The sequence below is a fragment of the Copadichromis virginalis genome, linkage group LG3 (assembly GCF_057382275.1).
Source record: "Copadichromis virginalis isolate Kocher_CV1m ecotype Utaka linkage group LG3, C_Virginalis_male_GT1.1, whole genome shotgun sequence".
NCBI classification, from domain to species: Eukaryota; Metazoa; Chordata; class Actinopteri; order Cichliformes; family Cichlidae; genus Copadichromis; species Copadichromis virginalis.
In genome coordinates, this window is record NC_140620.1 from 4,349,851 (window position 1) to 4,421,939 (window position 72,089).

Below are 72,089 nucleotides of genomic sequence, written 5' to 3' on the forward strand. Positions count from 1 at the left end.
GCATTGTACTCAATGTCATATTGCACACCATATTCAGTACAGACATTGAGAAGATCCTGTAACCCAGCACTGCTTGGACTAAAAACAACCAGGTCATCTGCATACATGAGATGATTTATCAGTGCTTTACCTAATATACACCCAGTGTTACAGGCTCTCAGCTGTATGGACAGATCATCAACATATAAATTAAATAAAATTGGAGACAAAATCCCACCCTGTCTGACACCATTGCTGACACCAAAGGGGGCAGAAATACTGCTTCCCCATTTAACCTGCATGTTCTGATGAGCGTACCAGTAAGAGAGAATCCTCACCATGTATTGAGGAACTCCCCGTGTCTTCAGTTTATCAAAAAGTTTTCTGTGGTTCACTCGATCAGAAGCCTTAGAGGCATCAATGAAACACATGAGGACAGATGACTTTTTAGCCCTATACAAACTGACTATTTCCTTAAGTGCATATATGCACATGTCAGTGCCGTGCTTTGGTTTGAAGCCAAACTGATTATCCAGAGAAGAGATGAACACACTAACTCTATCAAACAAGATTCTTTCTAACACCTTAGATAAAATACTGGCGAGTGCAATCGGCCTGTAATTATCCAAACAGCTCACTTTTGCAGCTTTGTCTTTCATAACTGGTACCAGTAAAATACACAGCATTGAGTCTGGTAATATGCCATGAATCATAAACCCAGTGAAACAGAGCGCTAGAAGAGGAGCTAGCCTTAAACTAGCATGTTTTAAATGTTCTGCAGTGATGTGATCCAAACCAGAGGATTTATTATCAGACAACCTATGAATGGCTTCATATACTTCACGTGTCCTTACACTTATTGTGTCATTACTCATGTCAAGATTGTCCTCATATGGATCACTTTTTATACAGTTAAACAACGCACTGTAATGCTGTCTCCATGAGGCTGCAATGTTATCTGCCCCAGAAACACCTTCAACAGTTGATGGTAGAGATGGTTTACAGTTATTAAGAGCTTTCACCTCTTTCCAAAAATCTGCCATATTATTTCACAGCATTTACCAAAGAATCTGCTCTCAGCATTTGCTCATTTTTAGTTATAAAGCGAACAGCGTACTTATATCTGGCATTCGCACATTTTTTCTGTTCAAATTCTGGGCCTTGTTTAGGTCTTCCAGCCATGACCCAACATTTATAAGCTATGCGAGCTTCATCATGGTACATGGATACATGTTCTTTCCAGCCAGGTCTGATGTTAGGTTTCTTATGCTTATATTGTTTATCAAGCAGTGTACCACTTTCATGCAGAGCAGTCACTATATCATCATACATGGAGCAGAGTAAATGTTTATGCACAGCATTCTTACAGTTGACATCCTTGCACAAAATAGCTTCTTTGGGCAAAGAAATGTTGTTCAGATGTATATCGGTATTACTATGATAAGCTAAGAAATCATCTTCACTACAAGCTGACCAGTCTAATTTTACACTGCACTGCAAAAAACGATTTTCAAGAAAGTAAAAAAACCCTTCTTTATGGACATTTTTTCTTATTTTTTGTCTAAAAAGAAAATATATTCTTAACAAGCAAGTTTTGCACAAGAAAATAAATCTTATTCTAGGAAAATATGTCTAACTTTTCCTTAAAAGGATATTTCAGCTCATCTTGAGCTTTATTTACCAGTTACAAGGTATGGTTGAAATTCCCTAATAAAAACAAGATTATTTTTCTCATTTCAAGAGTAAGGCCACTTAAACAGCTGCTCAGTTTAAGAAATGTATTTATTGACACTAAAGTGTAATAAAACTGCTGTCAAGTTTGACAAAACATGCACAAAAGCTGGAAAAGCACATGATAAACATGAAATACAGGCCCATTTGAAAAACAGAAACGGCATAACTCATTCACTTTAGGCCAGGTCAAACAGATTAATAGATCAGCATCAGACAAGTATCAGTACACATATCTTCACTGTGGCAATGCTACAATCGCATTCAACTGTCAGATTTGATAGAAAACTCAACAACAAAACTGTCCAAAACAATAACCTGATAATACAGTTCATGCATGTAAAGCAGTGTACCTTTTATAAAACATCTGTTGAACTCATGTGTAGTCCAATTACATCACACAGGTAATATTTCATGACTGCATATGTCATATCTTTGTGTGTGAAACTGTAATATGGAGTGAAATCTATAAGATTATCAGCGGATATCAGCTCCGTTGCTTGTGCCATGTTTGGAATCTCTATCTTATATGACATGTAATCTCTGTCATAACAAATGGTATTGTGCTGCTGGAATTCAAAACAGTACAATGATGAATTGATCACATAGATATTTTTCACAAGCCCAAATATAGGTAAACCACTAGAACCAACAGCACAAACAATTAATGACCTATCCCTTATGTATTTGTTACCATTTAGATTAAGCCATTTAACAGTCACTGCATGGTTTACTTCATCATTTCCAAGGAAGGCCCTCATTTTTTCTTTTAAGTATGACATTATGCTTACTTCTGAGGTTGGTCCTAATGTGCATTCATTGGAAAAAATGGGGTGATCAAAACTATCCACATTCTGACAACATTCATACATTTGATTATGCTTTATTAAACCTGGAGGCGTCTTAAAAATGCATCCACCTTTGTGCTTAACGACAATAAATGTCCATTCCCCAAAAAGTGCTATAAAAACTTTATATATTCATATTTTTTTTCACTTTAAATTGGTCAGTCTTTTAAAACTATTTCTCCCTGAAATATTTATATAAAGTTTTAATTATATTTTCGTTGTTTTAACCCTTTAAATACCAGTTTCATTACATGAGCACCCTGTTTTTTTAGCCCCAAAAAACAAAAAAACTAAATATTTTCAAAAAAAACCATTTGAAGTAATATTTGATTGTTATTATAATTAGGCCTTCAGATGGACAAAAGATTGGCACCAAAATGAATTTTGACCTGCCATTATTTTTTTTGCAGGAGCACATTAAAAAATCCATGAAAAATGCAAATTCCCCAAAAGTGCAATAAAAATATTAAATATTAATTTTTTTTTTCACTTTAAATTGGTCAGTCTTTTAAAACTACTTCTCCCTGAAATATTCATATAAAGTTTTAATTATATTTTCGTTGTTTTAACCCTTTAAATCCCAGTTGTATTACAAAAAAACTAAAAAAAAACCTAAAAAACTAAATATTTTCCAAAAAAACCATTTGAAGTAATATTTGATAGTTAATATAATTAGGCCTTTAGATGGTCCAAAGATCGGCACCAAAATTAATTTCGATCTACTTTAAAAAAAAAATTTCCGGAACCGAAAATAGTCTCCAGGCGGTCAATGCTGGTCCTCTAGGCCGAAATTAGTGCCTCTTCCCGGGGTAAGTTGCGACGAAGAACCGGGGCATGTTGCGTGGGACTCCTTTCTCCAGCAGACACATCCATACCACGTGACAACAAATACGTCATTTCCTGTTGATTGAAAAAAAAAAATCCACCCTCTCACGTCGGTGAGAGGGTGGATTGGTCTCGCCCGATCAGCGGGCATAGCCGGTGATGCAAGCCGGAAATCAGACTTCCTTTCCCGCAGTTCAGTTCTGCAGCCCGCTGTTTTCGAGCAGAGGTCAAATGTGAAGCAAGGGCGCCACTCGGTGGACAAATAAAAAAATTACAACTCTAAGGTCTCTAGTTAAAAACGAAACCTAAGGTGGAAACCTGACGATCCCTTAAACCTTAATTTTTCTGGCGTGAAAAATAGCGTTTATAATGGGTTTCAATGGGACAATTTTTGTCCAAAGGCATAAAGGTGGATGCATCGCTGTAGCTTAGCCATTTTAGGCTAATTTAATGAATTTACACCACAATTAAAAAAAAAAAAGTTAAAAAAAGATTCTTTGACAAATTTGGCTTTAATCCACTCAACACAGTGAAAATGGTTTAAAACTAAAAATTCAAAAGACAATAAATGTCCTTAAGACCCTCCAGGGGTTTTAAAGATTTGCAAACATTTTTAAAATTTATTTTTGACACCCATTGTTTGAAAAAGCAATGTTTCGATTCAAATCTCATGCACATATGACGGACCATTGGTCCCAAACGTTTAATTTGGCTTGGTGTATGAATCAAATAATGTTGTTTTGGTGTGATGTTGTTATCTGGGAAAAGGGCTTTCATGTGCTTCAAGTGCTGTTCAATGAGGATTTTCAACTTGTTAATAGTCTGCAGACTGATGACAGGAGCAAGTAAAATCTGAACTATCTCAATGAGTTCAAGAATGAATGCGTAGTGTTCAGTACCTTTGGCTGATTCAATCAGAAATGGCAAAATTTTCAGAAGAACAATCATTTGCCCCGAGGACTGCTTCAACTTATTGTCACTGGAAGCTAATGTACTGTAGGTAATAACACTTGGTTTATCTCTAATATCAACTGGAGAGTATGGGAAACCAGTCATTGCAGCATTGAAGAGATCTAAGTCTAGCTCTCCCATAAGCATAAGAACTAAGTGTTTCAACACACACTTTATTTCTAATGGAGCAATCCCTTCAAAAATTACATGCATCATGTCTTGGGGTGTTTGTTGGATCAAGTTGAATGCTGGGAAATTAATAAGTTTGCTTCTTCTGTTTATTCCATATGTTGTTTTTAAGCTGCTTCTTAGATACTCTGTGTTGGCCTTCTCAATTTCGCTACATTGCCGGACATGTCATTCAAATGTCCGTTCCTCAAAGTTATCCTCATCAAAATAAATTTGCATGTCCTCAAATGAACATTCACACTGCCTGCATTTACTATGGGCAAACCCAACACCCTCTTTAAACCCGCAAAGCTCATGCTGCGCCAAAGTGTCTCCACATAATGAAACTAATGCTCCAAATATTTCACGTTCACCATTTCCAGTTTGAATTTTAACTCCATTATATAGCTTCACTAAGTCCTCATGCAGCCTTTGCAAGATTCCATCTACACCACATTCAGAAAGCGCACTCTTTTTTTGCAATGGCAAGTAGACGAATGGCAGCTAGTTTTGATCGATATTTAGGATTAATGTTTCCCAAAGTATAATAGAACATTACCAACTTATTTTTGGAGGCATGAGACCCAAGTGGGTTACAAATTTCAATTTCATCTGAGTAAAGGATAATCTGTAAGGCAGAGGGGTGTGCAGAAAATAAACGGTGAGACTTCATGAGTTCTCCATCTATGATATCATATAAATACTCATTTCTGTAATTTTTCTGCTCATCTATCAATGCCAAAACTCTTGGATGGGACAATAACTGCTCCAAACTTCTGACAAGCGGAACATAATGAAAACATTTGGGCACAGTAGTGAGGAATCTTTTTTTCCCTTTTTTTACCATGACAGCAGTATACCCAACACAAACCTCCTCGGACTCCACAAAATTGAAATTTCTCTTTATCACATCATCCTGCCAGTATGTTGTTGAAACAGAGGAAAATGGATCCTCAATCTGGTCAAAGACTGCCAAAACATCTTTTTCAAGTCCACTTCCATGATGCTGCTGGAAAACCTTTTGTACCTGACTTCTCAGATTATTGACCAACGATGCCTGATACTGTTGTAATGCTGCAACGACATCATTCACACCACTCTGTAAAACAGACAAAAAGAACAAACGACATCTTAGTTGTTTGCTATTAAAAGAGATTTATTTTTAGCGAATAGACAACTTATAATGTAAGGACTAATAACGTACGTAGCTCTGCAACCAAAAAACTGCATAGAATTATTTGACTGTTTCTTATAGATTTTTTTCCTCACTGAAACTGAAGGAAAAAAATTTTTTTTAATTCCTTCTCGGATTTCTTGCAAAACTCAAATTTTTAGTTTAATTAAGATTACAATTTTCCTTTTTAAACTGAGACTAAGAGTTAGGTGGCGGAGGAAGGCTTGTGATGGGAGCAACCCTGAAAAGGATAGGCGGAGGTGAATGGATGGATGGCTGGAGACTATGACTGCCTTGGGTAAACTGGAAAGTTGGAGGCACATACAAGTGATGCTCGGTTTTGCATAGTTACTATTAGGATAATCAGAATGAATTAAAGGCAGTTACAGTTTAGGGAAAATTGTTAATAATAAATGATGAAAAAAAAATAGAGCCACATGTTAAAATAATCATTCTAATTTTGTATGAGCACAAACCTGTGAAAGACGATGTTTCTCTCTTGCAGTCAATACAAGAGCTGTTGCTTGTCTGATAAGAACATCGTGGCAGGAGTCATCCTTCAGAAAAGAGAAATAAATATAGGAGTGTAATAAACTGGTAAAATGTTTTATCAAAAGAAGTTGTTATTGTTCAGTAGTGATAGACTCACCATAGATTGGGATGATGCTACTCCATCTGCAAACACGCTTGGACAAGCTGCTGAAATGTTTGGAGTCGAGGTATCATTGTTGGTCTGGGATGGAACAAGGGGCCTTTGCGAGATATGGGCACCATCATCGAAGCCAGAGTACAATGTCTTATTACTGTCAAAAGTACCAAAATGTTCGGGGCACACACTGTCTGGATCATGCTGTATTGTGTTTTGATCAATCACTGCATCTTCTCCTGAGTTCAATCTGGTGTCTACAGCCGCATCCATTGTTGGCTGGCTTGTTGGCTGGTTTTCGACCACTGGATCAGTCCTGTAGGCCCACATGTTACTCAGACTTCTGTTCTCCGCTGATGAGGGTTCCCTCCTAGAACTGCAATTGAGATTAATTGATTAATTGACTAGTTAAAGATATTAATTACAAGCTACACTGATAATTTCTAAATAATTCTATTCGCATTTGATAATTTACTCCAAAATATGTATGTTTTCAGACTGAGTTTAATAAAATTTTACTAATTTATTGCTGATTGATACTTGGCAGCTTAACTGTAGTTTAAAAGCTGTAAGAATCCTCAAAAACCTAAACCTGGAAAGCTAAACTAAAGAACACAGGAAACATTGAAAATGTTGCAAAAACCTTACAACCTGGAGCAAGGATCATGAGACATGAAAACCCGAGGGAGGGAACACAGATGACACAGAGGAGAAAATGCAGACGATCCGACAAAGAACAGAGGGAAGAACACACTAAATATACATACACAAAAGGAAACGAGGAATTGGCAGACAGGTACGAAACACAGCTGACACTAATCAGATGAGAAGAGACCAGGGGGAAGGGCAACAAAATACACTGATGCAGGGCAGGGACTATCAAAGTAAAACAGGAATAAACATGAACATCAAACCAGGGACACTTGACTCAAGACAAGGGAGGCACGGAGAACACCTAAACACTGGAAATAATTAACAAATAACCAGGAAACTAACTGAAACAATGAATATTAATAAACACAAACAACCAAGGAGACTCTGGACCATGCCCATTGGTTTATTTAAAACAAAAGTTTTAAAAAAATGGTGTTTTCTCTATTAGGAGAAATTAAACACTCAGAAAAATTGTTTAGAAATAGCATTGATGTGGATCATAAGGAATTAGCATTAACATATCTACTGTTAAGCTGTAAAAACAAGTAGGAATCTAACATGAATACTTTATATGATTATTTACAAAGATATCAAAGTATATAGTCAGTCTCACCTTACAGATTTTTGTGTCCTAGTCGATCCGCTGCATCGTCCATTGCCAAGGTGGTCGGAGTGTGTTCGACGAATGTGATACCAAAATGAATTGTAAACACGATATTCTTTGACACATCCATCTATGCCACAAACTACACGGAAATCTGGACTATGGCTATGTGCAGAATTAATATGACTCAGTAAGGATTTGAGGGTCAGACCCACAAATACGAAGCAGATAACACAGCGCCAAATCATTTTGTTTCACTGGTCCGTGAACCGTTTTTCCCATAAAGCCAAGATGACCAGGATTATTCCATTAAGGGGTAGGAATGGCTATCCTAATTCGGGGCCTTATAACAGCTGTACTAAGTAATAGTACCGACATGTCAGTATTTACTTAATATAATCTAACTAAATAGTCATATCTTTAAATATATAGAATTTTATAGATATAAAAGAGCGAACTAAACCATTTCTGTACACAACCCCATACTCCTGAGTTGGTACAGTCCAGCTTCGCGCCTCTAGCTTCGCACCTCAAATTTGGATTGCAGGATTAGTAATATTTTTGGGTCTGGGATACAGTGGTACAGTGTGAAGAAATTAAGGCATGCTATGGAGAAACTGGACGAAATAACAATTGCCACCTTGAAAGGTATGTGACTGTTTTGTTTTTTCTATGTTTTGTGTTCTGCTATGTTGCATGTTAAGTCGCTAGCATGGCAGGCTATACCGGTTGTTAGCTTAGCTTGTGCGGTTAGCTTAGTAGCATTAGCATATTTAAATATGCTAGTGCTATTACACTATGTACATGGGTATTTCTGAAAACGGAGATTTTCCGTTTTCATTTTAAAAAATAATCCCGTCCACACGTAAACGCAGAAATTAAGGAAAACGCTGCTAGGAACATGCCAAAGCAACAGGTGGCGATATATTCCTAACCGTGTTCCTAACCTGAATGTTGGCCAATCAGAAGTCTAGAAGCCTCGGTGGGAAATAGTAAAGAAAGATAGGGCATAAAAGCAGAACCCAGTCCTATGTGTGGAGGGACAGTAACTGTGTGTGTATATGTAAGCATTTAAACACTGCAGAGAGTACAATTAACAGTATTGTAGAAATTCATTTCACCGAAACAATAACGCGGCGCACAGTGTGTCGTCAAAAAAGGCCCACACCTTTGACGCTGCGTTTTCTCCGTTTTTCTCGTCCACACCTAAATGCAAAAAAGGAGTTTTCAAAAATATCCACCCTGGCAAGCGTTTTTAGAAATCTCCTTTTTCAGTGACCGAAAACGCCATTTACGTGTGGACGAAAGGTGCAAGCGAATCACAACTATAATGCTTTTTCCAGTCAATAGGAGGAAGGTAATTTAGAACCTGTGGAGCAGTCAGGAGGGAATATAATGGAATAGAGAATTGTTTTTAAATGGTAAATATTAAATTACCGGTATGTTTCTTGTGTATCCTGTTTGTTACCCAAGCAAAGCTGTCAGCTGGCTTGCACATGAGGATAGTGCAATGTAGTGATAATTGGAAACTCCTATTGCAGAAGCAAAAGTTGGAGAAGACCTGCTCTCATCACTTTCACGAGATGACATCAAAGATCTGTTTCCTGGTCCTGAACATTTCCTCAGGCGTCGGGCTCTATGGCTTGCAGTGCACAAATGTGAAGAAGTAAGTTCTGTCCTATCGCTGTGTGACAAAACTGAGAACACACCAGCTTGTTTTATGCAGTTTCAAGTAATTCCACCAATACTCGCTTAACAGATAGACAGTAGAATCTTCTTTAGTTTTGATTTAAATCAAGTGGCCTACACATTTATTAAATATACATATTTTTTATTGTTTGACACTTTACTGATATTTTGTTGTACTTTCTTTCATGTGTAGAGACCTAAAGTTCTTATGCAATTTTATGTGAAATTAGCCCCATGTACACTGTATTTTAGAACAAGACTGCTGCTGAAAAAACGCTAACAACTACTGGAGATGGTGACTTCTCCAGAGAGGAACCCAGCACTTCTAAGTTTGTGACTATGTCCAACCCAGAGTACATAGTCTTCACAGACAGTGAACTTGAGCAAGCTCGACATTCCTACTTTGAAAAGAAGCGGCTGGGGACAGAGTGTGCTGAACCTTTGTCAAAGGAACTCTTTTGTCGACTCGTAAGAAACACCATGACAAACATGATTTCAATAGCAAGAGCAGCTGAGGACTCCAGATACCCCAGCAAACATGAGGTTGATGCCATGGCAAAGCGATTAATGGAGTACTACCCAATGCTTAAAGAAACGTGTGGTGAGTGGGTAAGTAGCATTTGCTCAATACCACTCTGTGTTAATCATGAGTGATGTATCTTATCATCTTTTAATTTTTATCGTTTGTACCTATTAGGAGCATGTTGCTAAAAAGCTAATGAAGAGACTCTCCAATGTCAAAAGTCCAAGAAAGGGCAAAAAACCTCCTGTGAAGAAGCCAAGAAAGGATGGGAATGAAAGCGTTGCAAAAAATGACAGCAGTGGGGAGTCCAGTGCATCAACTATTATTCTAGATAAATCACCAGTTAGATCGATGGGCACCCCAGTGCACCACCAGGATGGCAGTGATGAAGAATGTAAGTATAATATAATGCACCCTCTTATTACACCCTGAGTGTAAATGTGGTTTGGACGAAACTTTTTGTTTTTTTGTTAAAAATTCTGCTAACAATGGAACACAACTACTTCACTGTTTATCTTGGAATCTTTGTGTTCCATTTAATAGTGACAACTTGACAGGATGAATGAACAATTTTAAGTTAGGTGTTTAGTTAATTTGTTGATCTAATTTACAGATATATTTTGGTATTTTTGTTTTATTGTTTTGCACCAATAACAGATATATAAAGCCTTACTGTGGCAATAAATGATTTACACACCTCTGCTCTGTGTATTTAGCTGGTTCAGCTGACTTCTTTGACAGCCAAAAAACCCAGGCAAAACACTACAAGACACTTCAAGAAATATACAAGACCAAAAAACAGAACAAAGCTGCTGTTACCCAACTGCTGAACCTGGAGTTTGAGTCTAGAAGACAATTCATTAACTCTGATGCTATAAAGGAGCAGGACAGAGCAGTGAAGATACTAGAGGCATATCCTTGTTTCAGAGAACTGGATCATGTAAGCAGTACTTATTTCTTTTAGCCATCCTGTTATTCCTTTGGGGACATTTTGATATGATTTTCAAATTTCTTAAATACTGGCCCTCATGTTTAAATTGTTATCACTTATTGTCAAGACCAGATACAGAGCTAGACAGATCTATCTCAGTTGGGTTTCTGTCTGTATTTTTCAGGTCCTTGATGAGCTGCGGAGAATTATTCAACCATCCAACTTGAAATACATTTCTGAGATGAAGGATAGATGGGAAATCTTCTACTCGAAGGTGCAGTTTTATGGTGTCATGAAGAAAGTTATGAAGCCGCCAAAAACTTTGGATGGAGGTAATGCTACAGTATCTTGATTTGTCTACATTTATGCTTTGCAGATTAAATTATTTTCAATGCTTAATGGTGTTGCCCTGTCTTATTTTTCTTTTTTCAAACCAGTGGAACATGCAGCAACTGTGTTCAGAGCCCTTCCCATGCTTTTCCCTTCCAGCACAGTACCACCTAAGAAGCTGGGCATCTGTAGTGAGGCTTTTTTCCATGTCCTAAAGGTAAGGCTGCAATATTCTATGTGTATATATTGTTGAATTTTGCAGTTACTCATGTTTTCATTTTATATATTTTACTGTGGAGTCAGTCAAATATTCTTAAAGTTCAGATCCCCATAACATGTTGATGTTAATAAAAACTACAAAAAAAGTTGATCTATTTTAAACTGTAATGCAACTCAAAAATTGTCTTTCTCACGGTCTTGTTCTAATCCTCTTTTTTTCTGTCATGTAGACTTCAGAAGACCCTGAAGGCTACCTGCGTCAGCGACCCCTGGCTTGCCCAGTTCTGCTTGTCTCTGAAGGCAACTGCATGATAGCTGTTGGAACCACACCGGTGAGCACTTTTGACCGGAAGGATCTTAATGAGGGACTGCTCTATCTGATGGCATATTACTATGCCCTCCACCTCACATATCCAAAGTGCATTTCCACACTGCTGTCTGTCTTGCAAACTGAAATACTCAAAGACTCCATCCATGACCGAGATTCAACCCCCTCTTACAAGAAGGCGCTTGGTGAGTGGAAGTCATTCATTGAGTGAGTCTCTCAGATGACAGACTCCATCTGCCTTGTTTATCAGACTCAGTGTTGGTCAGTGAGGTTGGTTTTTTTTTTCTCTAGAAAAGTTGTTCAAATGTAAAACACATGTTTGTTTGTGTGGTCGTTAAACTTGTTCTTCTAAAATGTTATGTAATATAGGATTTGAAATAGTGATTGTTTTAAGCTTCAGCAAAATGTATTTTTGATACCAGCCTTGAGTGTGTTATACTGTTATTATTCATGTTAAGAGTATCTGGAATATGCACTTCTTATATTGGCCATGTTACACAGTACCCTGCTGAAATGTATAATTTTAGACATGATTCTCCTGGAACAGACCTCAGTGAGTACTGACCCATTGCTGTGTCAATAAAAGCGCAAAAACTAAGAGTGCTTTTGCTGTCTTAATTTAAGATGAATTCCCTTATTTTTAGTAGCTTTTGAAGAGATGGTGTCTTATTCTCAGGAATTTTTGCTGATTATTGTTCTCAGACTCGAAACATAATTCTTATAGTTAGCTCAATCAAGAAAGAAACAATTCAGTTTTAAGAAAATTTGTCCTATAGTAAGGTGTTTTTTTTAATGTGAAAAATCTAAATTAAGGAATCTTAAGAATCTTAAAGTAAGCAAATAATTCTTGAAAACAGCTTGTTCAAGAAAGCATAATGCTCATTTTAGGTACAGATTTTCTAAATATCAAAGTGTCTTTTACTTATAATAAGTCACATTTTCTTCAAATAAGCATACATTTTAGACAATTTTGTCTAGTTAAAAGGCATATGGCAGTTAGATTAATTTGCTAGTTTTAAGAATTCTAGTCAAGCAACTTTTGCTTACCCCATTGGCAGATTTTTTGCTCAAAACAAGAAAATTTTGTCAGATTTAAGAATATTTGGCTTGTTTCAAGTATAGCTGTTTTTGCAGTGTGGTAGCAATATTGTTTCCAGTTGATGCTGGCATTTGTTCCTCATTCACAGTAAAACCAAAAGGTATATGATCTGACACAGTTACCGCATACCTGATAGTCATGTTTGCTAAAGCTGCATGTCCATCAGCTGTACAGATACAGTGGTCCAGCCATGATGTACTATGCCAGGCTTCACTTATGTATGTATAGCTGTCTGCAGGCAGCAACACTTTGGTAGACAAGATAAGATTATTAACTTGACAGAAGTGAGTTAAGTGGTCAGCAAACTGAGAACTGCTGTCTGTGAGATCAGCGTTAAAATCACCCAAAACATATATGCTGTAAGTATCGTTGTCTTGAATAAATGCATTAATAAAAGCCAGCCTACTGAGGTATTCTTGCTCATTTTGACAAGATTCATAGGGAGTATAAATATTAAGAATGATAAAACTACTATTGTTCTGTGTATATTGTATACCAATACACCAGTCTACATCCAGTCTAATGGGCTTTATCACAGGGTCTATTTTTTTGTCCCAAAGCACAGCAACCCCTCCAGGTATTCTGCCTCTGACTATAGCTGTGCTGAGATCAGTTGTTGATTCCCCCACTCCCAAAAAACTTGCATTTAGACAGTTAAGTTTTCCCAGGTCCTGTTTGGACAACCATGTCTCCTGCAAGCATAAAATGTCACATTCTGCAAGCAGACTGTCCACAACAATCCGTCGAGCTTTGTCCCCTGCACTCTGTCCCAAACGTAGACCATGACAGTTGTAAGATAATATCCTAATAGACATCTTCATGTTGATACGTTGGTACCAGAAGGCGCAGTTATCTCCCCTGCTGGATCCACTGAGCTTGGCACCACCGTACCGAGCTTACGAGGTTCATAAAAACGCCGGACCAGAGCCCCTTCAGGCCAGAGTTCAGGATTGTACATTTCACCCACATCATTACATTCAGCAGTAACCTTGAAAGAGCTGAACCTGCTACGTTTACTAGCAATTTTTTGACAGGTCACATCTCTTCTAAGATTCTCTCTCAAATACAGAGCAAGAGTTTCTGCATCTACATCCAGGGCAAATATAGTGGCAAACACGCTCACCAATTTAGACCCTGTGGTATTTAGGCAGCAGAACAACTAAGAATAACAACTACAAATAATGTTTTTAGGTTTCTGTTGTACTGCAAGGTTCTGTACAGGAGAACCAAACCAAGAGCAAATATTACGTCTCATTTACACCTGAGCACGAAGAGCCATCAACATTTAGCAAATTGAATCATCTTTGTTTAGATGCAAGAAGAATCATATAGAAATGAAAAAGTAGAAATAGAAATCCAGAGCAAAGATATCCTCTAATTCAGCGTAGCACATGTGCAGCTGCTGCGATTCACATAAGCATTCGGCTCGTCGCTGTTGCAGATTTTTCTCTCGCTGTTCTGGCTCACAGCGCTGCAAACACAAAAATAAATATCCCCAAAGGTGTGAAAGGCAGCTAATTAGTAAGAGTATTGTTACTCTCCGCAGGAGTAGTCCAGCAGTAGAAATCAGTCCAATAACAAGGTGTGTAACATCTAGGAGGGTGACAGAAAAACCCAGGGTAACTTCTAAGGACCTCAACGTCTCTCTCACATTGTGTTTTTTAAACATGCTTCCATTTGTCACTTCAGTCTTTACTCTGAAATACAGGAAGAGAAATCATGGCTGAAACAATTTCTCATGAAACCAGGGGTGTGGTCCAACAGTCAGTTTGGTGAGGAAGGTTCCTAACTGAGAGAAGTGACCCAGAAGTATCTGTGTAGCAGCCACAATGAATCCAGATCATGAGCTTTATTAACTGATCAAAGTCTCTTCTTTCATCTTCTGTATCATTCAGTTTGCATTGGTAATGCCCATTATTGTAATGCTTTTTTAAGACGAGCAAAACTTTATTTCACTTTGGGTTAGCTGGGATAAGTGATGGATGGAGGGAATTTTATTTCAGCCACAGAAATCCTAAACAGGAAGGAGGAGCAGAGTTACAGTGGATCACTATCCAGCAGGGAAACAAGGTTTATTTCAATTTCTTGGCCATGAGTGAGATTTACTGAGTGGGCAAATTAGGGAGACGACACCATCAGATTCCGAGCCCTCCATGTGTTAATCAAGAGACGGCTGCTGTGCTACATCCATATATAATGAATAAATTAGGAGCTAAAGCTGAAAGGACAGTTTATTTGTACCATCTTCACGTGAACACATTCAAGAACATCACAGATGAAGAAACATTAAAAACTTCCACACTACATAAAGCAAGAAAAATAGTTTTTCTTTCAGGTGGTTTCAGAAAAACAGAAACATCAAACATCTCCAAGACTCTCTTTGAAAGAACTAAAAACCTTTGTTCTCATGGTCCAATCATGAGTGAACTCCCCGATGAAGCCTTGTGTGCTAAAACATGTCAGAGTTTTAAAGGTTAAACATGAGTTTCCAAAACGTTTTGCTGGAGAACAATGAACTATTTGACTGAGTTTCAATCATTTACAGACGAGCAAAACCAGGACAGAGAAAAAAGGACAAAACTGACTCAGTAAAACAACAGAAAAGAAGATCCCATGTAGATCTGTATTATGTAGAAGTTCAGCCCAGCAACCAGTTCAGTTCAACACAAGTTTAAATGATTCTATCTGAACTCTGTGGAGCCTGATCTCAAGCTTTTTGAGTCTGACCAGAGGAAACCAGAGGATCTTTCTGTGTCTTCAGATTCACTGTGATCCAGTGATGGGAGTGATTTCAGCCCTGAGTGATCGCGCTGATGTTTGCACAGAGCAGACAATGAGGTGAATGTTTGGGCACATTGGTAACAGTGAAACAGTTTATTAGTAACGTGGGATCGTTTGTGTGCAGAGTATGAACTGAGATTCCTGAAGCTCTTGTCACACTGGTCACAGCTGTAGTTTCCTTCCATGTGTGCACGTTCATGCCTGTTACGACTATGTGAATGTGAGAAGCTTCTCTCACAGTGTCTGCACTTGTGTGGTTTCTCTCCTGTGTGGACTCCTTTGTGTGATTTAAGCTGACCTTCAGTGGTGAAGGATGACCCACACTGATCACAGAGGTGCTTTTTAACCCCACTGTGAATCAGTTCATGTTGTTTTAACTCACTTGTTGTGGTGAAGCTTCTCCCACATTCTTTGCAGTATTTCAGTTTGTCTCCAGTGTGTCTACGTTGATGTACTTTTAGGGTCTTTTGCCAACTGAAAGTTTTTCCACAGAGGTCACAATGAAAGTCTTTCCCACCACCACAGTGATGACAGGGTTGAGAACTGGATCCATCTGTGTCGCTCTGCTTCTAAACAAAGACACAAAGACAGTGTAAGTCAGTCCTTCAACATTTGTATCCTGAACGTCGCCTGAAATAAAGAGCATCTCTGCAGACGCCCAACTACATTTGACTGTTTCAGTTAACACACTCAGTTTACTGGGCTGCAATAACTACAATACTACCACCATAATACTACAGTAATACTAAAATCATAACTGAAAGGAAAATCTGAATAATCACTCAGAGCTGCTTTTCCATGCAGTAGAATTGCTAACATGCTAACACAGTTTAATGAGCAGAGTTGTTCCAAACAGTCAGGCTAAAATGACAAGATAACAATATAAATACATACCTCACAGTAGCTGCACTTGTAGAGTCTCTTTCTGGTGTGGATCTGTTGGTGTTGTCTCAGGTGACGTGGAGATTTAAAAGTCTTCTCACACAGGTCACATTGATAAGGTCTCTCCTCAGTGTGGGTAAACATGTGTCGTTGTAACTGTGCGTCTGTTGTAAAGTATTTGCCACACTGTTCACAGCAGTACACATCATGTCTGGTGTGAATGCGTAGGTGTGTATTTCGGCTCCCTCTCCAGCTGAAAGTTTTCCCACAGATGTCACAGCTGTATGCCTTAATTCCAGAGTGGGTAACTAGATGCTTCTGTAAGTGGCTACTGTGAGTAAAAGCTCTGCCACACTGATCACATCTGTACGCTTTAACTCCACTGTGGATGAGTTGGTGTTTTTTTAGGGAACCCTTCCTGGAAAAAGAATTTCCACACAAGTCACAGCTGAACGGTCTCTCTCCAGTGTGGATGACCTGATGCTGTTTTAGTTTAGCCCTCACAGTAAAACCCTTCCCACACTCGTCACAGCTGTATGCCTTAATTCCAGAGTGGGTAACTAGATGCCTCTGTAAGTGGCTACTTTGAGTAAAAGCTCTGCCACACTGATCACAGCTGTATGCTTTAACTCCACTGTGGATGAGTTGGTGTTGTTTTAGGGAACGCTTGAAGGAAAAAGACTTTCCACACAAGTCACAGCTGAACGGTCTCTCTCCAGTGTGGATGACCTGATGCTGTTTTAGTTTAGCCCTCACAGTAAAACCCTTCCCACACTCGTCACAGGTGTGTTTTTTCTCTCCCTTTCTTCTGTGAGGTTTGTCGGCCTCCTGAGAGCGCTGACTTCTGGCTCCATGTTGGTCCTGCAGTGACAGAGATACAAACAGAGGCAGTGAGTGAAATGCAGTCGTGGAACAAACTCAACCTTCAACCTCCATTAACACTAGTTTTAAACCTGAAGGTGGAGCGTGGCACCAAACACCTTAAAGGTCTCTTATCCCCACCTGCTGGTAGTTCTAACACATTACATCCAACCTGCTGTTGAAGATAATTCATGACTGTTCAAACACTAAAATCATGCCCATCCCTCCTGATTGCACACACACACACACACACACACACACACACACACTTTTATAATTTAGATTATTTTATTGGTTCCTATTACATATTTCTATAATTTGTATAGATTTATACAGAATTATTCAGTGATAATAAATCATATGTTTGTTTATTCTAAAGGGACCCCGTTAGCTTCCACAACAGATGTTGCTCGTCTTCCGTCAAATACTCACATAAAATATTACACAATAAAGTGGATTCAAGATATCCACATAATTTCACTCTTACATCCACAGTGAGGTTTCACAATTGTTCAAATATAAGCAATCAATAATAATAATAATAATATCAATAACATTGAGGCACATTACACAAATTTCAAAAACAAATCATGTCTTACAATATTTACAACAACTAAAAGCTCTGTAAATCGGCTTTTAAGTGTTCATTGAAGTTTTGAATAATTCTCTAATTTTTTAAGGCAACTTATTCCACTTAAAAGTTGCTCTAAATGTAACAGTTTTACAAAACGTTACTTTTAACTCGAGCATTTACTAAATTGCAGCTTGTTGAAAACTGTGTAATATGATGATGTATTTCATCTGGATACTGCAGCTGAGCAGAATAAATGTGGTGTGTTTAACAGAATTGCTTTATTTAGAACTACAAGTAAGCCATAGAATATTTTAGCCTGTACAGGAAGCCAAGAAAGGTTATTATGCATTTTATCAATATTAGTATAGTATGAACATCTTCACACTAATCTGGACGCCTTATTCTGGACTAACTGAAGTCTGTTAAGATCTGTCTTATTAGCTGCTGACCAAATGATTGAACAATACTCAAGATGAGACATTACTAGTGCATTAATGACATCTTTCATAATGAAGAAGTGATACACAAAGAGCATTTCATAGCCATAGCTATGCCTTGTCGGCAGAGTTATGTGACATTAGTGATGTTTGTACTTTCAGCGTTAACTTGGTTTTAAAGCCTTTAAAATATACGCCGTTCAATAGTCGACCTTCATCTGACAGAGAATGTGATGATTTTGTGGATAATTAAAGTCAGTCATATATCCACAAACACAAGCTGAAAGTCAGTGATGCTGCTCGGTTTGTAGTCCTGAACATCACGGCACAAGCAGGATTCACTGCACTGTTAATGTTAGCTGTGTTATATTGCTGCCTCTGTTCGGTGGTGTCGAGCCAAACGCACTTTAATGTGTGTTTGAACGAGCTGACGGTTCACTCGTTAAGCTGAAAGAAAGATGCTTTAATCACAGCAGTAACACATGTGTCCACTGCACCATCTGGGAACTCTTCTTGTTTACACTCGTAATAACACAAACACTAAATCCTGCTTCTCTGGTGCTGTTGTGTAGCAGTGTGTACACCTGAGACTGTCACCTGTCTGTCTGTCCTGCACTCTCTCTCTGTTTCTTTCTCTCTGATTGTGGAATAAAAGTATGAACATGTGTTTATAAGTTACACTTGTGTTTGAATCCTGCAGCTTATCACGCATTTGATTTCCATGTGTGACGACTGCAAGTGTCCAGAGTGAGGACAGACTGAGGGAGCCACTGCTGCACATCATCTGTGAGGCTTTGCAGCCCTGATGATCCACCAGAACAAATTCAGCAGTGTGTGAGGAAGTGGAGGAGGAAGAGCCAGCAGCACAGAAATGAAGCCCAACAATCATGTTTCACAGTCCTGTGGTCTCAGCCTCAGATACTCATCAAATCACACAGAGCTCATGTAGAAACAAATGAACTAAATATGTTCTCCTTCATTTCTGTCAAACAAAGCTGTATGAAACGTTTCCAGCTGTTAGTATCATGGTTGCTAGGCAACCTGGGCAGCGCGACGGAGGCTAGACGTCCCATTTCACGAGCCTACGAGCCTTGCACTTCGGCCTTAGCGGTCTTTGAGTACGCGGCCCTTGAGGACTTTAAAGCTGCAGAACCTGAATCGGGATACAGCCATGATGATCTCCAGCCTCGTGCTCGCCAACATTCTCACCTGAGTTAAGAAGACTGTTAGGTATTTTAGTACCATGGGAGCATTTACTGGATATTGTTTTATAGTGACATTATGCAGGAAAACTCTGTCATTCAATAAGGCCCCTTTTGTTTTAGTTATTTTTCTCTTTGACCCAAGAATTGATGTGTGAGAATCACAGGCTGGTACAAGGTTGAAATACCACAGAGATCACTCCCTCAGCTACATTAGTTTCTTAATCTTTTAGACGCCTGTTGAAGGCCAAATGGTTTGTTTCAGATTTCACTAATGTAAGAACTCTTCGTTTTGTGCCTTGAAAATATGTCGCTGAGATAATCACAATTGTAGCTGAACTAATAAACTACACAAAGGATGCTTCTTCACCCAAGGGCAGGAAGACGCTCCCTTATCTTGGTCTGTACTGGTTTAAACTGATAATCTGCTGTCTCATGAATTTTACCCTCTATATAAACTGTTGTACTTGTGAATAAAGTTGAGTCACTTTGGGAAGACAATCTAAAGCAGTCTCTGTTTTCTTGTTCTCCCAAGCTGCTCCCGAGCTGCTCGTACTAACACGCTGAATGGCATGCTTGAATATTACTTGAGAATATATTTGACTGTGTTACAGACTAAGGGACATTCTCTGCTGATAGGTGAAGGTACATTCTCTGCTGATAGACGTCCACGCCTCGGAGGAAGCCGATCCACGGAGTAGGCCCTGGAAACAGTTTCCTTCAAAGACGATCACTGAAATGGTCTCAGCAGGTCCTTTGATGACAGCAATGAAATGCAGTGGTAAGGCTTTTTGGGGATTAAGTTCATTTTCATGGCAAAGAAGGACGATGCAGTTCATCTGATCACTCCTCATAACATTCTGGAGTGCAGGCAAAATGCTATTATAAAAACTTAAGCAGCAACTTCTCCAGGTTCCAATATTTATGCAATTCTCAAAGCTTTTGGCCACGACTGTATAACCTCTTCTGAAGTTTAGTGGATATTATACATGGTTATGCTCAGGATGTGTCGGCCAGTTTCCACTGGAAACGCCTTTTGGTTAAACTGTCAGCGAGCAATTTGCATTTGCACTGTTACATTTTTATATAACTTTAATGCACATAAACAACAGCTGCTTGTTTCAGTGAAAATACATTGATGGCTTTTTAATAAAGTTGTGCAGCTGTAAAGTATTTTGTCTGGTGTCAATTCTATCGTCAGCTACATCATTATGGCAAATGTTCAAATGTATATGGTGATAAATATCTTTGGTCATATGGTCCTGCTCTGTCTGTCACCTTCTGTGTTGAGCTCATTGTTTCCTCTGTAGTGGCTGAGCTGAGTCCAAGTAGCTGAAAATGTTCCTCTGCTGCTCCGTCAGACTCTCCTCCTCCTGCTGATCAGCTGGGACACAAAACAGATCTTTGTTAGGCTCCACACTGCACTGAAGAGTCAAAGTGTCTCATATGTTCATCTGACAAGTAAAAGAACACCTTTTTGTTTCCCGAGGTGGGCAACTTGTTGGAAACAAACACAAAAGCTTTGAGCACTGATACCTGCCATTGCTGCCATTGAAAGATGCAACGCCAGCAATGTGGATTGTCAAGACTCAAACCAATCATCAAGCAAAGACAACAGGGATCATTTGTTTCTGTTTATTTAGCATTCACAGCATTTGTAGTTGCCTTCTGTGCAGGGGAAGTCCACGCACACTGTGTGGTACCGCCATCCGCAGAAGGTGCATTCAACCTCTGTAAGAGAAACGAGATTGTCTGAGACTGAAATGATATTCACTAAAGAAGTGGTGATTTGTAAAACTTCACATTTTGACTCGGGACGTACTCTGCATGAAAACAAGCGCCCACTCTTCCTGCTCAACAAATGCCAAGGGCGGAGCCTTATACCACGTGATACAGAAGCTGTGCCGTGTGATGCTAAAATTAGCAGGGAAAAAACAACGGAGAGCACGTCAGGGATGACGAGAAAGTGACAGGAGAAAATCCGTCCCGGTCAACCACCCAAACATTAATAACGGGAACCTTATACAGCGCTTCCCTATACACGTCGAACTCCCGCAGGCACAAAGACATTACGGAGGCTATCACTTATCACCTGACCAAAGATATGGCTCCATCAACACTGTGCAAAACGAGGGATTTAGGAAAACGATCAACACCCTAGACAAACGCTACACAGTGCCGTCCCGCAACTATTTTTCTATTGTTGCACTACCTGCTCTGTACACGCAGCGTCGAGCAACGGTGGAGACGGAATTTCAAGCAGGACAACATTTTGCTGCAACAACAAAACGTGAGACATTTGTTGTTTTATGTTTATTTATTGTTATGAGAGAATCATGATCTCAATTCTAAGCCAAAAAATCGTGATTCTCATTTTATACAAAATCGTGCAGCCCTAACATTAACACAAAACTATTGTTTCACCAGAGAAACACACATGAAGAGAGAGAGAGAGACAATAACAGCTACCAAATGCACCAATTTATCTATTCTGCAAACATAGATCCCTTGGTGGACTTACACTACCTAACTTTATGTACTACTACTGGGCATCAAATTTAAGAATAATTTCCCTTCTATTGGATGACACAGCAATACTCCCTAACGGCTTACAGATGGAGCGGGAGGATTGCCTTCCTTACTGTGTTGGTGGAATACTACTCTCTCCTATTCTTTTGACAAACTCATATTACAATTCGAATCCAGTGATTTATAATACCGTACAAATTTGGAGACAAATAATTAAGCACTTCAAATTGAAAAAACTATCAATGTGTACATCCATTACAGCTAACCCCTCTTTCCTTCCATCATGTGTAGACGGAGCTTTCAATATATGGCAGGAATTGGGAATTTGTAAATTAAAAGATTTATACCTAAATGATACTTTTATGTCATTCCAACATTTAAAAGATAGATTTGGATTGCCTCACAGTCATTTTTTTAGATATCTTCAACTAAGAGACTATATCCGTACATACCTGCCACAATTTGAAAACATATCGTCCGATCCTTTGGACAGATGTCTTAGTGATGGAAGGGGGTTTGAACAGAGAATTTCATTATTTTATAATTCAATACAGGAGATGAGTATACCTTCAACTACTTCAATCAAAGAGGAGTGGGAAAAAGATTTTGGGACTCTCCTATCAGAAGATTTCTGGCAGGAGGCCTTACACAACATAAATACGCCTTTTATTAATTCCTGTCACTGTTTAATTCAGTACAAAATTATACACAGACTACACTATTCAAGGGAAAAACTTCACAAAATGTATCCAGAGTGTTCCCCCCTCTGTGAAAAATGCAAGATACACTATGGAAATCTGTTACATTGTTTTGCACTATGTCCAAGGCTTCAGGGTTTTTGGTATGATATTTTTACTTATATGTCTAATATTTTTAAAAGTAAGATTGAACCAAATCCGACAGTAATCATCTTTGGGATTTCCAACGAAACACAAAATTTACAACACTCTCAAAAAAGGTTTATGGCATATGCTTTGATTATTGCAAAGAAATTGATCCTGCAGCTTTGGAAAGGCAATGAGACTCCTGTATTAAAAATGTGGCTTACTGAACTTATAAACACTCTTCACCTTGAAAAAATAAGATATAGTATGAATGACAATGTAAAAGATTTTGAATTAATCTGGCACCCTTTACTTATATACCTTGGGAAAATATAAAACTTTGTTTACTTGTTTCTCTTCCCTTTTGCCGACAGCCGGGGTATTGGGACCCCTTATGGGTGACTGCGGGTTTTTTTTTTTTTTTTTTTTTTTTTTTTTGTTGGTGTTGTTTAATTATTTGCCTTGTTAGTTTAGAGAAAAAAAGGAGCATAAGCTATGTTATGTCAATTTGTAAAAACTACAATCAGAATACTTGCTCTCAATAAAAATATTTGAAACAGAACATCAACAGTGGACAGGAGTCCAAGAGACAATACCAGAGTTCTGAGCAGAGAGGTCCAGCAGCACTGTGGGCAAACGGCATCAGAAAAAGAAGAACCACCATCTAGATTGGATGGATGGAGATGCGTTTCCAGCCAGCTGGAACCTCATTGTGTGTGAAGGACTTTTGAGAAGACTGTCTGAGTTTGACATTTGCCATGTTTGGAGTGAGATGGCAATAAAAGAGACAGTGGGACAAAGAGAGAGACACGGGACAAAGCTGAAAAAGCTGACTGCCATTGGACTGAAAAGTGGGAGAGAAGGAAAGGAGCAGAGGAGGACTGAGGCTGCTGTTTTAGTGTGGGCAATCAAATTAGGTTAAGGAATTCGGGGAGACAAGCGACTGCCTGGAAGTGGAGGATTGATACAGTGTCCAGACCACCACAAAAGGGGGAGGAAGACAAGCACTGAGGTATGCAAGTGTACTGTTAGAAAAAAATGGAAAGTGACACGACACATACAGATAATATGCACCAGAGATAAAAAAAAAAAAAAAATCATACACAAAGTGTTACACATTAAGAGAGGGCATTTGTAGAAGGGGTTAACAACACACAGTGTGGTTGCCGATGGTAACCTGCAAGCATTTGGGGTTTAGCTGTGCCTGAATATGACAGAGTTTTTCATTTAGATGTTTCTGAAACAAAATTTGGAGTGAACAGAGTTTTGTTTCAGAAAAAAGGGGGGAAGGTACATGAAAGGATACATAAAAACAGAACATGCATTAACCCTACTAATACAAACACAAAATAACTCATGAAGATTAGACAACATTTTAAGTGTGCGAGTGAATGAGATGTGTTGGAGTTTGTTGTGTGCTGAGTGGAGACTCTAAAACACTGAGTTTCCTGTTTTGATGTGCGAGTGAATCCTGTATTTAGATACACAACTCTGAATACGTCAGAACAAACTTCTTTTATGAAGTGCATGACAAAGGATGTACCTTTTGTGCTTTCATGTTATATGACCCTTTGATCAACACACACACACACACACACACACACACACACACACACACACACACACACACACACGCACGCTCAATGGAGTATAAATAAAGACCGGGGCAGTTCTCTCACTGGAGTCTCTTAGAGTAGAGGCTGCCCTTGCTAGCAAGAAGTTCTGTGTGTTTCTCTTCTCTGAGTCTTTACTGAAGAAGTGTTTTAGAACATTTTTCCTAACAGCAGTAAAGTTAGACTGAGCGTCTGACCTGGGGTGCGTCTTAACTCTCACAAGGTCACCAACACGAAACGTGGCATGTCGATGTCTCAAGTCATAGTAATGTTTTTGTCTGTCATGGCTATAGTCCAAAGCTGCTTTGGCGTGGTCGTGAGCTTCCTGCAGGGAGGCTCTCAGAGTCTCAGGGTAAGGCACACCCGGTTCATCAACACCTGCTGTAGAAGGCTGAGTGATAAGGTCAAGCGGGGTGTCTAACTCACGACCATAAAGCATCATGGCAGGAGTCATACCTGTACTGTCATGGGAGGCGGTGCGCAGAGCAAAGCAAATCTGAGGGAGAAACTTGTCCCATGATGTGTGCTTATCACCTACATAAGCGCGGATTGCAGTTTTCAGAGTCCGGTTGACGCGTTCAGTAGCATTTGTCTGAGGGTGATATGCCGTAGTGAGTCTGTGCACCGAGCCTAAGGCAGAAACAACATGTTCAAAAAGCTCACTCACAAAAGGAGACCCTCTGTCAGAAATGAGGTAAGTGGGTGTACCATGCCTAGCAAAAATGTCAGTGCCGAATTTACCAGCTGCTACCTGAGATGTAGCTTCTTTGACAGCACTGGCTTCAACCCATTTAGTCAAATAGTCAACAAACACGATCAAATAAGCATTACCAGTGGGGGTGCGGGGAAGTGGCCCAACAAAATCCACACCCACATACTCCCAGGGTTTCTGGGGGACAATGGGAACCATAAGACCGGCTGCTTTTTTCTGACTTGGCTTGGTGAGTTGGCACACTGAGCATGAAATCACATAGCGTTTCACATCAGCTGCCATTTTGGGCCAGAAAAACCTAAAACGCAGTCTAGCCAATGTCTTAGAAACACCCAAGTGACCTGCTGTGGGGTGGTCATGGTAATAGTCCAGCAAGGTGCCTCTCATGGAAGTAGGGGCAAACAGTTTCAGCTCTTTCAAAGGGTGCAAAGCACATGTGGACTTGGGTTCTCTGTGATACAAAAGAGAGTCATACACAACATACTGTAACAAGGTGGCATTGTCCGAGCTGTTCAGAGAGTCTGCTTCAATGTCTCTGAGGAGTGGACCTGTAACATGATCGTCTAACTGCAGCTGTCTGAATTGTGAACGGTCAGCCAGAATGTCGGGGGGCAGAGTACGAATGTTCAGGCTGCCCATAACAGCATGATCTGGTAAAAGATCAGTCGGCCTGTCACAGGTCAGAGGCAAAGGGTGCGTCGGGAACTTTGTTCTGTGCACCAGGTTTGTGCACTATTGTGAAATCAAAGTCCTGCAAACGAAGTGACCAGCGGGCGAGTCGGCCCGTTGGGTTTTGACGAGACATGAGCCACCTGAGACTGTTGTGGTCAGTGAAGATAGTAACATGAACACCTTCAACATATGGGCGGAAGTGTTCCAGAGCCCATATCACAGCGAGGCACTCCTTCTCTGAAGTGCAGTAGGGGAGTTCAGCTTTGTGAAGGGAGCGACTAGCAAAAGCCACAACGTACTCACGACCCATGTCATCCTTTTGCATCAACACTGCCCCAAGACCAATGTCACATGCATCGGCGTGAATGGAAAAGGGACGGTTGAAGTCTGGAAATGACAGGATCGGGGCTGATGTGACATGATCCTTCAAAGTGTCCATGGCCCTTCGACAGCTGTCGTCCCAGTGGAAAGCATTGTCCTTTCTGGTGATGGCGTGAAGAGGTTCGGCATGGCGGGCATAATTCTGAATGAAGCGTCGATAATAGCCAGTCAAGCCAAGGAACTGACGGACGTGTTTCACTGAGGTTGGGGTATCAAACTCCTTAACCGCCTTTACTTTGTCCGGATCGGGCTTAACACCTGATGATGTGATGCGGTACCCGAGAAAGGTGAATTCATCGAGGCAGAATTGGCACTTTTTGAGCTTCAATGACAAGCCAGCAGCCTGGAGTCTGCCCAGCACCTCCTCAAGATCCACTAAGTGCTGTTCAAAGGTAGGTGAGGCGATAAAAATGTCATCCAGGTAGACTGCGCACATTTTGTAAATGAGGCCAGCAAGCACAGAGTTCATGAGTCTCTGAAAAGTTGCAGGTGCGTTGCAGAGCCCAAAGGGCAGCACCCGAAACTGGAAGAGACCGCAGTGAGAGATGAAGGCAGTTTTAGGCTTCGAGTCCTCTGCTACAGCAACCTGCCAATAGCCTCGCGCTAAGTCCAATGTTGAGACAAACTTTCCTCTTGCCAGAAAGTCCAAAGACTCATCTACACGAGGCAGGGGATAAGAGTCTTTTCGGGTAACTTGGTTGAGCCCTCGAAAGTCCACACAAAACCTTGGTTCCGTGGCCGCTCTATTTACAATGACTACAGGAGCTGCCCAAGGGCTTGTGGAAGGTTCAATGATGTTGTCCTTCAACATTTGTTGCACTTGTTCTTCAATCACACGTTTCTTAGCAGGTGACGTGCGATAGGGTGGGAGTTTGACAGGTGTTGCATTGCCAGTCTCTATGGCGTGCTCAGTGAGAGCCGTTCGACCAAGTTGACCATCAAACAAGGAGCTAAACTTGCTGAGCAGATTTAGTAAAGCATCCTTGTTGTTCTCTGAGAGACTTGCTTCAGACAGTTTGGCTGTTAAGTCTGAGCGAACCAAGTCCAAAGACATCAGTGTTCCAGGTGAATGTGAGTAATCATTTTGAAGGTCCTCTTCATTGTCTGCGAGTGGGCAGGGGATGTCCTCAATGTAGACTGTTCTAGTAGGAATGTGAATAGAAACAGAAGCTCTTGCCATAAAACCCATTCCCAGAATAAAAGGAGAGGACAAATCTGGTATTATGGCAAAACGCTGGTAAAAGTTCTTGTTCATGAATCCAATATTGAGCCAAATAACACCAACAGGGATACAGGGAGCATTATTGGCGAGGTTAACTGCAGGACCATTCCACTCACTTGGGTTTCTAGGGTAAGAGTCATTTACTTGAATGAGATCTGTTCGTACAGCCGAGAGGGAAGCACCCGTGTCGAGGGTAGCATCCACAGATGAAGCATTGAAGTTCACTTTCGTTCTTAGTGGGGTATTCCAGTGGACTTGTGAAAAATTGTCTTCCAAGTGTCCAAGACTGTGTCCACCCTGTAGTGAATCGGGCGTGTGAGGCTCCGTTAGTAACTGGGGGAAGGTTGGCCTCTGTGAAATGTCCTCCTCCCCCCCCTGTAGTTTCCCGACTGCCTGTATTGTGGCTGGGATGTGGTGCTGCTTAATTCCACCTTTTCATGGCCAGGGTCAGAGGGGCCAGGTACTGGCAATGGCTGGACTGGGCCATGCCTAGCGGTGTTCGAGGCTCGTTGTGGCAAATGAGGTTGGGTGTTACAGTTTGGGCAGGTGCGTGTAGTGAACCCTGGCTGAGAGCATTTGAAGCAGTAAGGTTCAGGCTTATAGTTGTCTTTGCTACATAAAGCAGGCTGTGGTCTTTGTGGTCCAAGCACTGAGTGAAGCTCATGAGCACGTAGCAGCAGGTCCATTACAGAAGTGACATTAGCGCCATACAGGGCAACTCTGTATTTTTCGAGAGCATGTTTACTAATTAGGTCAATTCTGTCTTTTTCAGGTGGGGGGCTCTTCAGTTTGTCAAACTCACTCAACATGTGGGCGACAAAGGTTGGGAGCGGCTCGTCCTGAGCCTGAACACGATCCAAAATTCCTCTCAGGATGCGTTCTTGGTTGTCGGAGGGCAGAAAAACTGTCTTAAACAGTTGACAGAATTGAGCCCATGATGTGATGTGGGAGCTCAGTGCCTTGAACCATTTCCCGGGCTCTTTTGCAAGAAAGTGTGGCAGTTCGTTTGGCAATTGCCCATCAGTTAGGTTCAATGAGGCTTTGTATGTGCCAACTGCATTTAACCAGTCCTCAGGTTGCACTTTTCCGTCCCCAGCATACACAGGAGGCTCCAGCTTTGCGTGATGTAAAGCTGCCGCAATCACTCTGGAAGTGCTGCTGAGTTCAAGTGAGTGAGATGGGAGGAAAGGATTTGTAGGTTGAAATGGGTTGCTGGGCAGGAACGGATTGGTACTGTTGGTGGGTTCAGTTTTGTCCATCACATGAACATGAGGTGTCGATGTGGCCATTGGGAAAACAGGAGACTGTGGGACTGCAGGAGGGGGAGAGTTCCCCGTTGTGAGTTGGTCCCACTGCCTTAGTAAACTCTGCTGTATGTTCAGTGAGTCACTTAAACAATCACTAAGCTTATTCACCTCAGTTCTTAACTCCACCACTTGTTGGCTAAGGCTAGGAGTCACATTTTCAACTATCTGGCACATAGGTAACGAGGTAAGTTCCATGTCTGAGTCAGAGTCGTCTGGGCAGTGTGCCATTGCGATTTCAAAAAAATTAAGCCGCTCCAGGGCACAGCGCAGTTATTGATATAGCAGTAAAAGAGTCAGTTAGGTCAGACTAGAAAGACAAAACTGCAAAAATGCGTTCAAGATTAAATTTAGAAAAACCACATAAAATTTCGCCCAACAACTTAAATTAGACTGGAGTGATCAGAACCATGTTATTACAATAGCATGTCTGCAACACTAGAGCTCAATGCAAGATTAGTTTTAAGTCGTTTTGTTATACTGAGCCGAAGACCAGCACCAACGGTTGTAGTCGGCCAAGCTATCACTTACATGTGCTACAGTCAGTCTCAGCAGAGGGAAAGGGGAATGAAAAGCCAGCAGAAATGTTCATGTCCAGGCTCTCCACAGAAGAATTAATCCTTAGAAGACGAAACCAACAACAAATAACAAATCCACGGAGTCCATTCGCGTCGCGGAGTCAGCTTCTCTCTTTTTCTTTCTCCCAAGCGGAGCAGCGGCACACCACGGTATCCAGAAATTATTCGGGTCCCACCTGAGCTGAGGCTGCAGCCATGGCTGGAGAAAACGTCCGAGCGTCCGCAAAACTGGGGGGGATTTCCGAGACAGTTCAAGTGCTAGAAGAGAAGAATCCTCGGCGGGATGCAAAAATCGTCTGAAGTCCAAGGGGAAAAAGTTCGGGCGCCAGTTGTAACGTGCAGTGGAGATGAAGCCAGCCGCGGAGGTGTGCAGGTGGATAGCAAATGAGCAACAGCTTCTGACTTTCCAAAAAGTACTCATTTATTTACAATATCAAAAATAAAAATGCTACCTCTACCACACATTACTAAAGAGCACACTAGTCCACGTACACACGGGAGCATACATTACAGGAGGAGTGCGAAGAAGAACAAAAAGGGGGTGACAACATGTCGTGAGACAGGAGGCGCCGCCATGTGGTGATACACTGCATTACAATAGCAACTGTTACAATATAAATATTGTTCTGAGAGGCTTTTTGTTGGTTGAGTCTGAAATTGATTGTATGTACAATTCATATCCTTATAAAACGGCAGAAATATGGTGTTTTATTAATAAACTTACATTTATGGATATAAAATAGCTAAAAGTATTAACATGCCTCAGAGAAATCACTAATAACACTAAGGGCTGGACGGATTTGATTTGCATTCTTCAAGAAGAGTGTGGTGTCATCTGCTAGCTGGCTGATGATGAGCTCCTTATCAGCTGTGCTGATTCCTTGTATAACAGGTCAAATCTCGGGGTGGAGTCTTAATCATTTTAATTGAGCTATTGCCATTCGTGTACAAGGTTTTGATAGCTTTACAGAAAAATGCCAAATTTTTCCAAAGAGTGGAAAATAAATTGATGTTCAATTGTATCAAAAGCCTTTTAAAAATCCAGGAAGAGAATGAAGCTATAGTCAGATACCAAATCAGAGTAATCAAGTAGATCTAAAACCAGTCTCATGTTCTTAGAAATGTGTCTGTTTCTCATAAAGCCTGATTGTGTCTCATCGATAATTGTGTCCAAGAACTCTTTCATTCTGTTAGCAAGTACTAAAGCCATAATCTCATAGTCATCATTGAGCAGACAGATGGGTCTCCAATTATCAATAAGAAGTAAGTCTTTGTTTGGCTTTGGAATAAGTGTTATGAGACCCTGAGTAAGAGTAGGAGGGAGGATGTTATTCTCTACACTTCCTATGAAAAGCTGCAGTAAGAACGGAGCCAGGAGATTAGAAAATGATTCATAAAACTCTGCAGTTAAACCATCTGTGCCGGGAGATTTGTTGGCCTTAAGTGCAGAAATAGGATTACAAACGTCCTCCACAGTCAGAGGGCTGTCACAGTGACTTCTATCTTCCACAACAATAGTTTTTAGGTTTTTAATATTATTGAGAAACAGCGTTGAGACACATATATATATATATATATATATATATATATATATATATATTCTACTTTTCTAAATGATTGACTATTTCAATGGAGAACCTAAATGACACGGACCCGTGTTTGTTATTACATATCTCTATTTTGAATGTGACAAGTCTATCATTCCCTGTTATTCATAGGTATTAACAGAGTTTTTGGCCTTTTTTTCCTCTATAACAGTTAATTGACTCTTTACAGTGGCCTGCTGTGGTTAATAATAACATGTTCAGTCATGAGTGAAATCAAAGCTTTTCTTCACTTTAGCATTTAACATTCCCAACAATATAATGTGATACCTTAATTAAAACACAGTTAATAAAACACAATTTTCTTAATGCAAACATCAGTGACTCAACATTAGCAACCAAAGGGTTCAGTCTGCAGCTCACACTCATGTGAAGCTACAGCCTCCCCCTTTAGTCTCTGTCATCCTTCTGCTCCTGCAAAAACAAAGCAAGACAAAACCTCCACCCTTCTTCTACAGGCTGGGTGAATTGTTGTGGACATTCACTAATCCTAAAGTCGGCACCGTTTTTGTCTCAGTATCAAGTCAGTTAAACTTTTAGTCGTCAGTCCGTCACAGTCCAGTCACATGCTTACATCCACACACATTCATACCAGATATTGCTGATAATGGAGTCTCACGCGCAGCCTATTCGAGCCTCCATCACCAGCAAGATGACGTCATCATTTTAAAGGAAAACAGCTCCTTGTTTTTGGACTGGATTGACTCGCTGCAATCCTTTTAGGCTCAGGACTTCTCATGTGATCAATGTCACATATAAGTGAATTTCTCCCAAGCCCATTATAATCATTTGAGATACTCGGATGTTAGATCTTCAACTAACATCCGAGTATCTCAACCCCCCGGAGATCGTTAAGCAACCCCCGGGGCTACCCGCAACAGCAAGCCGCAGGAGGAGACGTTGCGAGCGGAGGCAGAAGAGAGGCAGGCGGGGAGGCCTGTGGGCACGGCTAAAGACTAGTCCGTTTAAACCACCACTCCCGACCATATTCCTCTCCAATGCCCGTTCAATCCGTTACAAACTGGATGAAATACGACTGCAGATCGCCACTTGACGGACTTTTAATAACTGTTCGTGCATGATTTTCACTGAAACCTGGCTGGACAGCGCCATTCCCGATGCGGCTATTGATCTAGCAGGCCGCACCGCCTATCGAGCCGACAGGTCTGCGGACTCGGGTAAGAAGACTGGCGGGGGGCTGTGCATCTATATTAACAACTTTTGGTGCACGAACGTCACGGTAACGGAAAGACTGTGCAGTACAGAGGTAGAACTGTTGGTGTTAAAGTGCCGTCCATTCTATCTCCCTCGGGAATTTTCTGCCGTTTACATCTGCGCTGTTTACATTCCACCAGATGCTAATGCTAAGCTAGCGTTAGCACAATTGAGCAGCAGCATCAATAACAGCCTGGCAGCACACCCGGACAGTGTCTTTATTGCGGCTGGGGATTTTAACCACGCGGACCTGAAATCTGTACTTCACAATTTCCACCGTAATGTGAAGTGTGCTACCAGAGGAGATAGAACGTTGGACCAGGTGTACACTAACATGGCGAATGCATACAGAGCCCAGGCTTATCCCCACCTGGGTCTGTCAGACCATCTCTCCCTTCTGCTACACCCAATATACACACAAAAGATCAAGAGCACTGGGATTACAACCAAAACCGTGAGAACATGGCCGCAGGATGCTATTCCGATGCTTCAGGACTGTTTCCACTGCACAGACTGGGATGTATTCAAGGTGCAGGACACTGACAATCGTGTCGCATTGGACAGTTACACCTCCACTGTCTTGGACTACATCTGTTTCTGTGTGGACAATGTAACAACTTGGAAACGATTCCGTGTGTTCCCTAATAATCCACCCTGGATGACACACGGAGTTCAACAACTTATTCGAACGAGGAACAACGCTTTCAAATCCGGGGACCAGGAGGCATACAGTGCTGCCAGGGCCAACCTGAGAAGAGGCATCAAGACTGCCAAGCAGCAGCACAGGAGGCGTATCGAGGCCAGGTTTGAGAACAACACAAACCCAAGGCAGGTCTGGGAGGGCATCAGGGCTATCACGGACTACAAAAGGAGAACACCATCACCCTCAGCCGACAGTTCTACTCTGGCTGAGGATCTAAATCTCTTTTATGCCCGTTTTGATAGGGAGAACACCGACCCTGTCCTGTCCCCTCTCCCCTCAACCGATCCTGCTCCAGTCCTGAGCACTCATGAGCTGAGGCGTGTGTTCCGGAGCATTAACACCAGGAAGGCGGCCGGGCCAGATGGAGTGCTGGGCCGGGTGCTAAAAGACTGTGCTGCGGACCTGGCGGACGTCTTCACCTATATATATAACACCTCGTTGTCCTGTTCACTGGTACCATCCTGTTTCAAAGCAGCAACCATCGTTCCCATCCCAAAACAGTCAAATGTCACATGTCTGAACGATTTCAGACCTGTGGCACTCACCCCCATTCCCGCCAAATGCCTGGAGAGACTGGTCATTAAACACATCAGAGCTGCTTTTCCACCATCCCTGGACTCGCACCAGTTTGCATACAGGGAGAACCGGTCAACCGAGGATGCGATCGCCACAGTGCTGCACACATTACTGAAGCACTTGGAACACAGGAACACCTATGCAGGGCTCCTCTTTGTAGACTACAGCTCGGCTTTTAATACCATCCGGCCATACAAACTCCGTCCCAAACTCCACCAACTGGGACTTAACTCCTCTCTGTGCAACTGGATTGTGGACTTCCTCACTAACCGTAGACAGAGTGTCAGAGTGGGTAAGAACACCTCTTCCACCCTTGTGGTCAACACCGGTGCCCCTCAGGGGTGTGTTCTGAGCCCTCTGCTATACACTCTCTTCACCCATGACTGTATTTCCTCCTGCGCGTCCAATCTCATTGTTAAGTTTGCCGATGACACTACAGTGCTCGGACTTATATCCAACAACGATGAGACAAACTATAGGACAGAGGTGCAACAACTAGAGTCATGGTGCCACGACAATAACTTGGTCGTAAACACCAAAAAGACCAAGGAGATCATTGTAGATTTCCGGAAGAAGGGTCATAACAACCATCTGCCTCTCTTCATTGGCAGTGAGGCGGTGGAGAGGGTGAGCAGTTTTAAATTCTTGGGGGTAACTGTGACCGAGGACCTGTCCTGGGGCAACCATATCACCTCAGTTGCACAGAAGGCCCAACAGCGCCTCTACTACCTGAGGAGACTGCGGAGCGCACACATTCCCAGATCTCTGATGTTGAACTTCTACAACTGTGCCACCAGCAGCGTTCTGATGTATGGATTTCTAGTGTGGTTCCCCAGCTGCACCAAGGCCGATCAGCAAGCACTCCAGCGGGTGGTGAAAGAAGCTGGCAGAATTATTGGAACAAGTCTGCCAGAGATCAGTAATATCTTCCCCACTCGCTGTCTGAGGAGGGTGCACAGTATCCTGCGGGACCAACATCACCCTGCGCGCCACCTTTTCCATCTGCTGCCCTCAGGGAGAAGGTACAGGTCTATACAGGCCAGAACATCCAGACTGGCCAACAGCCTGTATCCACAGGCTGTGAGGCTCCTGAACTCTCTGCCCCCCTCTCACGGACAATAACCATATCCAACTTCTTAATAGCAATGAACTGGTCTGCATTGGTGCATCATATCTTTATTCTCTCCCCCCCTCCTGCCCCCCCTCTTTCTTAAATAGATAACTATCATATCTGATATCATATCTCACAGTACAATAATATTGAATAGGTTGCATTGTTGTACTTTGTCATGTTTCTCAGGTCTTTGTCTGAATTCCTACGAACATTACTTGTCATGTTCTCATGTTGTTGCTAAGGATTGTCTTATTGCATTGGAGTCACACTGGGTTAAATATTTACACTTGGGTTTTAAGGGGTATTTATTATTTTCTTCATTATTTTATTTACGGGTTGTATGGAAGCCCCAAACGCAATTTCATTGTTCTCTGACAATGACAATAAATACTTAAATACAAATAAATACAAAATACAAATACATGGAGAAAAACACTTTGCCACTGTTTCCAGTAAGAATATTTTATAGCGCTTTAAAGTTCAACCTCTCAGGTCTGGATTAAAGAGCTGATTTGTTAAATCGGGAACTCACAAAATACCAAAATATCACCACCGGTGGATCACACCTCTCAGATGTTCTTATCTCAGTGCACTGTAACAAAAGCACAAACAAACGCAACCAATAGAATTCTAATAAAGTAACAAATACTGGGGCCCATTGCAAACATGTCCAAGCATAAAACCATCTTTCTCTCTCTTAGAGAAAGAAAACAATCCAAACCTCACTGATAAATTCAACCTAGTGTCAAGCAAAACCCAAAAATCAACCAAAACTTCACCAGAAAGGTTTTCTCCCTCCCGGGACAATATTGTGCAGGAATACAGGCACCGTAACTCCTTCTTGCACTGACAAAAACATGTTGGATTTACTTGATTCAATAGTGGACACTGGTTGCACACAAAGGTTTTGCTTTGGCAGAAACTTAAACACCTGAGTTAAATCAACACAACCTTTTCATATTCAGTAAAGCTGCATGTTGTGTTCATAAAACACGATTGAAACATGTTCAGATGGAGTAAGTTGAGCTCCTGGAACATTTTAATCCTTCAATTGAAATTGAATGGGTCTACAACAACTACCATCCTCCTATCTCTATCCTGGTTGCAGCAGGGCTGGGAAATAACCCTGAAGTGATAGGTTACCAGGCAGGGTACACCCTGGACAGCTCACCAGTCTATCAGATAGAAACACACAGCCGTTTACATTCATGGATAATTTAGCCCAGGACCTTCTTACTGTGGAGCAACAGCACTAACCAGCATGCCAACAATGGAGGAAATACAGGAAAGCTATGATTTCCTGTATTTGAGGCAGAATTATTTTGTTCTTGCCCTTGACAGGTTAATCCACAATAAATAGCAACAGCATGCATGTGGTGTGTGTGTCGTTGTCTGCCTCTTATAACTCCAGTGATTTTCCTGTAGTTTGAAATCTTATGCGGTGTTGACACAATAATTTGTTGTAAACCAGGAAATTCCCAACTGTGGTAGAAAGCACAGCTTAGCCTTAGCAAATGTTCAAAGAAAAGTCGTCACTTCCTGATTTCTGCTTCACTGATAAATATTGTCACACTGGGGTTTTTGCAAATGATATCAGTGAGCACTGTGTGGCAGCTGGAGTCAGACAACTGAAGCTCCCACAATCAAGACCACAAACAGCTTTCAAAGGAGATTTGAAGCTTTTCTGGCAGCAAGCTTCATGATTTATGGGACTGGAACTGGAACAGAAACTACCTGATCACCAATGGTGAGCTGGCATGGAATTATTTTTATGACATTTTATCAAAGTTATAAATAAGCATGCCCATTAACACATAGTGAGTGAGCATGTTGTCTTCCCACGCAGTGAACAGCGGATGCTAATGTTTCTGTCACTTTTTACAGAGTCAAACTCAAAGTAAGGTCAGTGCTTCCACGCTTTAAACGCTGCACGCTCACACTCTCTCCACACTCGATAGATTATCCATTGTTCATCTGCACACAGCTGCGGTTTTAGTAACGCAGTAACGCAGCGTGCTTACGGGAAAGTAACAGTAATCTAATTACCTTTTTTGCAATAGTAATCCCTCACTTTACTCGTTTCTTGAAAAAAGTAATCGGATTACTGCCCATCTCTGGTTGGAGCTGTGCACTTGTGGGTTCCACCTTGTGTACACGTTTATCTTTGCTGTGTGTACTTGTACCTCTGAGTGGAAGCTGAACTCTTGAGTTCGAGTATCGAAGCATCAGCTGTGACGTTAAAGTCCAAACAGCTCGTTCATTTGACGTGCAAATGAACGAAGGTAACGCCGTTTTCATGTGGATGTGTCACTGAGACACTTTCCACATCCACAGCTCACAAAATGGGAAAACTATAGAAGTATAACAATGAAGAAGTTACTATGTTACGGGTCCCAAGGATGAAGACCTCGATGACAAATATGTTACCTGTAAAAGCAGGTGAAGAGCAGAGTAAGGAAGACACGATGCGTCTCTGCTTTCCTCCAGAACGTGTCTGAGTCTGATTTATTTCACACAAATAAATGCTATAAAACACTAAACATGAGCTTTCAATATACTGTTCAGCTGGTTCCTCATTCACATCAATTACATTTACTTATTTCACAACATCAGTGAAATATACTCTTTTTAACTGGTTCAGTTTCTCAAGTTCACACTTCTTTCCATAACAGCTACATCCTTTTATCATATCAATAAACACATCACATTGTCTTCTGCAGTGTCTTACTGGCTAAACAGTTCTATTCAATAACAGCATTGGTAAATACATTACATTTGTTCCCTCCAGTAATTTACTGGCAAAATCACTATTTAGTGCATCATGAAACACAGCTTGTTTAATCAACCCATGAATGCCTCTGTTAGCTACACAGAGTTGCTCAGAGTGCTTGTGTTACACTAGCTAATCTACTCAGTCACTTTAACAGAACTATTAACATTCACATCTCACAGAACTGATTTGATTGGAGCATTACAACACGTTTGCACAGAGCATAGGAGCGCACTGACTCTGCTTCACGAGCGCTCCACCTAACGAGCGGGCTCGCGGTGCGGTCGCGCGGGACACTCCTCTGGTTTTCTCCCGTGTTTACATATAAATAACTTTGGCGGACCGCCTTAACTCTCCCATTCACATTAACGTGGGTAACCATGGTGACAATAAACAACATTTTCGGTGCGAGCACCGTGTACCGACCTGTAAAAGCAGGTGAAGAGCAGAGTAAGGAAGACACGATGCGTCTCTGCTTTCCTCCAGAACGTGTCTGAGGAAGCAGCGGAAGGTGGGCTCCACTTACTGCTCCCCGAAACCCCGGAGCAAGCACCAAAGTTCCGCCCTCACTGCTTTCTAACATAAAATGAATCCCTGTTACATGGATTTTCTATCCTCTTAAAGAAACTGAAAATAAATACATATAGCAATGAAAAATGTCCCGTTACATGAGTGTTTTACACAAAATAATATTAATGTGGTCATTCCCTCACAGGGGTGCCACAACTACACTGCTGTTTTGACAGAGACACAGTGTGTTTATCTAACTTGGCTGAAGCCAAAGTTCTCCAGACAAATTCAGTCTGTTTCTGCCAAGTGTGAACTCACTGGATGAGCGCCAGATACACAGAATCAAAAAGGGATAAATTACTTTTCTTATGTCATGTTCCCGTCACAAACTGGCTCAAGGAGAGGGGAAGCAGGAGTCCACAGATGAAATGTTCCTATAAATAAAGTGGAATTTATTCAAACTTTACCAAAACTTCAACACATCAAATACAAGCAGCTCAGCAGGGAGTGGATGTGTGTTGCATGTGCCAGGTGGATGCAGAGAGAGGCCAGGGCCACGTTCAAACCTGAACACGCTGCACAGTGTTTTCTTCCATTTGTTAGGGATGAATGAAATGCTTCCTTGAAAGGATGTGTGCAGTCACCAGTGGGCGTGGAAGCATGTGCGCCCTCATTTGGTGGGTGTGCAAGAAAAGTCATCCTGTCACACAGCAATGCCTACATAAATCACACCACTCTGCTTAAAATAATAATGTTTAGTGAAGCAGGTGAAGCAAAGGGCTGCTTTTAATAGGCTGGGAGACCCAGGTGTGCTGCTTTAGCTGCTGAGCCTCTTATGACAGAACAGCGGAGAGTGGTAAGAAGGGAGGAGGGGGTCTGGCTGTGTTTGTGAACGATAGATGGTGTAACTCTGGGCATTTCTCTATCAAAGAGACGCTATGCTGTAAGGACATTGAGCTGCTAGCGGTTAGCATGAGACCGTACTATCTACCACGAGAGTTTACACACGTGATCATGATAGCTGTGTATGTCCCGCCCTCTGCTAACGCTGCAGCAGCCTGTGAGGTCCTGCACACTGTAACCAGCAGACTCCAAACACAGCACCCTCAGGCCCTTTTCCTGATCTCTGGGGACTTTAAAGATGATGTAACCATTTAATTATGGTTACATAATTAATTATGTAATTAATTATGCAAAATGCAAAACGCTCAGCTGTGTCTCCAATCAAAGCTCTGTAACTTCAGAGGTGATGTTCATATGTTGACTAATGGTTTTCTTTCATTTTTGATGTACTGCAGAATATTTGTATAAAATCCAGGCCAGGAAAATCTCCTTCATGTGTTTCTGTGTTTTGTCTTCAGCTACGTTGACACAAAGGCCTCTGCTGTGACGCTCACACCTTTGATAAAGTCTGGAGAGTGTCAGCTTCCTTTTTATAGATACAAAAATATGTAATGTTGTGAACTCTGGCCGCAGCGGCGCAAGAAAAAGGAGAATTACGGGAAGCACTCACAACAGGTAAAATCAAAATAACAAAGTAAAGTACGATAAAATAAAAAACAACAAAAGAACAACACAATATACTTCCCCGTACTGTTACTGCTAACCTCTGTTAACCTAGTAACTCTTACCTTCTAACTGACAGCTGGTCAATAAACGAGCTCCATAAACGCTCCATATTCACCTTTACATGGAATATAAAGGGAAAAGAAGAAACACAGTGCTGTGTCAGCGTTAGACATATAGATATATCCTTGCTTTTAATACATTTGAAGGTGGGTGGGAGAGGTGCTTCTCCGCGTAGTTTACGGTCTCTTTGGGATCGGTAAAGCTTTTCCTCACATCACCATGGCTCACTAACAGCTTTGCAGGGTATAGCAGTCTGTACCTGACGCCGGTCATCCCACGTAGTCTTCCTCTCATATTTGCAAATGCGGCTCTGCGTTTCCAACAGAGGGAGGGAAATCTGGGAGGATGTTTATTTTAAAAACCCTTATACATCAGGTTCTTGTTCTCTGCAGCTTTCAGCAGAATTTCCTCACCAATGTGGTAGTAGTGCAATCTCAAGATGATGGGCCGAGGAAGATGACTTTGTTTGGGACGCTGGCGATTCACTCGATGTGCTCGATCGATGAGTGGCTTCTCCTCGAGAGATAGCGCCTCCGCCAACAGGTGTGAACCAACTCAGTCATCTTGGGTCCCTCTGTGCCTTCTGGTATTCCTGCAGTTCTTAAATGATTCCTCCTGGAGTGCCTCAAGAGCTCCACATCTCTCATCTAACTTCTTTACCTCCGCAGACAAACGCTCCACAGTGGCCTGGAGAGTGGCGATGGTGTCAGAGTGGTTCGAGGCACAGTCCTGCAGTTCAGTCAAAGTGTTATCATGCCTGGCCACGTCGCTTTTTATGTCCGAAATTGAGGGCTGGATGCTCTGGTTCAAGGATGATATCTCGCCTCCTATGGTGGTAGAAATCTCTAATATGCAAGTGTCCAGTGCTAGTTAGTTAGTTCTAGTTCTAGTGGTTAGTGGGGCTTTATTTGATGATTCTAGTGTGTGTTACATTGTTGTCATATTGTTGAGTCACAGAGCTGTACAGTGTTACAGTTTCTGTAGAGTCTGGTATAAGGAACTCAGATCCCTCTGTGAATAATGTTCACTGAAACTGATCTGTAGTTAATGAACTAGTCAGGATTTACAGTAGAGAATGTTTCTGCCATTACATGGCCTGTATTTGTAGAGCGCTTTACTCATCCCTAAGGACCCCAAAGTGCTTTTTTGCCCAAGGACACAACGACCGAGACTGTCCAAGCCGGGGCTCGAACCGGCAACCTTCTGATTACAAGACGAGCTGCCAACTCTTGAGCCACGATCGCCCCACATATTGTCGTCTTTTGTTGCAGACACCAAGTGTTGAGATCCTGTCTCAACCTCCTACATTCTTCCAGCAGGTTACACATTATTTTTTGTATTTGGAATCAAATATATGTGTCAGTTGGGCCTAGTGCAGGGGTCAGCAACCTTTAACACCCAAAGAGCCTTTTGGACCCGGTTTCCATGCAAAGGGTCAGGGTTCGGGAAAACACTGGGAGCTGCAAATACTTTGTGACATCTAAAATGAAGATAACACTGTGTATATTGTTTTTACCTTTATGCTTTGTGTGAACAACTACAGTGTGTTGCTTATGAAATCCATGAAGTGCTACAGAGAAAATTACATTTGATTTATGTAATGAACACATTTTGAGCTCTTAAAGAAATATAACAAAGGAAAGCTGAACTCCAATGATCCATGTAGCAAACACAAACTGTTATATCGCCTTTGGGCTTTTGGAGCCTTGACCTGACTTTTAAAAAATAATTGGAAAAAAGCTCTATGCTGCTACAAAATGAAAAATAGATATTTGCAAAATTCTGCCTAAGTATGTATTTTACCTGGTTACTGCGTGTGGCGGGCGTGGTCTGGAGCGCCGCTGCAGGGGAGGCGGACGCACCTGAGCGGCACCCGCAATCACGCCTTAACGTCTGTGCTCTCTCTGCTGTTGTTGGTGTGTGTCGGGCTGTGAGCTGCAAAGCTACAGCCGGCTGTGTGCGCACAGCAACCGTGTGTGTAAAGTGGTCAATAAAGAGATGCTGAAAAGCGCGTTCATGCAAACATCGTCGGGTCTGCCGTGATATGTTTACAACGGGACTTCTGCTCCTGAACCTCTGCGCACAGCGTCTGCAGGTCGGGGCTGTACGAAGTCACTTTATCTCTTCAGACTGTAAGCTGTCGTCTGTGAGGCGTGAGCGTGTTTGTTTGAACACAGTTCACGGTGGAGAACAGCTGCTGACATAATGTAGATCCGAAGATCCATAACTGGCCTACCTGGGGCTGAAAGTCTCCATAAATGCTGGCGTTTCGGCGGCTACACCGGCTTCCACGAGTGTGACGCTTATTTTGAGAAAATAATAGAATATAAATTTATTTTTATATTTCAATATCACAATAATCTTCCAATGTAGAACTACAAGTTAAAAAAGAAGTAACATAAATCAAATCCACTTCAGCTAAATACTTCTCATTTATTTCCATCTTACATGCTGTGACTGCAGCCATTCCCACATCTCTGTGAATGGGACTCATGGACATGGATCAGTGGTTGTTGATCAATGGTCCTGAGAATCTGCATAATTAAGATGAAGGAACGGAGCTCCCAGCCCATCGTTCCTGCAGCTGCTTTCAGTCTTTATGCAAATGTCCTGTTTGTAAGACTGAAACCTGCAGCTGAGACTGAAGACGTCACCTGATGATGACGACACGTTTCTCCCACAAAACGCTGCGTCCAGATGAACAGAACCAACAGACTCACTTTCCTGGATGATTGAGATGCATCAAGACTTCATTGTGTGTTACATCTCATTCAGCACAGACACATTATTCCTGTTAGGTCATGTCAGCTGTCACTCAGTACAAGCACAACTGTGAACAACACAAACTTCTCTTCAATGTGTCACAGAAACACTAAGTGTGAGAGCCTGTATGACACACAGGACAGACTGTAAGCTCTGCTGGCTGCACAGCACTTTGTAGCAGTTTTCCAACATGTCCTCCACCCGTGATGTCAGTGGTGGGACCCCAGTCACAGCACTCAGCACCACCTCCTTTAAATGGATTTTATAGCAGTTACTCCCGTTACTCGGTGCAACGCTTCTTAAATGTGTTTTTGCAGGATAAAACACAGCAGGTGGTGTAGAGAGGACGTCAGCTGACGGAGCAGAGGGAGGCAGACTGTGGATAAATGACAGAGTGAGAGGAGAGCAACCATGACAGAAGCACAGGTGTGGCAGATAGAAGTGGCTTTATAGACACTTATTGTCAGTCCTCGTGCATGCTGTGGAAATAAGTGTCTGTGTCATGAGGTGACATGTGAGCTTATCTTTGGTCAATAAAGCTGAACGACCAGTTTTCACTTTGCTTGTTACGCTTGTTTAGTGACGTCTGGGTTTCTGTGGAGCCCGAATTTTGATGAGTTCTGGTGAAATCATCTGAGATCATCTGAGCATCGGTGAAGAGTCAGCAGAGAAAGTGTGGGACAGAAGTTTGCTTTGGACACATGGACTGAAATCAAAAAGTAACAAACAGGATTTCCAATGGACAGTATGGAGAAGTGAAAGTACACAAAGGCTGTGCTGGAACACGTGTGTTACACTTTTTGACAGCTGAGAACAAAACACAATATTTTGCATCATCTCTGCAGTGTCTCTTCTTTCCTCTGCTGTTGTGCTTTTAGCTCCAAACTGTTTCAAATGGTTTGTCAGCAAGCTGACCTCTGACCTCTGCAGTACTAACTCCTGACCCGTACAAAGAGCGGGCGTTTCTGACCTTTGACCTGCAGCTGTATGTCTCTCAGTCTCAGTTCTTCTCTCCGTCACTGATGGAGCAGGTGTAGTTGCTGCTGACAGTCAGTCGTTTGTTTTCTCAGAGTGAGGCTGAAGTCTGAACTGTTCAGAGCATCAGGTCTCATCAACGTGCGCTGCTGTAACGCCGCTTTGTCCTCTGAGATCACCAGGTATGAAACCTGAGTGCTGACAGAGCAGCATGTTCCCCCTCATTCACCTCCACCACCACAGCCAAGGCATGCTGGGAAACTGAGGACACACAGACGGAGAACTGAAGTGTCTGCTGTGTGTTCATCTCAGAGTCCTCACAGGTGACACATTAGCTCCAGAACACCAAGCCAGGTGTTTGAAGCCTGACAGGGATTCTTCCCATCCAGAGGGAGGATTTAGCTGCACAACAATGAACATTAGTGTGTAGTTTAGAAACACAGACTGTGCCTGCACTGCATCTAGTGAAGAAAAGTGTTACTGCGAGAGAACGAGGCTCCTTTAAAGCAGCTGATATTAAGGTTGAAAAATCAACAATAAGCTGATGTAATCAACGTTTCACAAAATGGTCAGCAGCTAAAATCTGGAGCCGTTCTTTGGTGGTAATTAACAGTTTGTTCTTGTTAGCTAATTATGTCATTAAAGGTAGCAGCAGAAGCCTTGTGTTGAAAGCCCATTCCCTCACACATTCACACAGTATGTGTGTGTCTGTGTTACACTGTGGACATCCCTTCTGTTGGAGCGCCATCTTGTGGCAGGTTTAAGAAATGTTCTTCTTGTAAATCCAAACTGATGCACCTCCATAGCAGACTGTGGAGGCTTTCAGTGACATGAAGACTTGATTTATACTGTCATATTCTCCTGTTACACAAAGCACAGCACGCTGAACATGGATGAACTGAAACTCCCAGCATCTGACTGAGGAAAAGCACAAATCATTCTCACACTGACTCCTGCTTGATTTTAGATTTGCTTTCAAATCCTCACACTTTCATATGAAGCACTAAATGGGCTCCAGACTGTTTATCTCAGCTTCCTGTCAAACACACTGCTGCTCACACCGAGGCTCAGTTTACTCCTCCAGCCTGGCTTAACCTGCTGTCTGTTAAAAACAGTCCCACACTCCTCTGTTTAATCCTTCTGATCAGACTCTTTGATTTTGTATTGTTTTTACCTGAAGTTGTGTTTTTGACATGGTTCTGTCTGTGAAATAAAGCTCACACACACACTGCTACAGTCCTTCATACACTTAGAAACGAAGCTGCTCCTTTCCTCAGTGCTGACACATAAAGAAGAGTTGGTTTTATATCCAACACGTCTCTGTTCCAGAAAACAGCTTCAGCAGCCTCTGAGTCTGAACTTGGAGTTGGTTATAAGCCACAGGCCTGTGTGCACAGCAATGAGGAAATATAATGCAGTAAGTGAAACATGGATGTGTGGAACAGATTATCCCAAAGGTTGATTCTGTTCATCTGGACGTTCTCAGTGAAACATTTCGTCTCTCGGTCAGGTGACTCCTTTAGTCTCAGCTGACTGCAGCTTTCCAAACCTTTGTCACTGGATCACTCACTTCATCTCCAACGTGTCCCTGACACAGACAGCTGGAGCCGTTACAGCAAAATCATTGATCATCGTTTTTAGAACATTAGCTGGTGTTGGTGGGCAGGCTAGCAGTGCTAATTGTTAGCACTAGTTCTGCTGCTCTCCCTTTGTCTCTGTTATTGTTGGTCTTTAGTGAACAATAGAAAGTGTCTTCATGAGACTGTTGCCTAATGTTCAAATGTAGATAACACCACCTGCACCAACCTGTTACACAGCACAACCCTCTGGTGTAGCTTTGGCTGGAGCACATATTGGCAGCTCCAGTGACATCACCACTCCATGGTGACATCATCTCTACAGACTGTGGCTGTTACATATCCTCACCTGGTAATAATAAGACTGTCCTCAGCTGCACACAGCTCCAAGATGAACAAACTGAAGTAAATACAAATTAGAGTTACGATAGATTGAAATCTTGTAATCAGAGCTAATTCTTAGTGAAACTCTCACAACATCATATCATGATCCTGGGTTAGTGTCTCGGTCTCAGATCACAACATCAGCACAGGCTTGGCTTGGGTGAGGTATTGAGTGGTTCTTGTCCATGACAGCTGCAGGTACAGTGCCATCAGCCATGCTGCACCACATGTCTGCCCAGGAACATTAGTGTGGCTGAGTCTTATGTAAACATTGTGCTAAAGTGGTGGGAAAGTGGCTGCAAGCTGGCTGCACTGTGTCCAATACTCTCAGTACGATATCCACAAACCTCTGAGTGTCACAGAGTGGGCCTGTGCTCAGCTCACTGTGCCCCATTCAATTCTACTTGCATAGTTTTACAAGTAAAATTAAAAGTTGCTCAATGATAAGTTATTGTAGTAACAACTAAGTCCATGGTCATTATTTGTTAATAGTAGCTTAAAGCTTCTGCACCAATCATGGAGCAGCAGGTTTAGAGCATGTGGATCTACAAAAGTAAGTCCCAGTAAGATGGGCTGAGCCTTACATACTAGAAGAAACATGTCATTCCCAGCAGATGAAGCGCCCTTTAAAGCAGGATCTCACTTTAAACCTAAAGAACTTGCTATGAGCATGCAGTGCATTCATGGTTATTATTCATACGATTGTGGGGAGCTAATAAAGTGCAACTATCACATTACATTTTATTATTAAATTGTTGTTAACAATCCCTTCACTTCTGCTTATCTAATTCATGGTTGCAGGATGGCTGACAGCTTCCATTAGGCAGGAGGTAATGTCCATTCTGGCCACAGTGCAACCCACAATGTGTAACTGACACTATTATATTGCATTATGTCACATTGTTACATCTTTTTAATAAATGATGACAGTCAGCTGAATTTGCTGCCCCCTTGGTGGAGGACATCAGGATCAGCAGCTGCTGCTCCATCACAAACACCACAGAAGAAGAACAACACTGGATCAGATTATCTGGACGTGTTTGACAGGGACAGTGTTCATGTTCATGGACATCAGGACAAAAACAGACGATGGAAACCTGCCAGATTTGAGCTAAACTGCTCGTTTCCATGTGTAGTCCCTGGGAGGTCACATGACCAACAAAGACACACAAGCTGTGTCCCAAAACGTCGGCTGCATCCTCCGGAGGCCGCATTTGAAGGCCGATGACGTCACAGCCAGGCGACGAAGGCTGTCCCGATTCCTCGACTCCTTCAAATGCGTCCTTCATTCCCCCGAGTTTGAAGGATGGGTCGGGTGTGTCCTTCGTGGCCCACCATATCCCAGAATTCATAGCGCGGCCCAGCCAAATTTCAGCTGCCAACAATGGCGGCCGCTACTAAGTTTTAAAATTTAACGAGGGAGTACTACTTACTTACAATGAATTCCTTACACTATATAATTTTCCCGTCAGTGTTGGGGAATTCTCAATGGTGCTTGGTGCCATACCCTCAGGGACTTTAATGTTATATAAAAACACTGACAGCTCAATATCTGCCTCAGTCACTCTCCCTGATCCAGCTGAGTCAGCAGTGGGAAAAATCTGCTTTTCACAGGAACTTGGTAACAGCAATAAGAGAATACGTAGTTTATTCCAAGAAGATATCATGTCTCTCCCATATATAGAATATCTTACTGGAACCGACATGTTCCAGATATCACCTGGAAGACAGTCTGGATGATCCCATAAATATCTAATTGTGAACAAGGTGAAGGAAATCTCATATAAAATTCTTCATAAATGTTACCCAGCCAGTCACTATATGGTGACATTTAAAAGAGACATAAATACTAATTGAACTTTCTGTGGGGATCATCCAGAAACTGTGGCACATCTCTTTTGGTTCCTCTACACAGAGATTCTGGAAGAATTTAGCAGTTTTGTTATTGTCCATATTTTAAGGGAGTTTTCTTTACGATGGAAAATGTTTTATTCTGTTTCTTTAAGTTCCCCAGGAAGAATGATAAATGTTTTTTTATAAAATATTTGTTAATACTTTTAGCTATTTTATATCCATAAATGTAAGTTTATTAATAAAACACCATATTTCTGCCTTTTTATAAGGATATGAATTGTACATACAATCAATTTCAGACTCAACCAACAAAAAGCCTCTCAGAACAATATTTATATGTAGATTTTTTTCGCCTACTCATATCATAATTTTTTTACTCCTGGTTCTGTATGTTCATGTTCTGTTCTTTTGTAAACTTCATCTGTTTGTATGTTGTATACTCATTGTGTTTCAATAAAGTTCGATTTAAAAAAAGGTACGTTCTAAACGAAGCTTCAGACGTCACTGATCACGTGACTCTGGCCAAACGAATCAAGCCTCGACACGGTGCTTCTGAAGCAGCGCGTTGATCTTTCTGACACACGCACCGGAGCGTCAGCTTCAAGCGGACCACCGCTACGTCTCACATCTAAAGGTGTCAAGGTAACTTTGAACTGAGTTCAGTCAATCTGGAGTTTTTCCAAGTTTTCTGTTGCTCTCTGTGAGAGAAGAGCGTTAAAGGCGGGGCTCTCCAGAGTCCAGCAAAACAGGAAACCACAGCTGGGTGTGTGTAAGTGTGCAAACCAATAGAATGCATCGTGGTGGGGGGGGGCATCACGGGCATTGGCAAGAAAAAAATAAAAGAATCGGTCGTACCCATGCTTCCCCGACGTCATGCCAGCGCATATTGGGAAATTCGTAGGCACCGATCGGTTTTCTATCAGCCATTTGCTGGGAGTAAGGGCGCCCTCCGTTTGCGAGGTGCGCCTGCTGCTGGCGGCACAGGGAGGAGAGGGCGGGGCGGCGGGGAGTCTCTGGCTGGCTGGAGCGGCATCTAATAACCAACTCGCAAAACAAAATAAAAACAACAAACAGATATTATGATACAGACTTATAATCTGCACCCATGTTTTTTCTAAATTCTATAAAGTGAGCGCGAGAGCCCTCGGTGCGCCTGCGCGCTGCTGAAGTCAAAGTAAACTTTATTGTCATCTCCGCTACAGACAGTCCAGCATATAGAGAGACGAGACGACGAGGCTGCAGTTACAGCGGTGCAAGTAAACAAACAATAAATATAAGAAGAGTAAGAAAATAAATCTACACTTTAGGACTCGGGGTAAAGGATCAATAACAATTTAAATTTATAATTTACAGTTTGATGATTTAAAGTCTCACACAACCCGTCAAAAGGGGCGGGGCCGGCTGCTTCCAAGTAGAGCACATTTCATTTATAATGATGTAAATCCAAGCCCATCATGGATTCACGATCTGAATCCTGGGTTGTGTGAAATCCCAGAAATCAACCTTAGACAAAGTGAATCTGTGAACTAAGGTGTAGGTCTGTTAGGCAGGGCCGTGCAGAGAGGTTTAAAGGGGCGGGTGCTCAAAGTTAAAAAGGGGCACATTGAACCAGGCTGAATAACAACAACACACTTTCATCAAGAATCTAATATGGGCAACAAGGCAAAGCAAACGTAGCCGATGCTTTACCTGATGGGTACAATGTTGCTGTTGAGGGGTTGCTGTGGATAGTGCTGGAGGGCAGGCAGGGCTGGACTGGGACAAAAAATCGGCCCGGGCATTTTGACTGGAGACCGGCCCACCAAAAATGTGACGTCATTCATGGATAAAACCGCAAAGGATTCTGGGAACTTTTGTCAAGCGGTACTAGCGCATGCAGGCTTTCAATTGAACTCAGTTACACAGCGATAAAAAGAAACACAAAAAATGGCAAGAAGCTGCTGTATTATTAACTGCAATAGCCGGTGTTGTGCCAAAAAGTGATTGTCTGCCAAAAACTGATTTCCGGTATTTGCAAAGAAACTGATTGCTCGTATTTAAATTGCTATAAGTAACTTGTTGGGCTATAATATGTGAAACATATGTCAAATGCATCCCTCATGGATGACATAAAGTCATACTGAGCTACAAAGAACATTAGTGTAACAAGGTAGAAGCCGCAATCAGTCTTTGGCAGTGACTTTTCTATAACCTTTATTTACGCCGTAAAAAAAAATCTAATTAACATTAAAAATGTATTTTGTAAGAAGTAGTTGGACAGCAGAAATGGCTCAAATATTACAATTATTTTTCCACTACTAATTAATTACCGTTGAGCTCAAAGGTTATATTAATACACGGTTAACGAATGTGTATTTATGACGACGATTTGTGAGACGAACAAAGGTAAACTTACCTTTGTTCGTACGATGGTCTTTCGGTGCATTTCAAGGTCCTGTACCCATCCGTCAGTAAACTGTACCTGGGCTTGTTGCAGTGACCTGAAGTTACTAAACTTCATGAGTGTATGGACTCACTCCAAGAACCGTATAATTATAAATCTGAGCGTGGTGAAAGTTGGGCAGCACGCTAACATCTTTTGTCCCTCTGTGTGCTCGTAAGGGTCTGACCCTTTCACTCCTTTGATTTTTCCTCGTATCTTTTCTTTGTCTTTTCGTCGAGTCTGTCTTTGTACGGACCGGCATTGTTCTCCGTCGTTTTGTACATACCTTTTTTGTGCGGCACAGAAAAAACAAGAAGGTATTGGAACCGGAGAATGAACGTTTTGCGGTGCTGCAATTGCAAATGCTTGTATTTGATGCGGTACTTGGATTGTTTTGCCACGAGTTCCCGGCATGCAATGCGCAAAGTCACGTGGTCTGTCAATCGCTATAGGAAAAACCATAAAGCCTTTGCATGAAAACAACTGCTTTTATGTACACTGCCTTGTTGGTATATATGTATCAATCTAATAAAGTTAAACCTACACCATTCTCCCTATTCGGGATTTTAAACAGTACATAGCGGAAACAAAAAGACTGCTTGGTAAAGTTAACCTCCTGAACTATCTACAACACATGGTAGAAACCTTAAATTAAGACCAAGAACACTAGAGGTGAGACATGATCATTAATTAATATTAAAATTAATAAATGACAGATTTAGGGATATTTTCATAAAGTATTTATTTACCAAAACAATAGAAAACAGCATGGTAGCACAATATATTTTGTTAACACAGCAACCTTTAAATATGAAAGGAGACAGAGAAAGAAAGGTGAGAAAGAAGAATAAGAATAACACTTAATTGAGTTTTTGATGGCATTTTACACACAGTACTAATACAGTATCTAGAAAATATGGGAAAATACTGGCATCATATACAGTACTTACTTCTGAAGAAATTATATGGGACCCTGAAAAACAGGACACAAGTGAAAGGACAAAGAACTGTGAATGGCAATTGATGGACTTGCTCAGATGATCACAGTACTGGCATCTTTATTCCAGAAAGGAATTAGAGAAATCATATACACTAGTACTTACGTTGATGAACTTAAAAAGTTGAATGGTCTCGAACCTCTTAAACAATGTATGATCAGACCCTGACAAACAGGACAGAAAGGAATAAAGATTAGATGAATATTAAAATCTATAAAGGACAGATTATGATTGAATTGTATCACCAAAGACTATTCACTCATCAATAAAAGGTCACCTACAACACTTCCACAGCAGCAACACTGAACATATCTTAAGACATGGAAACCTTTATGAAGTGAAAGGACAGACAGTGAAGGTTGAGAAAGAATTGTACTTAATAGATTTTTTCAGACGATGACAGTACTGGTATGCTTACTCTAGAAAAATGGTTGAATCATATTCCATATAGTACTTACTTAAAATGAACACACTTCAGTCCTCCTAAAATGACTGACAGCATCTGAAATGAAACAATGACAGATTAAGACTGTAAGAATATATGTTTATAAATGCCTAATACTCCAATCTCATATTTATTCTATCTATTAAGATGGACAAATTCTAAGCATTTACCAATCACTTGACTTGTTTGAAGTGAAGGTAGATACTAAACGTATTCATTTAGGCAATAACAATAAAGCTGAATTTAATATTAACAATAGATAATTAGGAATGTTTTGCTCATTTTTATTTCACCTCACCAGGTTACAAAAGGAGCTTTCTCAGCAGGTCACTCTTCTCAGCTACCCTGTCAATGACCATGTCAGAGTCCAATGACATGAGAATGTCCTTTTCAGTGGCCATCAGCATAAACATCTCCAGCTTGTTTGCAGACAGGCTGCTTCGGAGTCTGCTTTTAATGAACTTGAGTGTAGAGAATGTTCTTTCACAGGCAATCTGAGTGAGGGAGAGGGTCAGCAGGTACTTGTATGCCAGCCCAAGGAGACGATAGGCATCAGACAGCATGTTGAACCGCCTGAGTATTTGATAGCAGCACAGTGGGCAATTTTTGCAAGAACCACAGCTTTCGGTCACAATTTCACTTTCTTCGTCCCATTCTTCAGATCTGTCCTTTGCTGTTCTGGTCGTGTACTCATCTACATGTGATGTCTTAAGCCTTTCCCACTGTTCAGCAAAACGTTTCAGTTCTGACTGAAGGTTATTAACTGTAGCCCTGCTGTCAAATTTAAGTAGACAGGCGCTGAGGTTCTGAAATGCATTACTTGGAAGAGAAACTGTTCTGACCTGGCTAAACTTCCTGGGGTCCAACCATGCCAAATCGGTAAGAAGAGGGCCATGTATGACAAATCGTCTGTGGATTGCTTCAATAACTGTGTCCAGGATGATGTTGTGCACTTTCACCTCATATGATTTCTCAGCATTGATTTGCAACTCATCTTCAGGCATCTCTCCGGCCATGCCTTTTCTCCTTTTGGCTCTCTTTTTAGGTAGTTCAGCCTCCACTTCCATGTCTGTGTTGTTCTCCCTCTCCTCTAGTTTTTGATTTGTCTGTTTCACAAATGTGTCTGCAGCTGTCTTCACAGTTGGAAAGTCCCTGGCAATACTTTTGAGGCCATCTTGTGTGGCAGTCACCATATGATGGGCAGAGAGAATGTCCATCCCCTTTGACTGGAGGTACTTTGACAGAGGAGTTGTTTGCTCAAACACTCTAAGAAATATCTGTGCTGTTAACACAGTTTCATGCTTCAAGAGACACTCTTTAAAGCCTCGTGCTTTGGCACAAACAGCTGGCTTTTCTTTTTCCCTCTTTTCAATGGCTTCCATCGTCAGCACTACATCAACGAAGAGGCCATCATCTGGTTTTCCAAAATGTCCAAAGATTTTCTGGAGGGCATCATGCTTGGCCCACCACCGTGTCTCACCTATTGGACTGAGGCGTCTGTGTCTTGTGTTTTCGGTTTGTTTCTCCCACAGATTAACCCTGTGATAGGACTCCTTGATGAACACAGCTATGTCATTAAGTAAATTAAAGAGTGATCCACTTTCAATGACACTTTGTGTTATGTCAGCAATCACAAGATTAAGTATGTGTGCATAGCACCACACATGCACATGAGTTGGAGACTGGGCAGTCATAAGTGCTGAAAGATTCAGATGCTCTAAAACTCCGGAAAGCAAGTTTACAAAGTACTGCCCCGTGGATGCTTCGCACCTCACTATGGAGACAAGCCTCTCCTGCACAGACTCAGTAACATACCTGATGATTAATGAACACTGATCATAACCTGTGATGTCTTGGGTTGTGTCTAGCTGAACAGAAAACATCCCAGCTTTCTGGACATCACTGGCGATGCTCTCTTGAAGGAGATGGCCAAGTGGATCAATCACTGAGTTGACAGTTGTTTTGGAGAGTAGGGTGATGAGAGATCCTCTACCTCTTGATCCACTAATGCAACTTCTTGCTTTTTTCAATGCAGTCATTCAAATATTCTCCAAGGCACATATCATACTTGCCTAATAACACAATCAGTTCCAGAAAGTTACCATGATCGATGGTGTTATCACCTAAAGTGTATGCAGCCTCATTCTCCACATGCCTATAGCTGAGTCCCCTCTTCCCAAGTACTTTGATCACATCCACTATACGCTCTAAAACTTGCCGTCTCTTTTTCACTTGTGCTCTGTGAGCTGACAACTGACTGCCAGCAAACAAGCTCCTGATGTTGCCTTTTGAGCACCTTAAGAAAAAAGCTTCAGCACAGGTCTGGTGTGTATTGCTCTTTTCATGCTCCTCTGTGCGCAGGTGTATATGTCGCCAGTCACTCATGCCTGTTATAAATGTGCTGGTGTCAGTCAGCCTTGCAAATGCCAGACACACAAAGCAGAACAATAAATGGCGTTCTTTGCAATAAGTAAGCCACTTCCTGTTGGTGCCATCTTTACAGCTGAACACCCTCATCACAACTGCACTGCTACTGTTCTGCTGTGGGTGGTAATCTAAGAAGGCCTGTAATATGGCAGGTTCAGGGCGAGCAAAGTAATCGATGCCCTGGCTCTCTCTCTCTTGCTCTTCCATCTCTCTCTCTCTTGCTCCATCTCTCTCTCTTGCTCTTCCATCTCTCTCTCTTGCTCTTCCATCTCTCTCTCTTGCTCCATCTCTCTCTCTTGCTCCATCTCTCTCTTGCTCCATCTCTCTCTTGCTCTTCCATCTCTCTCTCCTGCTCTTCCATCTCTCTCTCCTGCTCTTCCATCTCTCTCTCCTGCTCTTCCATCTCTCTCTCTTGCTCCATCTCTCTCTCTCTTGCTCTTCTATCTCTCTCTCTTGCTCTTCCATCTCTCTCTTGCTCTTCCATCTCTCTCTTGCTCTTCCATCTCTCTCTCTCGCTCTTCCATCTCTCTCTCTTGCTCTTCCATCTCTCTCTCTCGCTCTTCCATCTCTCTCTCTCGCTCTTCCATCTCTCTCTCTTGCTCTTCCATCTCTCTCTCTTGCTCTTCCACCTCTCTCTCTTGCTCTTCCATCTCTCTCTCCTGCTCTTCCATCTCTCTCTCTTGCTCTTCCATCTCTCTCTCTTGCTCTTCCATCTCTCTCTCTTGCTCTTCTGTCTCCTCTGTCACAGACTTCTCCACCTTTGATGATAAATCAGCTGGTGCAACATGTAAGGATTGGCACAATTTGTTAAGATTTTGAGAAGTTTGAGAAACTAACCTTAAGCATAAAATAAAATTTACTATCAGTAACTTCATAGCACCCGCCCAGCAGTATATAAACTCCGTCATGCTAGTTACGCTGTACGAGTTATTCTAAGCGACTGTATAAAGTCACCACAACGAAAACAAGCTACAACTAAAATTAGTTTATATCTGACACAGATAGACAGCAGGTCATAACTTCTTACCTGAAGTTCAGTTCCTCTGCCACTATGACCAGCGGCCGCCTCGGGTCTCTCCTCCTCTTGCCTCCCCTTTCCTTCATCCACCTGCTGGCCTCCACCACTTGCTGATCTTGCTAAATCTATGGAAGCTGTGCCATAGCTACCACCAAACAATTCAGTAATTTTCACACATTTGGCAGCGTCTGCCTGAAGGGCTTGTTTCTTTTTGGCTGTGATGGCCAAACCCGTGGCCACACTCTAAAGTCGGTAACTTTTGTATTTTCATTCTTCATTTGAACATAGTAATACATTTTAGTAGTGATGGCCCGCTTGAAGCTGAAGCTCCGGTGCGTGTGTCAAAAAAATCAACACACTTCTTCAGAAGCACTGTATCGAAGCTTGATTCGTTTGGCCAGAGTCACGTGATCAGTGACGTCCGAAGCTTCATTTAGAACCTAACTGCTTCGGTATCTGATTCAATGGTTTATAAGGAAGCGAATCATTCACGGCATTTGTGGAGTGTTTTGATGGTGACAGATAGCAAACCACTGATCATTCCACTGAGAGATTTGGAGCCAGCGAGGAATAGAGGAGGTTCTGTTGCGTGGGAGAATTTTGAGTTGATTTTTGTCAATCGGGTGGGTTTTCCAGCTTTGTGTTCTGGCCGTTTGCTTTTGTTTTGTGCGTGTTTATTATATCTGAAAACGGGAAAAAGGTAAAATGTCAAAAATCTGCTTCCATAATATAAATATCATTAAATAACTTTAGAAAAACTTCCACTTGACTCTTTACATGTAATGTTGTAAAAATATATATTTTATTGTTTAATTAATCTAAAAATGTTAGTCTGCCAAATGTGCAGCAATTGAATTTATTTATTCTCTTTAGCTGACAGTTGGTGGGGCCCAGGTAGACTGTAAAACTGCATCTCTACCAGTTTCTCTGCACTCCAGCCTCCTCTGTGCCATGTGAAGGGATTTTCCTTAACACTTAGGATAAATGATAGGATAAATGATCTCCACGAAAAGGAACAGGTTCGGCCATCGCACATTAGAACAAATTCTCTTTTTAAATAAAAATGAAAAAGGGTTACCGTCAATGCATCATGTTTTTAATTTGCAATTTCATAAGCATTTTTCCTTTCCATTTCACAATCAATTCTACCCCCAGGTCAAAAATATGTCTGGGAAAATTTCCCTAATATAATATTATTTATAAATACACCTGTCTAGCGATTAATTGCATAAGTGCATGGAGGCAGGACCTCAGAGCAGAAGCATACTCCATAATGTGTTGTACATTATTATATGTATATATTATATGTAACGTGGTATTTTTCAATTATTGTATTTACTAACATCAAGAAGTCACAAGCAAAGGAAGACCACACCATGGTGCATGTTTAAACAAGGAGAGTTTACTGGTCAAAACTATTTATTAAACAAATAAAACACTTTTTTTTTAACCACCAAAAAAATACACGTTCAAAGCAACACAACGGAGGCCCAATATCAGACAAAACTCCACTGTGTAGAGTAGGCAATCGTAATGAAGCAGTTGGTTTTATTTTGTGGATTCAAGCTGCTCTTTGTATTTTTGGCCACCAGATGTCACCAGAGAGGACTGTGTTGAAAAGCTTCGAGTAATGAACCATTTTTCAATACAAGCTTCAGTGCTTCAGAAAGCTTCATTTGGCCATCACTACATTTTAGTTTCCAATAACTTTATTGATTGGTTTGGATACATTTGTTCTATTTGTAAGCGCGCACATTTAGTTTACTTATGTATTCATACTACTTCATTTCTTTGCTTTCTGACTAACCTTTGTCTTTTTATTTCTTACCTGCTATCATCCCTGGGAGTTGCTGGACAAAAGATGGTAGCCAGGGTTTGAAACCATTAAATACAAAGGAAGATAATTGGACCACACCACCACTTCCTGCTGAAGGGGGGGGAATGTGTGTTTTCTTTACTTTAAAAACAAAGTATTTGTATTTAATTAAATATTTGAGTTTAGGGTTTAATGGGGTTTTTGATTTTCTTCTTTAGTGTTTAGTTTATTAACAAACTAGATTGTACTGCATTTTTTGTGATTTATGATTGTGTTTTGTTTGTTACCCCTCATGTGTCACAATGGTCTGATCAGCCATTATATATACCCTTGTATGTCATTTCATGTTTAGGTCAATTATGTATGTTTGAGCAGTTATTTGGTTTGTTAAGTTTGCAGTCTTTGCCTGGGTTCAGTTTTGTTTCTTTGACCTCTTTTATGAGCTCAACATTTATTAGTCTTGTAAATATAATTTTTGGGGGTTAAATAAATGGAAACTATATTTTTCTAATAATTCCTGGGCTCCTCCTGTTCTTCAACTCGGTCCATCACATGTGGTGTCAGAAGTGGGATCCTTCAGTTGAGGAGACAGGATTTTTTTTTTTTTTGCATTTTTCTGCCCCTTTTTCTCCCCTGACAAACTTTTTGAGCCATGCAGAATGCTGTGCGCCCAAAGAGAGGAAATAAAATGGAGGCCAGAGAGGCCTTGCACCACCCAGAGATTGAGAAGGAGATGGAAGAAGGAATTTCAGTTGTGGCTGGAGACACTGAAGGAGAGGATACCAGGGAGCCAACTCTTCTTGATATTGCTGGGATTCTTCAGGCTTTCTTGGGACAACAGGAAGTTCGAGATAAAAAACAGAGAGAGGATGCTGTACTGCAAGAACAGCGTTTTAAGAGTTTGCAACACCAGTTTTGGCTTTTGCAAATGGAAGTGCAGGCCAGAACCACCCCACTTCCAGAGCCCACATCAACTGATCCAGAGTCTGTTGAAACTCCAGCTGATTATCAGACACAAGCAACATCTCAGCATGAGGGTTCTGGCTCAGCCTCCATATTAACAGGTCAGTCTGTGCATATTCATCATCCTAAACTGGAGAAACTAGCTGTTGAAGATGATGTTGAACATTTTCTGACCACTTTTGAGAGAATTGCAGCTGCTTGTAGCTGGCCTGAGTCAGACTGGATTTTTCACCTCATTCCTCTTCTTACTGGTAAGGCTCGAAGTGCTTATGTTAATATGGATGTGGACGATTCACTGCAATATGACAAGGTAAAAGCTGCCATTTTGCAAAAATATGATATAAACCCAGAAACATACAGGCAAAGATTTCGCTGTCTTGAAGTTTTTGATGAGAGTCCCAAGGAACTGTATGCAAGACTGAAAGAACTTTATGAAAAATGGATTCAGCCGAAAAACAGAACTGTAAAAGAAGTTGGTGAAATTATTATCTTGGAGCAGTTTTTAAGAATGCTGTGTCCTGAGCTTCAGGTCTGGATTAAGGAGCATAATCCAAAGTCTGCTGCAGAGGCTGCCACCCTGGCTGATGTGTTTGTAGCTGCCCGAAGTAAGAGTCAGCCATGGAGCAACAGTGCATGGAAGGCTGCCAGAGATTCACGTCGGTTGCAACCCCCTCAGCATCCTCAGAGGTCAGCGACGGGTGTGGGTAAGCCCTTTACAAGGGAAAAGCAGCCCCTGAATAGCTCGAAGCCAGGTAAAAGGCCACCAGTGTGCTACCTTTGTGGACAGGAAGGTCACACTAAGCCCATGTGTCCTAATAATCAAAGAAAATTATCTCAGATGTGTTTCGTGCCTCATCAGAATGTGGATATTAAATCTGAGAGAAAGCAGTCAAATAAAATCACCACAGTTAAGATTAATGGACAAGAAATTAATGCTTTAATAGATACTGGCAGCACACAGACTCTGGTACACAGGAAATATGTGTCAAACGATTACACATGCCCCTCTGAAACCATATCAGTTTGCTGTATACATGGTGATGAAAGACCATACCCTACTGCTGATCTGTTTATTGTAGTGCAGGGGACACCCCATCTGTTAAAGGTTGGTGTAGCTGATAAGCTGCCCTATCCTGTAGTTCTTGGGGAGGATCTGCCAGTCATCTATGATCTGTTGAGGGAAGTACATGAGTGCAATGTTGTTATAACAAGGGCTCAAACTAAAAATCAGGACGAGCATTATGCAACCCTCAGTGCTTTACCCTTCTTTGAGGCTGAACTAGAGACAGATCCCGGAAAGTCTTGGAAGCCACGCAGTCAAAGAAGACGTGAAAAATTTCAACACACTGTTAGAAAGACATCAGTTCAGGCTGCTCCAGATATGCCTTTAGGTTTTTCAGTACCTACGAACATCAGACAAATGCAGCAGGCTGATCCAACTTTGTCTGCCATGTTGCTGAGGGCCAAGGAAAAGGACTCTGTTGAATCTGACACAAATAAAGAGCTGTACATTCTGCAAGATGGCATCTTATACCACCAGCACGGCCAGGTTAAGCAGTTAGTGGTCCCTAAAGCAGCCCGCAAAACAGTGCTTACTTTGGGGCACTCCATTCCCTGGGCTGGCCACCTGGGGAAGCATAAGACCACCGCTCGCATCAAGCGATACTTTTTCTGGCCTGGTTTGCGCTCAGATGTTGCTATGTTTTGCAGGAGTTGTCCTCAATGTCAGAAGACTTCAATTAGGGTCCCCACCAAAGCACCACTCCAACCTCTCCCAATCATTGGTATACCATTTCAGCGTCTTGGCATGGACGTAGTTGGTCCTGTAGAAAAAGTAAATCTGGAAATCGCTTTATGCTAGTCATTACAGACTATGCTACGAGGTATCCTGAAGTCTTTCCATTAAAAACTGTTAAAGCAAAAACTGTAGCTTCCTCATTGATTCAACTGTTCTCAAGGGTTGGATTCCCACAGGAGATTTTAACTGACCAGGGCACTAATTTTATGTCCACACTGTTGAAAGAGGTCTATAAGCTGTTAGGCATCAGGAGTGTGCGGACAACCCCTTATCACCCACAGACAGATGGACTGACGGAGCGCTTCAACCAAACTCTCAAACAAATGCTCCGAAAGTTTGTCAATGATACAGGGTCTGATTGGGACCAGTGGCTGCCATATCTCCTTTTTGCCTACCGGGAAGTTCCTCAAGCCTCCACTGGCTTCTCCCCGTTTGAGCTTCTTTATGGCCATGAGGTGAGAGGCCCATTGACCCTGCTAAAGGACTCATGGGAGAGAGAGCAAGGTAAAGAGGAATCGGTCAATGTTATTTCATATGTCATTCATATGAGAGAAAAGCTTCAGCAAATGAGTGAACTGGCTCAGTCATATGGCAGCTGCTCAGAGGCAACAAAAGACTTTGTTTGATAAAAAAGCTCGCCACAGGAGTTTTGTCCCTGGCCAGAAGGTTTTGGTAATGTTGCCAACTTCTGACAGCAAGTTGCTGGCAAAGTGGCAGGGACCCTTTGAAGTACAGAAGAAACTTGGACCTACTACCTACAAAGTTTCTACACCAGGTCTCCAGCGAGGGAGTAGAGTGCTCCATGTTAACCTTCTTAAGGAATGGATTCCACGCACTGAGAATAAAACAGAGGGTTTGCTTATTCACAGCGTGGATGAGGAGGAAGAAGTTAATGACTACTTGCCTTCAGTAACAGTCTGTCCTGGACCTGAGCCATCTCACCAGTGAGCAACAGTCTCAGGTAACACCTCTGATTGATTCAGACATATTTCAAAAGTACCCAGGTTGTACGAGTCTGGTGGAGCATGACATTGTTTTAAAACCTGATGCAGCTGTGAAGCGTATGAGTTACAGGATACCGGAACGCTTCCTGGTGGAGTTAAAGGAGGAGGTGGACCTCATGCTGTCTCTTGGAATCATCCAACCTTCAACAAGTGAGTGGTGCAACCCTGTTGTGTTGGCTCCGAAAAAGGATAGCACGATACGTTTTTGCATCGACTTCAGGTATCTCAATTCCATATCAAAATTTGACTCTTACCCAATGCCACGCATTGACGATCTCATTGAGCGTTTGGGGAAGGCAAAATATCTAACGACCATTGATCTCTCCAAGGGATACTGGCAAGTACCTCTCACTAAGCAGTCTCAAGAGTTGACAGCATTCCGTACTCCGTGGGGATTGTTCAAGTTCAGTCTTGCCATTTGGTCTCCATGGGGCCCCAGCAACATTTCAAAGACTAATGGATAAGGTACTCTGTGGGCTCTCAGCATTCACTTGTGCGTACCTTGATGATGTTGTTGTTTTCAGTGGAACTTGGGAAGAGCATGTGGATCACCTAAGAATCGTGCTGGATCGGCTGTGTTCCGCAGGGCTTGCATCAATCCAGCAAAGTGTGCTCTTGCTAGGACTGAAGTCCAGTACCTCGGGTTTACTGTTGGAGGTGGGACAATTAAACCACAGGTTGACAAAATTAATGCAATTGCATCATGTCCTCTTCCACAAACCAGGAAACAGCTGCGATCCTTCCTCGGCATGGCTGCGTTCTACAACAGATTCATTCCCAACTTCTCAGCTAGAGCAGCCCCACTGACGGACAGGATTGGCTCAAGATGTCCCAATAAGATTCAGTGGACAGCTGAAGCCGTTGCAGCTTTCAAAGACCTTCGCCAGTCCCTGAGTAAGGACCCCGTTCTGCACTCACCAGATTTCACAAAAGACTTTACATTGCAGACTGATGCTTCTGAAAGAGGTTTGGGAGCAGTGCTTCTGCAGGGACCACCAGAGGATCGACATCCTGTCGCCTACATCAGCCGTAAGCTGCTACCAAGGGAGAGCCGCTACGCAACGGTTGAGAAGGAAGCCTTGGCCATTAAATGGGCACTTGACTCTTTCAAGTATTATTTGCTGGGAAGAGAATTCATCCTTCAAACTGACCACAAAGCCCTGCAGTGGCTGGAGAGAATGAAAGACACTAATGGGAGAATCACCAGGTGGTATCTGGCTATGCAGCCATACCAGTTTAAGGTTCACTATATCCCTGGAAAAGACAATACCACTGCTGATTACCTCTCTCGCTGCCTGATGGAAGATCCAGAAGTGGGGGTGTGTGTGATGGCCAAACCCGTGGCCACACTCTAAAGTCGGTAACTTTTGTATTTTCATTCTTCATTTGAACATAGTAATACATTTTAGTTTCCAATAACTTTATTGATTGGTTTGGATACATTTGTTCTATTTGTAAGCGCGCACATTTAGTTTACTTATGTATTCATACTACTTCATTTCTTTGCTTTCTGACTAACCTTTGTCTTTTTATTTCTTACCTGCTATCATCCCTGGGAGTTGCTGGACAAAAGATGGTAGCCAGGGTTTGAAACCATTAAATACAAAGGAAGATAATTGGACCACACCACCACGTCCTGCTGAAGGGGGGGGAAATGTGTTTTCTTTACTTTAAAAACAAAGTATTTGTATTTAATTAAATATTTGAGTTTAGGGTTTAATGGGGTTTTTGATTTTCTTCTTTAGTGTTTAGTTTATTAACAAACTAGATTGTACTGCATTTTTTGATTTATGATTGTGTTTTGTTTGTTACCCCTCATGTGTCACAATGGTCTGATCAGCCATTATATATACCCTTGTATGTCATTTCATGTTTAGGTCAATTATGTATGTTTGAGCAGTCATTTGGTTTGTTAAGTTTGCAGTCTTTGCCTGGGTTCAGTTTTGTTTCTTTGACCTCTTTTATGAGCTCAACATTTATTAGTCTTGTAAATATAATTTTTGGGGGTTAAATAAATGGAAACTATATTTTTCTAATAATTCCTGGGCTCCTCCTGTTCTTCAACTCAGTCCATCACATTGGCCCTAATTTTTTCGGCACCTCCTTTCCTTTTTTTGTTCTCCATTTTCTTTAGTTCGTCTATAAGATTGCTAAACAAGGGGGAGGGTGCATCCGACCTCCTCGGCTGTAATTGGTCCAGCCCAGAGTCGATCATGACCAATTGGCCAATCCAACACCTTTCATTATTTATACCCTTCCCAAAAAAAAAAAAAAAAAAAAAAAAGAAATCGGTCGGCCCATAAAAACAAAAAAATCGCCAGCGGCCCACCGGGCGTATGCCCGATGGCCAGTCCAGCTATGAGGGCAGGGCTGTGTTGGTCTGAGACTGTAGACATTAAAAAGTCCACAGGAGAGATGGTAGCTGATTAAACAAGTGTCATGAGATAATAACAAAATGCAAAGATTGGTGACAGCGCTTGGAACCATAAGGCAACAAAAAACTGTGAGAAATAATTTAGGCTCTGCCTGTGAATCACTCTTTGCTTCTCTTCTTCCTTCCATCCCATCATTTCATATATCACTCTCCACTTGCTGTCTATGTGAGAACAAGGCACAACTTGCTATTGCAATAAACTATAATCTAATTATCCACACCTAACAACTCTTGCACTTAATCTATAATAAAATGATGACAGAAAAATGTTATAGCCCTGCCTTTAGTAGCCTCACACAGCTCCTGCTGTTTCCTCCTCATGTCCTTACCAGCCATGTCTGCACAATGTTATATCATGAGTAGTATTTTTTTTTTAAAATCCATCTAAATAAAACACACACATGCACACACACACACAGTGACATTTTAGACCGTCTTCAGAATACTGTATATACTATGGGCATCATGGTGCTGATCCAGAATCCTTACATTATTATTTATTACTAGAGCTACAATAATAAAGCAAAGAGGAGGGGGAAGTAATAAATATGAAATAATGTATTTATGATGATTCCATTTGTTTCACTATCCACTCTGTGCAGGGCAAAGCTTATTACATTTTTAAACTGTAGAGATACAATAATCTTCCTGCTGTAACATCCAAATTTTGTCTTATTTAAAATATAAATCTAATATAATCTGCTTCTTAATGCATGTTCTTTAAAATACAGCGTGTGTTTTTAATATATTATAATTATAATAATGCATAATTATGTGGGCATGCATATTAGATCGTTTTTAGTGAAATATAATCCCTCCAGAAAGGCAGGAAAAGCCCGGAAACTTGCTTTAAAACTAAATATGTTCCCTAAAACGGTGACAGAGCTACAGACCCATGACAGCCTTACACAGGTAGCCAGCAGCTGTGACCAGCACTACCTGTGCAGTTAATAAAAGGACAGGTAATGTTTGTCGCGCTGTTGCACACACAGCACGCTCGTTTGTTTCAGTTCGTCAGTAGCAACAAGACAGCTTACCAACGTGTACGTAATAAGCTAATACTCCTGTGTGCTACACACTACAGTGTGCGCTGTACAGCTACTTACTGGTTTTGTCGCATCAGTCTGTGTCTCTGAGTTAACTTGTGTTTCTCCTACAGCTCCGGACCGCAACAAATGCGCGTGCTCTTTGTGAGCTCGTTCCCGGCTCGTAACCAGCGCGTTCTGCCGTCAAGGGCGATCATTGGTTAAATGTGATCATGTGACTGATGCAAGCCAGATCCTTTTATTTAGCAAAACTGTGATTAATAGTTAAATATTATTGTTGAGGGGCACAGACAGGACTCCGCACGCACACACACATTAAAAAAAAAAAAAAAATTAAAAAAAAAAAAGTTGCCTCAACAAAAGGGCACCTTGGGCACCCATCAGGAAAGGGGCGGGTGCTCAAGCCCCTCTAGCCCCCCCCCCCTCTGCACGTGCCTGCTGTTAGGTTAATTGTGCTGATCCTCGGGTTGGGGGATTTCTGTTTGTACTGGAGCGCAAAATTCAAACCAATGGAAGATGGACAACAAAAGTTCAAAGCCATCAGGTGCTCAGGTTAGAAAAAAGAGAAAAGATGCAGGTAAGCAGACGTGTGATTGGATAATGGCAGCTCATCCTGAACCAATCAGACTAAACTCCAAACAATACATTATGTTACAGATTTTAATATTAATTAGTCATTGTTACTTGTTGATTTGTCCTTTTCTCATTGTGTGACGAATTATGACGACTGTTTGGTAGCTGTTATTGTCTCTCTCTCTCTCTTCATGTGTGTTTCTCTGGTGAAACAATAGTTTTGTGTTAATGTTAGGGCTGCACGATTTTGCATAAAATGAGAATCACGATTTTAGAATTGAGATCATGATTCTCTCATAACAATAAATAAACATAAAACAACAAATGTCTCTCGTTTTGTTGTTGCAGCAAAATGTTGTCCTGCTTGAAATTCCGTCTCCACCGTTGCTCGACGCTGCGTGTACAGAGCAGGTAGTGCAACAATAGAAAAATAGTTGCGGGACGGCACTGTGTAGCGTTTGTCTAGGGTGTTGATCGTTTTCCTAAATCCCTCGTTTTGCACAGTGTTGATGGGAGCCATATCTTTGGTCAGGTGATAAGCGATAGCCTCCGTAATGTCTTTGTGCCTGCGGGAGTTCGACGTGTATAGGGAAGCGCTGTATAAGGTTCCCGTTATTGATGTTTGGGTGGTTGACCGGGACGGATTTTCTCCTGTCACTTTCTCGTCATCCCTGACGTGCTCTCCGTTGTTGTTTCCCTGCTAATTTTAGCATCACACGGCACAGCTTCTGTATCACGTGGTATAAGGCTCCGCCCTTGTCATTTGTTGAGCAGGAAGAGTGAGCGCTTGGTTTCATGCAGAGTACGTCCCGGATCAAAATGTGAAGTTTTACAAATCACCACTTCTTTAGTAAATATCATTTCAGTCTTAGACAATCTCGTTTCTCTTACAGAGGTTGAATGCACCTTCTGCGGATGGCGGTACCACACAGTGTGCGTGGACTTCCCCTGCACAGAAGGCAACTACAAATGCTGTGAATGCTAAATAAACAGAAACAAATGATCCCTGTTGTCTTTGCTTGATGATTGGTTTGAGTCTTGACAATCCACATTGCTGGCGTTGCATCTTTCAATGCCAGCAATGGCAGGTATCAGTGCTCAAACCTTTTGTGTTTGTTTCCAACAAGTTGCCCACCTCGGGAAACAAAAATGTGTTCTTTTACTTGTCAGATGAACATATGAGACACTTTGACTCTTCAGTGCAGTGTGGAGCCTAACAAAGATCTGTTTTGTGTCCCAGCTGATCAGCAGGAGGAGGAGAGTGTGACGGAGCAGCAGAGGAACATTTTCAGCTCCTTGGACTCAGCTCAGCCACTACAGAGGAAACAATGAGCTCAACACAGAAGGTGACAGACAGAGCAGGACCATATGACCAAAGATATTTATCACCATATACATCTGAACATTTGCCATAACGATGTAGCTGACGATAGAATTGACACCAGACAAAATACTTTACAGCTGCACAACTTTTTAAAAACCCATCAATGTATTTTCACTGAAACAAGCAGCTGTTGTTTATGTGCATTAAAGTTATATAAAAATGTAACAGTGCAAATGCAAATTCCTCGCTGACAGTTTAACCAAAAGGCGTTTCCAGTGGAAACTGGCCGACACATCCTGAGCATAACCATGTATAATATCCACTAAACTTCAGAAGAGGTTATACAGTCGTGGCCAAAAGGTTTGAGAATTGCATAAATATTGGAACCTGGAGAAGTTGCTGCTTAAGTTTTTATAATAGCATTTTGCCTGCACTCCAGAATGTTATGAGGAGTGATCAGATGAACTGCATCGTCCTTCTTTGCCATGAAAACGAACTTAATCTCCAAAAAGCCTTACCGCTGCATTTCATTGCTGTCATCAAAGGACCTGCTGAGACCATTTCAGTGATCGTCTTCTTAACTCAGGTGAGAATGTTGGCGAGCACGAGGCTGGAGATCATCATGGCTGTATCCCGATTCAGGTTCTGCAGCTTTAAAGTCCTCAAGGGCCGCGTACTCAAAGACCGCTAAGGCCGAAGTGCGAGGCTCGTAGGCTCGTGAAATGGGACGTCTAGCCTCCGTCGCGCTGCCCAGGTTGCCTAGCAACCATGATACTAACAGCTGGAAACGTTTCATACAGCTTTGTTTGACAGAAATGAAGGAGAACATATTTAGTTCATTTGTTTCCACATGAGCTCTGTGTGATTTGATGAGTATCTGAGGCTGAGACCACAGGACTGAAACATGATTGTTGGGCTTCATTTCTGTGCTGCTGGCTCTTCCTCCTCCTCTTCCTCACACACTGCTGAGTTTGTCCTGGTGGATCATCAGGGGTGCAAAGCCTCACAGATGATGTGCAGCAGTGGCTCCCTCAGTCTGTCCTCACTCTGGACACTTGCAGTCGTCACACATGGAAATCAAATGTGTGATAAGCTGCAGGATTCAAACACAAGTGTAACTTATAAACACATGTTCATACTTTTATTCCACAATCAGAGAGAAAGAAACAGAGAGAGAGTGCAGGACAGACAGACAGGTGACAGTCTCAGGTGTACACACTGCTACACAACAGCACCAGAGAAGCAGGATTTAGTGTTTGTGTTATTACGAGTGTAAACAAGAAGAGTTCCAGATGGTGCAGTGGACACATGTGTGACTGCTGTGATTAAAGCATCTTTCTTTCAGCTTAACGAGTGAACCGTCAGCTCGTTCAAACACACGTTAAAGTGCGTTTGGCTCGACACCACCGATCAGAGGCAGCAATATAACACAGCTAACATTAACAGTGCAGTGAATCCTGCTTGTGCCGTGATGTTCAGGACTGCAAACCGAGCAGCATCACTGACTTTCAGCTTGTTGTGTTTGTGGATATATGACTGACTTTAATTATCCACAAAATCATCACATTCTCTGTCAGATGAAGGTCGACTATTGAACGGCGTATATTTTAAAGGCTTTAAAACCAAGTTAACGCTGAAAGTACAAACATCACTAATGTCACATAACTCTGCCGACAAGGCATAGCTATGGCTATGAAATGCTCTTTGTGTATCACTTCTTCATTATGAAAGATGTCATTAATGCACTAGTAATGTCTCATCTGGAGTATTGTTCAATCATTTGGTCAGCAGCTAATAAGACAGATCTTAACAGACTTCAGTTAGTCCAGAATAAGGCGTCCAGATTAGTGTGAAGATGTTCATACTATACTAATATTGATCAAATGCATAATAACCTTTCTTGGCTTCCTGTACAGGCTAAAATATTCTATGGCTTACTTGTAGTTCTAAATAAAGCAATTCTGTTAAACACACCACATTTATTCTGCTCAGCTGCAGTATCCAGATGAAATACATCATCATATTACACAGTTTTCAACAAGCTGCAATTTAGTAAATGCTCGAGTTAAAAGTAACGTTTTGTAAAACTGTTACATTTAGAGCAACTTTTAAGTGGAATAAGTTGCCTTAAAAAATTAGAGAATTATTCAAAACTTCAATGAACACTTAAAAGCTGATTTACAGAGCTTTTAGTTGTTGTAAATATTGTAAGACATGATTTGTTTTTGAAATTTGTGTAATGTGCCTCAATGTTATTGATATTATTACTATTATTATTGATTACTTATGTTTGAACAATTGTGAAACCTCACTGTGGATGTAAGAGTGAAATTATGTGGATATCTTGAATCCACTTTATTGTGTAATATTATATGGGAGTATTTGACGGAAGACGAGCAACATCTGTTGTGGAAGCTAACGGGGTTCCTTTAGAATAAACAAACATAGGATTTATTATCACTGAATAATTCTGTATAAATCTATACAAATTATAGAAATATGTAATAGGAAACAACAAAATAATCTAAATTATAAAATTGTGTGTGTGTGTGTGTGTGTACAAAATCAGGATGGATGGGCATGATTTTAGTGTTTGAACAGTCATGAATTATCTTTAACAGCAGGTTGGATGTAATGTGTTAGAACTACCAGCAGGTGGGGATAAGAGACCTTTAAGGTGTTTGGTGCCACGCTCCACCTTCAGGTTTAAAACTAGTGTTAATGGAGTTTGAAGGTTGAGTTTGTTCCACGACTGCATTTCACTCACTGCCTCTGTTTGTATCTCTGTCACTGCAGGACCAACATGGAGCCAGAAGTCAGCGCTCTCAGGAGGCCGACAAACCTCACAGAAGAAAGGGAGAGAAAAAACACACCTGTGACGAGTGTGGGAAGGGTTTTACTGTGAGGGCTAAACTAAAACAGCATCAGGTCATCCACACTGGAGAGAGACCGTTCAGCTGTGACTTGTGTGGAAAGTCTTTTTCCTTGAAGGGTTCCCTAAAAACACACCAACTCGTCCACAGTGGAGTTAAAGCGTACAGCTGTGATCAGTGTGGCAGAGCTTTTACTCACAGTAGCAACTTACAGAAGCATCTAGTTACCCACTCTGGAATTAAGCCATACAGCTGTGACATCTGTGGAAAAACTTTCAGCCAGAGAGGGAACCGAAATACACACCTACGCATTCACACCAGACATGATGTGTACTGCTGTGAACAGTGTGGCAAATACTTTACAACAGACGCACAGTTACAACAACACATATTTACCCACACTGAGGAGAGACCTTATCAATGTGACCTGTGTGAGAAGACTTTTAAATCTCCACATCACCTGAGACAACACCAACAGATCCACACCAGAAAGAGACTCTACAAGCGCAGCTACTGTGAGGTATGTATTTATATTGTTATCTTGTCATTTTAGCCTGACTGTTTGGAACAACTCTGCTCATTAAACTGTGTTAGCATGTTAGCAATTCTACTGCATGGAAAAGCAGCTCTGAGTGATTATTCAGATTTTCCTTTCAGTTATGATTTTAGTATTACTGTAGTATTATGGTGGTAGTATTGTAGTTATTGCAGCCCAGTAAACTGAGTGTGTTAACTGAAACAGTCAAATGTAGTTGGACGTCTGCAGAGATGCTCTTTATTTCAGGCGACGTTCAGGATACAAATGTTGAAGGACTGACTTACACTGTCTTTGTGTCTTTGTTTAGAAGCAGAGCGACACAGATGGATCCAGTTCTCAACCCTGTCATCACTGTGGTGGTGGGAAAGACTTTCATTGTGACCTCTGTGGAAAAACTTTCAGTCGGCAAAAGACCCTAAAACTACATCAACGTAGACACACTGGAGACAAACTGAAATACTGCAAAGAATGTGGGAGAAGCTTCACCACATCAAGTGATTTAAAACGACATGAACTGATTCACAGTGGGGTTAAAAAGCACGTCTGTGATCAGTGTGGGTCATCCTTCACCACTGCAGGTCAGCTTAAAACACACAAACGAGTCCACACAGGAGAGAAACCACACAAGTGCAGACACTGTGAGAGAAGCTTCTCATATTTACAAAGTCGTAACATTCATGAACGTACACACATGGAAGGAAACTACAGCTGTGACCAGTGTGACAAGAGCTTCAGGAATCTCAGTTCATACTCCAAACACAAACGATCCCACGTTACTAATAAACTGTTTCACTGTTACCAATGTGCCCAAACATTCACCTCATTGTCTGCTCTGTGCAAACATCAGCGCGATCACTCAGGGCTGAAATCACTCCCATGACTGGATCACAGTGAATCTGAAGACACAGAAAGATCCTCTGGTTTCTGTGTTGGACTCAAAAAGCTTGAGATCAGGCTCCACAGAGTTCAGATAGAATCATTTAAACTTGTGTTGAACTGAACTGGTTGCTGGGCTGAACTTCTACATAATACAGATCTACATGGGATCTTCTTTTCTGTTGTTTTACTGAGTCAGTTTTGTCCTTTTTTCTCTGTCCTGGTTTTGCTCGTCTGTAAATGATTGAAACTCAGTCAAATAGTTCATTGTTCTCCAGCAAAACGTTTTGGAAACTCATGTTTAACCTTTAAAACTCTGACATGTTTTAGCACACAAGGCTTCATCGGGGAGTTCACTCATGATTGGACCATGAGAACAAAGGTTTTTAGTTCTTTCAAAGAGAGTCTTGGAGATGTTTGATGTTTCTGTTTTTCTGAAACCACCTGAAAGAAAAACTATTTTTCTTGCTTTATGTAGTGTGGAAGTTTTTAATGTTTCTTCATCTGTGATGTTCTTGAATGTGTTCACGTGAAGATGGTACAAATAAACTGTCCTTTCAGCTTTAGCTCCTAATTTATTCATTATATATGGATGTAGCACAGCAGCCGTCTCTTGATTAACACATGGAGGGCTCGGAATCTGATGGTGTCGTCTCCCTAATTTGCCCACTCAGTAAATCTCACTCATGGCCAAGAAATTGAAATAAACCTTGTTTCCCTGCTGGATAGTGATCCACTGTAACTCTGCTCCTCCTTCCTGTTTAGGATTTCTGTGGCTGAAATAAAATTCCCTCCATCCATCACTTATCCCAGCTAACCCAAAGTGAAATAAAGTTTTGCTCGTCTTAAAAAAGCATTACAATAATGGGCATTACCAATGCAAACTGAATGATACAGAAGATGAAAGAAGAGACTTTGATCAGTTAATAAAGCTCATGATCTTGATTCATTGTGGCTGCTACACAGATACTTCTGGGTCACTTCTCTCAGTTAGGAACCTTCCTCACCAAACTGACTGTTGGACCACACCCCTGGTTTCATGAGAAATTGTTTCAGCCATGATTTCTCTTCCTGTATTTCAGAGTAAAGACTGAAGTGACAAATGGAAGCATGTTTAAAAAACACAATGTGAGAGAGACGTTGAGGTCCTTAGAAGTTACCCTGGGTTTTTCTGTCACCCTGCTAGATGTTACACACCTTGTTATTGGACTGATTTCTACTGCTGGACTACTCCTGCGGAGAGTAACAATACTCTTACTAATTAGCTCCCTTTCACACCTTTGGGGATATTTATTTTTGTGTTTGCAGTGCTGTGAGCCAGAACAGCGAGAGAAAAATCTGCAACAGCGACGAGCCGAATGCTTACGTGAATCGCAGCAGCTGCACATGTGCTACGCTGAATTAGAGGATATCTTTGCTCTGGATTTCTATTTCTACTTTTTCATTTCTATATGATTCTTCTTGCATCTAAACAAAGATGATTCAATTTGCTAAATGTTGATGGCTCTTCGTGCTCAGGTGTAAATGAGACGTAATATTTGCTCTTGGTTTGGTTCTCCTGTACAGAACCTTGCAGTACAACAGAAACCTAAAAACATTATTTGTAGTTGTTATTCTTAGTTGTTCTGCTGCCTAAATACCACAGGGTCTGATTATGAAGTTATTGAGCTGCACATACTTTACGACCTGCTTAAGTTCGAGGTCACAGCGTCTGTAGAGCAGCTGGAACATAATGAAGTCTACAAGGTTAAAGTTTTCTCTTCAGTTATTGTTCTTTCTGCTGCTTGGTTTGATGGAGCTGAGAGCTTTTGTTTTTATTATTGTTATTATAATTATCATGAATATTTTACTCTCTAGAAGCTTTAAAATAGTGTTTGTGTTTGAAAAAATTGATTTAAGAATTGAACAGAAACATCTGTCCTTCTGAAAATCGCCCAAAGGCACGGAGACAAAGTCAAAGGATGCAACCTGTAACTTTCTCTTCCTTCATGTCAGGACCATCATCCATGATTTATATAAAATGCATATAGCAACAGTAGCACTTTAGTTTGGACTTTATGATTTCTGTAACTGGAAAATATTATTTTGTTTAAAGACAGAAGTGACCGCATAGTTGCAACATCAAAGGGAAATATTAATTAATTAGCATCAAGTATATTTGTTGCTTAAGCGTTTGCACTATAACTTAAGTAGGATTATAACTTTTAAGGATGGAAAGATTTCAGATATTTAGTTCACTGCTTCAGTTATTTTATATGAAATTAAAACATTTACGTTGGTCAAATATGATGCTCTAAATCAAATAAAAGTTTGAAAATAAATGATGTATTTTTAAATGCTGCAACAAATGTTCACAAAAAGTAACTATAATTAAAACCAGTTAAACAAAATCACATGTTTGAATCATGCTTAACCAAATGCCAGGCTGGAGAGCTGAACCTAAAGTATACGTAGAAAGATTTCAACATCTGAGCAGTTTTTAATGTTTTTATCACATATAAATGTCACAGCAGTGGGTCCTGGCCCAATGCTTTGTGTTTTTGGTTTTCTTTGACTCTTGTTTTTCTTGGTTTTTGTTCTTCTTATTTA

General features: G+C 41.5%; 3 protein-coding genes and 1 long non-coding RNA gene across 5 annotated transcripts; 1 reads left to right on the plus strand and 3 right to left on the minus strand.

The window, feature by feature from the left end:
* Window positions 1-9,497: 9,497 nt before the first annotated feature.
* On the plus strand, window positions 9,498-12,185 carry LOC146712367 (uncharacterized). Its single transcript, XM_085442227.1, has 6 exons — window positions 9,498-9,878; window positions 9,967-10,186; window positions 10,509-10,732; window positions 10,908-11,055; window positions 11,161-11,270; window positions 11,503-12,185. The coding sequence occupies exons 1-6, from the start codon at window positions 9,609-9,611 to the stop codon at window positions 11,809-11,811; spliced, it is 1,281 nt and encodes a 426-aa protein (XP_085298353.1). The 5' UTR covers window positions 9,498-9,608; the 3' UTR covers window positions 11,812-12,185.
* Window positions 12,186-12,591: 406 nt separating this feature from the next.
* LOC146712368 (uncharacterized) lies at window positions 12,592-16,878 on the minus strand. Its single transcript, XM_085442196.1, has 2 exons — window positions 16,375-16,878; window positions 12,592-16,049 (listed from the first exon to the last, which is right to left on the minus strand). The coding sequence occupies exon 2, from the start codon at window positions 13,518-13,520 to the stop codon at window positions 12,693-12,695; it is 828 nt and encodes a 275-aa protein (XP_085298322.1). The 5' UTR covers window positions 13,521-16,049; window positions 16,375-16,878; the 3' UTR covers window positions 12,592-12,692.
* Window positions 16,879-17,041: 163 nt separating this feature from the next.
* Window positions 17,042-37,173, minus strand: LOC146712369 (uncharacterized). 2 transcript variants are annotated; one of them, XR_014916889.1, is made up of 3 exons: window positions 36,911-37,173; window positions 20,715-20,820; window positions 17,042-17,223 (listed from the first exon to the last, which is right to left on the minus strand). It is a non-coding gene; the product is annotated as an uncharacterized LOC146712369 (long non-coding RNA). The 2 variants fall into 2 exon arrangements; XR_014916888.1 differs by lacking the exon at window positions 36,911-37,173 and adding an exon at window positions 21,259-21,751 and having other exon boundaries at window positions 20,715-21,167.
* Window positions 27,705-29,641, minus strand: LOC146712370 (uncharacterized). Its single transcript, XM_085442175.1, has one exon. It carries the CDS (start codon window positions 28,922-28,924, stop codon window positions 27,716-27,718), a length of 1,209 nt encoding a protein of 402 aa, XP_085298301.1. The 5' UTR covers window positions 28,925-29,641; the 3' UTR covers window positions 27,705-27,715.
* Window positions 37,174-72,089: the final 34,916 nt, after the last annotated feature.

What these genes read in the sequence shown, in the direction of transcription:
- LOC146712367 (XM_085442227.1), top strand. Translation starts at nt 9,609, where the DNA reads ATGTCCAACCCAGAGTACATAGTCTTCACAGACAGTGAACTTGAGCAA. An exon ending in GTTTCAGAGAACTGGATCAT is followed by an intron (nt 10,733 to 10,907) that starts GTAAGCAGTACT and finishes TGTATTTTTCAG; the next exon opens with GTCCTTGATGAGCTGCGGAG. An exon ending in GCCAAAAACTTTGGATGGAG is followed by an intron (nt 11,056 to 11,160) that starts GTAATGCTACAG and finishes TTTTCAAACCAG; the next exon opens with TGGAACATGCAGCAACTGTG.
- LOC146712368 (XM_085442196.1), bottom strand. Translation starts at nt 13,520, where the DNA reads ATGAAGATGTCTATTAGGATATTATCTTACAACTGTCATGGTCTACGT.
- LOC146712370 (XM_085442175.1), bottom strand. Translation starts at nt 28,924, where the DNA reads ATGGCACACTGCCCAGACGACTCTGACTCAGACATGGAACTTACCTCG.